This window comes from Gasterosteus aculeatus, chromosome 15 (genome assembly GCF_964276395.1).
Source record: "Gasterosteus aculeatus chromosome 15, fGasAcu3.hap1.1, whole genome shotgun sequence".
In the NCBI taxonomy this organism is placed as follows: domain Eukaryota; kingdom Metazoa; phylum Chordata; class Actinopteri; order Perciformes; family Gasterosteidae; genus Gasterosteus; species Gasterosteus aculeatus.
This window is the reverse complement of record NC_135703.1, coordinates 19,322,892-19,394,980: the sequence shown is the minus strand read 5'-3', so window position 1 is coordinate 19,394,980 and position 72,089 is coordinate 19,322,892. Positions and strand designations below refer to the sequence as shown.

General features: G+C 42.3%; 3 protein-coding genes across 7 annotated transcripts; all 3 read left to right on the top strand.

The window, feature by feature from the left end:
• Positions 1-31,793: 31,793 nt before the first annotated feature.
• Positions 31,794-42,578, top strand: hhipl1 (HHIP-like 1). The gene is made up of 9 exons (XM_040199400.2): positions 31,794-32,342; positions 34,163-34,809; positions 34,894-35,037; positions 35,228-35,556; positions 36,520-36,646; positions 40,523-40,668; positions 40,753-40,834; positions 41,514-41,596; positions 41,690-42,578. Exons 1-9 carry the CDS (start codon positions 31,926-31,928, stop codon positions 42,232-42,234), a joined length of 2,520 nt encoding a protein of 839 aa, XP_040055334.1. The 5' UTR covers positions 31,794-31,925; the 3' UTR covers positions 42,235-42,578.
• Positions 42,579-44,183: 1,605 nt separating this feature from the next.
• On the top strand, positions 44,184-58,586 carry gabrg1 (gamma-aminobutyric acid type A receptor subunit gamma1). 5 transcript variants are annotated; one of them, XM_078089099.1, is made up of 10 exons: positions 44,192-44,549; positions 48,315-48,475; positions 48,686-48,753; positions 51,138-51,172; positions 51,269-51,358; positions 51,634-51,716; positions 52,974-53,111; positions 55,130-55,282; positions 57,933-58,135; positions 58,210-58,586. In XM_078089099.1, exons 1-10 carry the CDS (start codon positions 44,515-44,517, stop codon positions 58,489-58,491), a joined length of 1,248 nt encoding a protein of 415 aa, XP_077945225.1. In that variant the 5' UTR covers positions 44,192-44,514; the 3' UTR covers positions 58,492-58,586. The 5 variants fall into 5 exon arrangements, with proteins under 5 accessions (XP_077945226.1, XP_077945224.1, XP_077945223.1 ...); XM_078089100.1 differs by lacking the exon at positions 58,210-58,586 and adding an exon at positions 56,395-56,438 and having other exon boundaries at positions 44,184-44,549; positions 51,138-51,358; positions 57,933-58,048; XM_078089098.1 differs by having other exon boundaries at positions 44,189-44,549; positions 51,138-51,358; positions 58,261-58,586.
• Positions 58,587-68,131: 9,545 nt separating this feature from the next.
• Positions 68,132-71,888, top strand: dio2 (iodothyronine deiodinase 2). The gene is given in 3 exon segments (XM_040200322.2): positions 68,132-68,589; positions 69,608-70,228; positions 70,231-71,888. Coding segments are annotated over 3 exon segments (906 nt in total). The 5' UTR covers positions 68,132-68,364; the 3' UTR covers positions 70,291-71,888.
• The last annotated feature ends 201 nt before the right edge of the window (positions 71,889-72,089 follow it).

The following is a 72,089-nucleotide window of genomic DNA, read 5'->3' as shown; positions in this document are numbered from 1 at the left end:
CAAGGAATCACTGATCACTATCGCTTTTCCCTCAAGACTCCCAAATCCTAAAGGAAGGAATACGAGTTGACTGAAGACATTAAAGCTCCGTTTTTGAAGGGTCAAAAATGAAATGTGGTTCAATCTTTAACTTTAACATTTCCCAATTGATTGAATATCATGAAGGCATGCACCATGTGGTTTTAATAACAGGATACATTCATACATCTTGAATCATCTCTGTTGTAGGAATTGAATGTATTGTTCATTCTGTCACACAGATCCTCCTCGGATGTTCTCCGCATTATTTGGGTTTTATGGACGGGTTTTTCACTTTTTGGGGAGTTTTTACTGCGCCGATGTGAGTATTTTTAGGACATAGGATAAAACCCTCTGAGGCAAACTTGTAATTTGCGATTTTGTCAGACGAAATCAAGAGAATTGAATTCAGTGACCTGTCATTGTCATTAGATATCCAAATAGATCGACCTTTGTGGATATAAATTATGCAAACCTCGTTAAAAATTAGACAAAGAAGAAGTCAAATCTGCAAAACAGAAAACATATACTGGATTCTTCTCCCTTCATTCATTCATCCCCTGGGGGGGCACGACCCCCAGGCTAGGAACCATTGTATTCATAAGTGAGAGGCGGATCAGCGTGTGAGTCGTCTGGATACAACCCGCTTTGCAGGATAGTATTGAAGCGGATGATGTTCTGCAGCAACTGAGGTTGTAAAGTTCAGAGAAGAACATCTGCCACCTGCTGGAGAACACAAACCTCCTCCTTTCCTGTCATTTGACCTCTGAGGTTGTGACTCTGTCGTCTTGATTGTAATCCAGAGCAAAAATCGGAGTGGAATAAATCACATGACCGATGATGATACGAGGTGGATCGGGTTAGTGGTCCCAGTTAGTTGTATGAAAGAAAGCCCAGAAACGAAGTAAGAATAAAACTACATTGCTTGGACATCATTTAGATTGCTTGAAGGAGTCAATGTAAAAAAAGGCTTGCTTGTGGTGGCACGTACACACACACACATCCACGGAGCAGCACACAGTAAATCACTAACATACCAGCCCATGACATCATTTGGGTTGTTGTAAAAACACTAAGCAGTCAAAAGGAAACAGCTGCAGCCCTTTCACAATACATGAAGCCCTCAGCTGCTTTTTCTTTTTTAATGGTAAAGCTGTTTTTTGCAAACATTTTTATTTCAAAGAATTAAAGTATGAGAAATGAAAGTAATCGGGGTCAATACGTTTTGCTTGTCATGTCCTCAGCAATCAGTAGTTTTTGATTTATTGTTCAGCTGCTCTCTCTAGTGGCCAAGACAAGCACTACTATTTGGTTCCTATACGACTAGATGATCCAAAAAATGACTGCTGCTAATATTTCTCTTCTTAAATCTTATATTGTATTTAGTAACACAAACGTGTTGTTTCCGTTAACATAAAACAACACGTATCATTTTAGACCCTTGAATGCCTGAACTGCATTTTTTAGAATTTGGAGCTGATGCAGGCAGCGCAGCAGTGAGATAAAGGAGCTGAAATTCTGAAGATTATCAATTCAACTGAAAATCCCCAAAAAGTTCTTTGTTCAGTCTGTGCATTGCCGCTGGCTCAGTCATAACCACTTCATTTGTTTCCATTTACAGAACCTTGGCAGTGTATGTACACCAAATAAATGCAATAAGAATCACTCACTCCTTTTTAAACAACACATCTGTTTGTTTTTTTAAAGGAGGGTTTAGTTTAGTAAAAATCTACTTGTGGGCCTTATGAAATCATCCGTCCTTTCCATGTGGGCACAGATGTGATCTTCCATCTGATCCACCCCTACCTGAGGACTCTCTGGGGCTCCATCAGCCAAGTCAGACAGATCGGCTAGTCTACTACCCTGGTCCACGTTGAAAGAGTGAAAACAACAATTGATTTGCTTTACTTTTTCTACAGATATTTATTTATATTTATATACCTCAGAGATTTCAGGATCTTACTAAACATAAGTTGGGGAGAAAGACGTTGCACCCACAAAGGAACATCAACATCAAAAATAGTATCCTTTATTGTCAATGAATGCACGGCTGAAATTTTGTGGGTTGTGGGGCAGCCTATGTGTTTCTGATAAATGGGGCCAGTGTGACAATATGGGCCCTTTTACCTATAAGGAATATAGTGAAAGGAGGGCTGAGTAACATGTCAAAAACCCACTCTAACATAATTCATCTTCAACCACACTAAACACTGATTTCCTTTATCAGCAGTCTTTATCAAAACCTGCAGTTTCATCTATTGATATCACTCAGGCAGCACAAATGTATCATACATGATTAGGCTTTAACATGGTTAATGTATGTTTGTCATGTGATCCTCATCACATATTAACCATGCGGTAGAGGTGGATTTAGGAATAATGTATTCTACTTTGAATGCATGTACTCATCTAAATGCCAAATACCATTCATTGTAAAGTAATCATATCTGGTACTTGTCAGGATTCCGATGGTTAATAAGCTGTCAAGTAAAATTAGTTAGATTCCCAAGAAGAACAGTGACTATTTCAACCCATCTCCTACTGTCCAATTGGTGCTGTACTTATATCAAACATTTTTATTTGTGTGTTGTGAAACTTTTGGCCTGGTCAGTGAACATTCATTAAGCTTCATCTCATCTAACTGTATTTGTCGTTTGGGGAAGTAGTTAGTTTGAACCGAGCTGATTCGAGCTGAACAGAAACAATCTTTCTGTTCTCTTTCCGTCTCCATCAGTCTAACTACTGATCTTTTAGTTTGTTTTCCTCCCTGGGTGCCTGTTACGCACTTCACCTTGTGACCTGCCTTTGGGTTAAAGCCAGTGGACTGTAAAGGAATGTCTGATTTTGAGATCATATAAAATGACTGAGGGTGGTTGTTTGTAGAAACTAACACACTGTTGACTCACTGTCGAACTATTTGTGGTTAGAGCTGCTTTTGATTTTGACAAAACACACACACACACACACACACACAGAACATTGGCTTGGGTCTCTTAACAGCTGCTGGTGGAAAAGATATTTACATTGTTTTAAGACTTTTAAAATGTTTCTCTCTAGTGACTTGTAGAATCAATATACTTGACAGCTGTAGGCAAGATCCCCCGATTTGCTGTGGTATTTATTTGGTTACGAATCGAATCGCCTGTTAGCAAGCATTAGAGACAACCTCAAGCTAATGCTGCGTTCACACCAAAAGCGAAGCAAATTTTCGCGAAAGCTTTACTCGCCCAACTACACTGAAAAATAGTTCCAATAAAAATGATTTTGTGGTATAGTAATATTTAGTACTTGGACCGATTTTATTTACCCTCTATATGCTTCCTTTGGGCGATCTTATCAGGAAACTGAAACTTCCATTGTTATGCAGACGATACTCAACTGTATCTGTCGATCAAACCAGAAGAGACCGACCAGCTAGTTAGACTTCAAGAATGTCTTGGAGACATCAAAACTTGGATGACCGGCAACTTCCTGATGCTAAACTCAGAAAAAAACAGAAGTTATCTGTCACTTGATACAGTTTTTATGAATGGAATTGCTCTGGTACCCAGCAGCACCGTCAGGAATCTGGGAGTTCTCTTCGACCAGGATATGACCTTCAACTCGCATATAAAGAAGACTTCAAGGACTACCTATTTTCATCTATGTAACATATCAAAAATCAGGAACTTCCTGTCTCAAAGTGATGCAGAAAAATGAGTTCATGCGTTTGTCACTTACAGACTGGATTACTGTAATTCTTTGTTATCAGGCTGCTCTTATAAATCTCTTAAGCCTCTCCAGTTGATTCAGAATGCTACAGCACGTGTATTAACAAGAACTAAGAAAAGGGATCATATCACTCCTGTATTAACTTCTCTGCACTGGCTCCCTGTTAAATCAAGAATAGATTTTAAGGTACTTCTCCTCACCTACAAGGCACTTGCTGGTGAGGCACCGTCGTATCTTAAAGAGCTTGTAACACCTTATTGCCCTACAAGGCAGCTGTGCTCCATAGATGCTGGGTAACTTGTTGTTCCTATGGTTTTAAAAAGTAGGCTGGGGGCCAGAGGGTAAGATAAATTTACCTCCCGACCGTGTTTTCGGGTCAATGATTCGTTCATCATACTTTGAAGTCTGAATGCGTATCAGGTTGGCAGGTCTGCTTATTGATAGAACGGTGGACTACTTTACCTTCTGCCTTGTCAGTCCCCTCAACTTAAAATCTACCTAGTCAAAAACGGTAGCGTTAGCTAATCATCTTCCACCGGAGCTTTAGCTAGCTGGCCAACGCCGCGTTCTCTCCTGCTGTGTTAAATGACTCAATTCATCAAGCTGTAGCTAACATTAGCTAAGTCTATGTCAACAAAGCTCCTGGGTAACTTAACTCGCGCTGCCTTCTGACACGCGCACCTGTTCGCAGTTCACTGAATATGAATACCCCCTCCCCCCCAAAAAAACTCATCGAATCTACACGATTCACGTAGGTCACCTATTTTGGTTTCAAAACGGCGAATTTCGCCGAAAGGTGAGGGATTTTCATGCCTGTCAATGAAATTTTTCATTAGCTTCAATTCTTATCATGCACAGCATCAGTTCCTGTTATATGAGAGTTGATCGAGTCTACTTTAAGGACCCATAGCTGTGAGCTGGACAGAGCTGTGATCGCTGATTTGGTTAAAATTCTCAGTGAAACACACCCAATAAGCTCAGCTTTGGCAAGCAATGGTCCCTTTTCAACATCTTACAAGAGAAGAGAGTTCATGAAGGAAGATTTTTCAGTCGTTGAACCAATACAGTACATACTCAATGAAAAGGAGTGCAAGACATTCCAGTATGTGCCAATATTGCAATCTCTATCACAGGTTCTGAACAACAAGAGCGATGAAGAAAAACTACTGGATACTGATAGAAATTCGGTAACAGCCTTTAAGTACCAATCTTTTCATGATGGATCCAATTTCCAGATAAATGTTTTTTTCTCTGAAGAGGACAGACTTAGTCTTATCCTGTACATTGCTGACTTTGAGGTGTGCAATCCCTTGGGAACTTCAAGGAAAAGACACAAAGTCACAGCTTTATATTGGATCCTGGGAAACATTCCAGCACAGTCTCAATCAGCATTAACATGCTTTAATTTAGCCGTTTTGTGTAAGGCAGCAGACACCAAGACATTTGGATACCAGAAAGAGCCATTACTAACGGATCTGAGGACTTCAAGACTTCAGCCAAGAGATGGCTTATTCGTTCCAGGTATGGGAAAAGTTGTCAAAGGAACTGTTATGTGTGTGGTCCAGACTAGGAGCTCACTCAGTTGCGGGCTTTGTTAAAAGCTTTTCTGCTTCTTATGCTTGCCATTTTTGTCTTGCTGAGCGGTCTGAGTATCAGTCAAAAGAGGTGAGATCTGTTTTTTTTCAACAGCGAACTGAGGAGCAACATGCAGAACATGTTCAGACTGCTTTGTCCAGCCTGAATAATTCCCCATGCTATGGTGTGAAAAACCAATGTGCACTGTCTGAAAAGCTTGAGCACTTTCATGCTACATCTGGGTACCCTCCAGATGTTGTACATGACCTTCGAAGGCATTATTCCATTGGAATTGGCATTGTCTTTTGAAGCACTCATCAAGAAGAAGTATTTTTCTCTCATTGAACTAAATGAAATCATCCTTCAGTTCCCATACAAGTGGAGTGACAAGACAAATCGCCCTCATCTTGTACCTGGCAACTTTTCAAACCGTAAAACGGTGGGAGGCAATGCTCATGGAAATTGATGCCTGTTACGTCTGCTGCCTCTGATGATAGGTCTGAAAGTACCTGAAGATGAGCCTACGTGGCAGATGCTAATGACGTTGAAAAGCATTGTGGAGCTTGTTATGTCACCAAGTCATACAGAGGAAAGCATTTGCTATATTGACAGTTTAACATCTGAACATCGTAGCAGATTTCTTGAAGTTTTTCCTCAAAAGAAGCTCATCCCTAAGCATCATTTTCTTCAGCACTACCCCCACCTTATCCGAGAATTTGGTCCTGTAGCTGCTCTGTGGACCATGAGATTTGAAGCGAGACACAGCTTCTTCAAGAGAGTTGTCAGACACACAGCATGTTTCAAGAATATCTTGCTTACTTTTGGAAACAAGCACTAGCTCATTATTGCAAACCATCTCCACAAATCAAATGCAGTCAAACCATCACTATTAGTTACAAAAACAACAGAGGTGGCTTTGGATGTTCTGAAGGATGACATTAAAGATGCATTGAAGTGCAGATTTCCAGGTGTCACAAGAGTACATATTGCCAACACTGTGAACAGGGACATTCTATGCTGCTGGAATGGTGGTGTGCCATAGTTCTACTACTGGGTTGCCAGACTTTGTAGAGGTGCTTCAAATCATGAGAGTTCATAACAAACCAGTATTTGTCATCAGACTAAAAATGGCATGGTATAATGAGCACCTTAGAAGTTATGAGTTGGAGAACACAATCAATGAGAAAGTAATTGAGAAAAAGGATCTTCCAGATTTTTATCCTTTGGCAGCATACACTCTGGCAGGAAGACGTCTGGTAACCTTGAAGCACCACATTTGCCTCACTTATTAGTGGTCGCAAATGCAGGATGTATGTTGAGATTAGAGTTTGAGCATTATTTTTGTCTGGACATTAAACACCCCTAACCTGTCTCCATCCACAGATGCATTTACAGGGGGTTGCAAGTCGACGGCCTTGGGTGCCACACAGATTATTCATCACATCACATAATCATATTTGTAACAAACAGCATTTATTTTTGGTCACAAATGAAGACTTTTTCTGGATTTAAATGAAAAAATGCAGATAATGATCATATTCAAATGAGTTAGGCTGACATCAGCACACTGTATATAGTTGAAACTTCACATCAGAATGAATGTCTGTAAAGATTACCAAACATTTTTTTGTGTTTCTGATGGACCTTTTTCTGACAGAATGGGCACGCCAGACAGAGACGACAATATTCGCAAACTCATTCTACCTGGAGGCATACCAAGCAGTCTCACAGATCTTAATTGTGCTATCAGAGACTCTTTTGATATTCCTGGGGATTCTTCTGTGCTTTACCAGGACATGGATTTCAGTGGTCAGTTTTTCACTCTGAGCAGCATTGGAAATTTGGAGGATAAGGCAACATTAAAAGTTGTGCCAGTCAAGTCAGTTGTCCTCACTCTCAGTCCAGTGGAAACAATAGTGTTCGACTCACCTCCATCACGAGAATCCTCTGATACTATCTCACCCCCTCATCATTATCACACACCACCATTCTCTCCTCCTCTGATGAAACCGGAACTTCCCGACGCTCTCAACCATGGCCAGCCAGATTTGAAATACCAACATTTTCCTTTGGTGTAGCATTAGCATTTGCAGGCTGGAAACCAAGCATTCCTGAAGAATGGTGCCCTGCTCAACCACCCAAGTTTGACAAGCAGCATACTGGAGAAGCTTGCAGAAGTGGTTTTTGGTTACACGGCATACCCCACAGGGATTCAAATTTTAACAGTGGTTAAAGCCTTAATTGAGAAGTTCCCATGTCTCAAGGAACCAGGATGAAATGGAAAATGGGGAATTACCGTGCAAAATTGAGAGGCCGTCAACTTGCCTGTCCAGAACTGGAAGTGAACTCACTGAAAAGACAGAGATCAAATGAGAATGCTTCAAGCAAAGGCAACAAAAAGCCCAGAAAGCAGAGGTAAACTACCTGCCTCCACTGCCAATTGGAGACACAGAAGCCACTTTAGAGAAGGAGAGGGTAGACATGCTGCAAGAAAAACAATGAGAGTATAATATCTGAGAAAATGGAAAGATCTTTCTCCTTCCGAAGACAGGAAGTCGTTAAGCAGTGCCCCGCCATCCAAGATTTCCGGGAGAGATGGCCTGCTCTTTTCTCTGAAGTTCAGGTAAAACAAGTGTTTGTGTGTTGCATTTAAAAATGTTAAGAAATAGTTTTTATTAAAAAGAAAAAAGGAAATAGCATAATTGTACCTTCTTTTTTCAGATCAAGGAGGAATTCAAAAGGATCACAACGGTTCCCTTGGAAATAACTTTTCTAACTAAGCTGGACTTCTACACTCCAAAAATGCAGGAGATATTCAGCAAAAAAGGCGGAGTAGTTGGGAAAAAAATACGACCACTTCTGGATTCACTCAGTAAAACGGGTTCCCAAACTTTTTCGACTCAAGACCGATTACAGAAATTTTATGTCTTGATGGGACCCCAGCCTGATATGTCTTTGTCACACACACACAGTGAGAAAGAGACGTGTATATATAGACATATTTATAACTTGAACTTGAGTACCACTTCATGTGGTACTTTCAACACAAGCATCTTCTGTCTGTTAAAGCAGCAACACGTTTTTGGCGGGAGGCCATTATTCGTGCCCTGATGGAGTCTTCAATGGAACTCATCAAGGACTACAGGGTTAATTCAAACATGTTAAGATCACAATGGTCACTTGTGTACATTATATTGTATGGAAAAGAAATCCCCATGGCAAGTCATGATAATGAGATTTTAAAAAAATAATGATAAAAAATTATTTTGGCTCCCTTTGTGGTTCACAACTTTTTTTATTTTGCATCCTGGTTGGCCTAAAAACAGTTTTTGTCCATGTTCAGGCAAAAACAAACAAATGTTGAGCATTCTTGTGTGATGTATCAATATGATAAAAAGAAAAAGGAATCCCGGAACTAACATTTTTTGTTTCATGAATGAAAAGCAAAAAAATAAAATTGACAGGATTAAGCAAATATTGGATACCTAGGGCTGAAAATGTCAATGAATTAAGTCATATTCCTGACATGAAAAACTGAGTAAAAATTTGGGGTAATGATTGTCTCTGCTCGCTTTTGTCTTCTCCTCTCTCCTCCTCCTCCTTCTCCTCTTTCTTCCACTAACCTCTGCTTTCCTCTCCCATTTTCTCATTTGTCTCCTCTTCTGCGTGCAACGTGAACAACTGTATTATTCAGTGTTTCCAATAATGAGAAACAGGAAATAAAGTTAAGGAATCACTAGAGTTGTACATGTCCATAAGGCCTTATTTACTACAGGTTGTTTGTGAGTGTAAAAGCAATTGAAAACTTCAGCTGTAATCGAAATATTGATGTTTTTAACACTAGTCTGTAACTTTAATGAAAAAAATAAGCTGTACTATGCACCTGAACATGGATCCATATTTATTTTACCGGGTATCAGCAGAGAGGCACCTCAAGAGGACAGGGTGAGCAAGTCCTGAGGATCTGTGTCTACCACACAAGTGAAGATGAAGGTCCATTCAACGCTGACGTGTCGATTGTTGTTGAAGGGACTGAGGTATTTGACAACTGTGGAATTGTTGCAAAGGCCTGTCTCCTGCTGATGGGCATCATTTATGCCATGAACTTTGCTCAAACTAGCCATCTCTTTTAGTCCTACTCTTGGACAACTCTGGGTAGCAACTGAATGAAGCACATCAAATCAAACGTTCTCTGTAAGCACACCAAGATTTAGAACCAGATTTCTTTTAGGGAGTACAAGCTTACTCAATTCCTTCAGTTCTACTCTGGAGATGTACTAATGCTGTATGGAGATTGGCATAAATGATCTCCGTAAAGAGAACATACAGCTGCTCCTGAGGCATTTTGAATGTTTGCAGCTTCCTGGGGAGCTCTTCCTAAAGTCCACTGTCATCTCTAGGTTGTTCTGACCACACCAGAGGACCAGCTGTTCAACCTCCCGTCTGATGACCGTGATGTTGTCTGCCAATTACAGGACTTTAACAGCTGGGTCCCTAGAGGTACAGCAGTCAGTTTACTGAAGAGAGCACACACCTGTCGGGGGCGTGAGTAATGGTAGTCTAGTTGCTTAATTGACTGTCACAAAATCATGGAAATCATCAGTAAAATGTCTACCTGCTGCGTGGACGGAACGTGGTAGTGTGGGCAGCTACAGTGGAGTGGATGCTGTTCTCTCACAATAACGTAAGGTAGTAAACTGGGTGCACGGCCGGACCACTGCAGGGACCACCACCACCTGTTAGAACCATCATCCACAGAAACCTGTGGGGAAGGAAAGCAAAAAGACTTCAGGAAAGAAGCAAAGGCTTTCTATGGGACAATAAGCAACCACGGATAAGTAAAGTGATGATGCAAAGACATCGATCTCAAGGTGGACTCTCTCTCCCAAATTTGTGATATTATTACTGGGCAGATATACAGAAAATAATATACTGGATCATGCATCCTCAAATAAGCTGGTGTCTAAACGAAGCCAAATCTTGCCCATCATCGTCTCTTCTAGCATTGGTAACCTCTGAGCGACCTTTCTCCCCAAGAAAACACTACTCCAACCCTATTGTGACTACAACATAAAAAATTATGGCACTGTTTCGCACACATTTTGGCCTCACCGATTCACCCACCATAACCCCTATTCACAACAATCCCCTCTTTTCTCCATCAAGATTAGACTGTGCTTTCTTACTATGGCTTAAAAATGGCATTTCTAACATTGGTCATTCATACACTGGAGGGGTATTTGGAAGCTCCGAGGATATATTCAAGAGATATAATATCGCTCCCTCCCATTTGTTTCGCTACTTCCAAGTTCGGAATTTTGCTAAATCCATCAACACTAGTTTTCCTACTCAACCGCAAGTATATGAGAAAATCCCGAACTCGCCGCCAGCAGTAAAAGGATTTATATCCCGAATATATCAAATGATCAACTCAATCACTGAAACTAACATTGTCAAAATCAAAGTAGAGTGGGAAAAAGAACTCACCATTAACAATGCCTGATTCAGTCTGGAACCAGGCCCTGGCTAGAGTCAATAACAGCTCTTCGTGTGCACGGTTGAATGTACTACAATTCAAAGTACTGCATCGCTTACACTACTCCAACTCTCCTAATGTAAAGGATAGCTGCAATAGATGCCAAAACTCACCAGCAGATCTGACACACATGTTCTGGTCCTGCCCTCGATTGACAAGTTACTGGGTGGCAATATTCAAAGTCCTATCAGAGTCCCTTCATCTTAATGTTGAGCCCAGTGCTTTGATGTGCATCTTTGGTGTTCAGGGGTATGAAGACCAAACTTTAACTTTGAAGAAACACAAAACCATAATTGCTTTCTCAACCCTCTTGGCACGAAGGAGAATCCTGTTGGACTAGAAATCACCTCACCCTCCCAGCTCCTCCTTGTGGCTAAGGGACCTGGTGTTCTTTTTAAAACTGAAAAAAATCAAGTTCTCTCTGCGGGGACACTCCGAGAAATTCAAATCCACTTGGGGTTCGATCATACAATACTTTGATAAAATGAAGACGCTGTCACTGGTCCCACAATGTTGATGTATGATCCACTACTGATTTCTGGTTGTCTGTACTATCCTCCTGCACCGTATGCAATACTTTATTTATACTTTTAGCTACTTACACTGTAATGTGCATTTTGCCGTAGGTGTAATGTATAACTACACTCTGCTTTTGATGATAAACATAACTTACAAAAAAAGGAAGAAAGCAAAGGTGGTAATGTTGGTTAATGACATTAATACTAATGTGATAGATATTAATAATGATAGTGATAGCAGGAGCAATTGTCTGCAGGGCCACGGCAGGAGGCAGGAACAGGGTCCAGGCAGAACCATGATACATGGAAACTTGTGAAGCGAGAAAGCCCAAATACCCCGTGGAAGAAAGAAAAAAAGTAATGTGCATTCATGTTGACAGTAATAGTAATGGCACTGGTAATGGTGTTGGACGCGGTAGGGATCAGTAGGTCCATGGCAGCACTAAGGTCCAGATATAACCATGATCAATGGAAACCCGCGAGCCGGGAAAGCACCAAATATCTGGGGAAAAAACTTGATTATAGAGAGGAGAGAGAGGAGCTTGGTGTGTCGTAAGAAATCTCCCTGTAGCCTCTCCCTAACTATTAGTGTTGTCAAGGAGGAAAGCTTTGTCTCAAATAAGGTAAGACTCCCACTTGTAGGCAAACTCATCCCCTCCAGAGATAAGTCAAAAGGGGGTGGTGTCATCCGCAAACAGGAGCTTGACGGATTGGTGACTGGAGGTGCAGGTTTTGTGGGGTAAATTTGCATTTAAAACAATCCGTACTGCATTTGAAGGCCTGCATGTGCAATTGGGTGAAAGGTCTTCCATCTGCTCTGAATAGCTGAAGGCCTGCCAGACAGAACGCGGAGTCCGGTATCGATCCACAGAGCCAGTCCTAGTGAAGCATCAAACAGAGTATGAAGAAAAGTCTCCACATCGCTGTATCCAGCTGTGCCGGTCTCCGACACAGAGGCCAGGTTGCAGAAGTGGTCGGCTAAGAACCCGATGGGGTCGTCCGATCTGGCCTCCACCATCTTCAGGATGGCGCCGCGGAGCAGCTCTCCGACTCCTGCTCGTGACAGAAACTCCCTGTCGCTGTCCGATTTGGTCGCATTGCCCTCGGGCATCCCCGGTGGAGTCGCCCCGGACCGGCGCTTCTCCTTGTCCGCCATAGCCAATGACGTCACGTGTCGTAGCAACCGCAGCGGAAGTGATTCGGTACCGGTCGGGTGACAGGAAACGGCTAGACGCTTTATTCATTCAGCCGTATGGACGGAGAAGGCGGTAAAAGCACCCGATGATTTAAAAAAGCTGAAAAGCCCGAAGGAGAAGTGGTCTCTCGACAAAATCAGTCCGCGCTACCGTGCTGGTTGCTAGGGACGCTCTGTGACGTCAGCGGGTCCGTAGGGCTCCTGGTACCTCTGGCTGGGCCCTCCATCCCTTGTATCATGTACTTGATAGGTGGTTTAATGGGAGTCAATTAAAAAAAGAGAAAAGTCCATCCTATATGTTAAGTTTAAACTATTTTACAGTTGATTGTATATAAATAAATACCGATCACTGTTAAACATAAAAGTCAAAATCTATTTTTGTGTAAATTTGCCTCAAACCAAAATGAAGGGAGTGCTAAACAATAACACAAAATCATCAAACAAAGCATTTAACACGTTATTTTTTTTTTTTTATAGCTGGCATCACATGTGCTTAATAAATATTGACCCATGTCTATGAACTATACTGTTAAACTACATTTTACAAATACATCACACAAAGAAAACTAGTTGAATAAATCGTTATTCAAGAAAATGAAAAAGTTTTAAAATATTCAAATGTGTGTCTCCCCACTACAGTGGACGGAGAAATATGATTTGCGGAATCCATGTGAATCCTTTGGCGAAGAAGTAAGAAAAATTGGATGTAACTTGTTGTTTTTACTAGTTGTTGTCCCCGAATGTTAATGAGCTGATCTCTGGTGAGAGAGAAATTATTTACAACAAAAACAGCAGGCACCAACAAACCGAGGTAGCTATCCGCAGCGCCATCTGGCTTATAAGACAAAGATACTCACATCTAGCAGCAGACTGAATAAACTGACTGACAACTTTCTCAACGTGGTACGTTTTGGTTGTATCTGATTTCTCTCTGGATGACTCAGCACTGAATAATTTCAAAGAAGAGTGCAGTTGTTACACACTGTTCAGATGAGTTTATTCTGCAACGATAACAGACAGTCAGCCATACTCAAAATCAGAACGACTGTAACTCCCGACATTGGTCGGAGTCTCTTGCTGTGCAGGTGTTACTGCACCAGTTATGTCTACTAACCCGCTACGGCCACCTGCTGAGCCGGTCCCCCACTGACTGACTCTGACATTCCACCGCTCACTTTCTTTCACACTGCACACGTCACTTTCACTTTCTGTTCACTGGTGCACTTTATTTTTAACTTTTAACCTTTATTAGTTTATTTTTAAGCCAACCCATAGCATCATTTTATTTTATTCCTCCTGCACTATGTTGTTGTCCATTGTCGCTCTGTCTGCTGTTATGCACCAACTGCCAAGTGAAATTCCTTGTATGTCTGACATATTATGGCAATAAATGTTTCCTGATTCCATACAACTGCTGTATCTGCATTTTTATGTTTTTTTACTCTGCTTAATCAGAAAAGAAGAATTGTGGGGAGAGAGACAGACTGGCTCCTAGATCCCCCTCTACAGACATTTGTATAACAACTTCTCTTTAGAATATGTGCGTTGAGCTGAGCTGAGCACGGCTGAGCCAGCAAGTTCCAGAAACATTTTTAATTGTTCCAGGTGGTCTGGCTCAGGGAACATAGCTGTGATGCGCAAGAAATTGCAAATAAAACTCCAAAGCGTGCATATGCGAACGGGTACGCAAACAAGAGAGCTGGATCCAAGACAGCTGTGCCTGAGATTGCTGTGCCAATAGTCTGAAACCTGAGGCCTCCTTCCACCATGGCCTCCTTTTGCCTCATGTCATCCATTCATATGTATTATCATCGTGTCATCTTTGTTGTCATGACAACAAAAAAATTAAGAAGATTAGGAAGAGGACGGAATGATTCTTCTCATTAAAGTCAAATAATCAGTCAGTATTCACATAGTCACATAGTATATTCCTGTAATATAACTGTACATTAAAATTTAATTTTGAGCTGCACTGTAAAAACAAAAACGTAAAAAAACGGTCATAGACTGCCAAACAAAATCCTTAAAATTAAGGTAAAATTACTTAATTCATATCGTGCGAAAACCATTCATTTATATATTTTTAATTATTACAATCAAACACCTATAATAAAGGGATATCACTAAATATTGCTTATTTCTGCAAACTGTTATTTTACACATTGTCAATTCTCATGAAATATAAGCTTTTCATATATCTCCAAGATTTTTAAAGTTCCAATCAAATTAGGGGTTGGAAAATTAAAAAATAAACTGCACGGCACTATCAACTTTAAAACATTGTAATTTAATGTATTCAGGTATACATTCACAATATCAACCACTATATTCACAAACAGTTCTTGAATTGAATTGAACAACTAAAATGAATTGAGTAGTGTATTATCCATTCGTGTTTACGTTGTAGACTGACTTTTGCTGCTGCTTTACTCGGCACAGAAATTGGCCGCTGCACGCAACTCTTAGGATGTTGCAGAGCATAAAAAGCAGATTTCAACATTCTGAATATAGTGACAAGCTTTATGCACCTGGATTTGTGGATTTCCTGCATATCCTCTCAAGCTCCGTCAGGTTGGATGGGGGCTGCCGGTGAACAGCCATATTCAGATCACTAAACATTGATTAAGTAATCATGGACGGTGAACCCTGGTTCACCAGCATCACCGAGGTTGCCTTTTGCCAACTCAAAAAAAATTCCCAAAATCTGAGTCTTGATTTTCCATTTTGGCTCAGTAACTCGTGCATTCGTTCTGAACAGGCTTCTTAAATGAACACACCGTGTTTTTACAGTATGTATTTAAGTGTATGTATGCACGGATGTTCCTGTTAAGCACATTTTTACTGTTTTATATTGGTTTCATGTTAGAACAATTAAAATCTGTTCTAGCCTCTTGTTGCATACCTGTCCCTGGGTTTAATTCTGTACGCCACAATCCGGTGGTATCTTGTCACTACTGCATTATCTTACAGGTGATGCACTGCCTAGCATCCTTTTCTGTGTGTAGCCCAGTGGGAAAACTAGGATCACCACTAAGGTCACCAGAGGGCGCTGTACTCTGAGACAGCTAGCGAAATGTGACGAGGGAAACAGGAAGTGAAGTTCGTTCTTTTGCATGTGATTGTCCTGTGGAGCGGTGGATGTTTTTTGAGTAAATACATATTAACTGTACAAAACTATCTATCTAAAATGTACATAAAAACAGTGTATGGATCATTCAGAAAATTGTATTGTTTGATGCTAAATCCACCAGGTTGTTTTGGTTGGTCTGATGTTTTCAGATGTTGTTCATGTGTTGAGCGTTCATGTGAGCGGTACGATGCCAATGACGCTCTTAACTTTTCAACATGCTATGCATTCTGTAATTATTTTAAGAGTTTGATTTCAGAAGTAACGGTGTGGTACTGTTTGTTTTCTTTCTTTTATTATATTGGCAGGAGGGTTACCACTGCAGTTATTTGTGTGCAGAAAATATGCCTTAAGTTTAATTGTGAAATGTTAAAAAAGGACAATCGAAATCTGAAATCCATTTGTACTAAAATTGAACACCTAAGTAATTATTTAATGGTGTGTTTATTTATTTAATTGTGGCACTTTTAGTCCTCTATGGTTTCATGTCTGTGACGTCATTGTCTGTTTCTCCGAGGTGATTCCATCCACCTGATTGGGAGTAGCTGGGATGGTGGCTGCCTGGTTTCCCTGTCCAGCGTCCGCATCTTTGTTTGGTTCTCTTGGCGTTTCATTTATGTTCACTTCGCAACACTCCACCTTACATGATCAACGCACCCACACTGACATGACTGAAACTACTGACGAACACACCTCATATTTGCTTTACTTTACTTAAGTCTCTCCCGTTTTTCTCATCTCCTTTGAGCCGGGTCATGACAATATAAATTATATTATATATATTATATTATAAATCACATGGTGACCAGATCCCGTAGGTTCCTTCCTTTGTGTTCATATTCCGATCTTTTGCTCTCAGTTGACATTCCACAACTCAAATTCGCAGGCATATGTAACGTTAAAATACAAATGTGAGTGTGCACAGTTCTCATTGGCCAGTATTCTGATTGATAGTCGAATTGTGTTCAAAGTAACGTGGTGGGACAGCCAATAGCAATTGTTTAGGATGGTAACATATGAAAAGATGACTTGTTTTACAATAAATAAAATAAAATTGTATGTAGGCTGTTAAATTGTGTATATAGGGTGAATGATGAAATGTACTCTTAAAGCGCCTTAATGGTTGGAAGACTAGAAAAGACATACAAGAACAGTCCATATCTACTATTTAGAAGGAACCCCCCCCCCGCTGTAGAGCTCTTCCATCCTGGGCCGCGCACATCCAATGTCAATTGATAATTTTTCGGTATGGATGCCATGAATCGCTCCACTGCTTTCTGAGATGTGTTAGGACCCAATTACTGGAGCAAAGGTATCAGAGTTCTGCTGAGTCTCTTGTCTATCTTGGTAAGTTTGTTTGCTTTGGTTACCTGTCTGCTTTCCAAGTCTTTTTGATTTACGTTAAATAATATGCGTTTGAGTCATATCTCGTGTCCTGGACTTCCCTCGTGACAGAGAGTCATACTGTAAATGCCTGGAGGCCGAAGGGGAGGACATCGTGGGACGACCTGCGTTTGAAGAGGAGGCAGGTAAACGTCCTGAGAACCATTAATAATGGTCATAATAAGACTAGTGCAAGACTATTTCGCAAAATATTCATACCATATTTTGTAATTGTTTTGCTTCTGTTAGTTATTACATTATTTTAGAATTTTTAAACTTAAGCCAGTTGATTCTTTTGATTCTTCACTTCTGGAAAAAAGCAGCTGAGCCTTTGTTCTGCTGTTTAGACCCCCCATTGTTAATACTTGAAAAAACTGAAATCAACCCACACTCTGGCTTTTACAGAGACATTAAGACAAGAAGTAAGGGGTCAGATCCGTCTCAATAATTGCAAAATGCACACAGAAAGACTCACAATATGGGCACAGAGCGATTCACAAATGTGATTTACAAATGCACACAGGATTTACAAATACATTTCAATGCACACATAAATAAGTTACGATTTGTTTGCGTATCGCTTGACATTTGTGTGTTTTTTTTTGTAGATCCACAAATGCGTTTTTTTTCAACATGGACCAACATGTAGCTAATCAGATGTCGCCCTCATTTTCAACCAGCTCCCACATCCCCTCCACACAAGCCCGCCATATTTTCATACACTGTATTTAGGAGTGGCTGTAAAAACTATTGATTCCAGTGACACAGTTGTGTTTAGCGGCTTCCGCTCCATCCTTTAGGAGGCAGGGCACGAAAGATACCAGAAATAATCCCAAGTATTATATTATCATTTTAACAGAGCTATACAAAGAGGTAGAATGTTTATTTATGTAGCGATTTAGCCAAACTGGAAATTAGGCTTCACACCAATGCTAGCGTGATGCTATTAGCTAGTCCTTTAATGTGTCTTTTCCAACATGTCGACAATAATTCGACTGTGGCTGCAGCTGCACAGAGAGTTATATACTGCTCACACAGAACCTCTCAGGGACAGCAAGAGCAAGAAAGAACAAGACATGGCCACTTTCAGTTTTTATCGAATATCATTTTTATTTTTCATTTAAAGGTAGTTTGATTTTCATAAGTACATTTGCAATCTTATTTGAACTAGGATTTTTTTCATTTATTTAGATCTTTTCCTGGGTTTTTCACCAGAAAAACTAACCTTGGAAAGCAAAGGAAAATGTGAAAATTAACCATGATTTCAATCTTTTTCTTGTTATATTCTACTGAGACAACGTTGTTGTAAATTTACCATTTTACCACCAATTTACCACCTACTGCTAGTCCTTCTGCCTTATGACCCTGAACTATAGAACTACAGTCAAATACCCTCATCTTTCTTAATTGTGTATGCAAAAAGTGTTACCAACAAAGTCACTTAAAAAAAAGGAACAATACGATGTACAATACGTTCAATGCCTATCACATAGATGATTTAAATATTCAGAGTAATAAACCACATGATTATTTAAAATAACTACTTATCTTAACAGTTGTTGTGGCCATGGAGGTAAATGTACCAACTATTTACCTCCTTGCATTTCCCAAAGTGTACAAAAAATCCTATTGGATTTGCAAATGGAATGTGGAAATTGCTCATGCTACCTAAACAAAGCTAACATTTAGGAGCAATCTGACTCATTTGGATAAACAAATCTGTTAGATGGTCTGGCCTGCAATTTGAGCACAGCCACTATTAGTGGCGAAATGCAGACTGCGTGATGAACAACTTCCCTTTCCTGCCGTTCTGCAGCTGCAGCCCAACCTGTGTCTCCTCGGGCTATAAATCAGAGCCTTTGTACTCCAGAAGGATCCTATCAAACACAGGTGTGCGCTCTGCATGCAGATTAGACAGCTCAGTTTTGGAAACACTGAAAAGTAGAAACACAGGAGAAGAAGAGAGGAGCTGAGTGAAACAACTAAGCCAGGAGTGCAAAACTCCAAATGTGCAGAAAGTACCTAAAGGTTTTAGATTGCTGTTTTAGTTCCACAAACCGTTCCGAAAGGCAGAAAGAAACCTGTTAGCTGAGGACACCCTGTGTGGGAAACCCCTTACTTTCTGTGTCAAACCTAAATAATGATAGTTGGTTGTCATTGGTGCAAAGGCTGATATGCTAGGACAAATGTTGAGTTTAGATTACCACTCATAGTGGAGATTACAATCATCGTCTGACAGTTTTGGGTGACATTCATATTATATTTGCACACTGAATTGGCCTTGCTTTCACTGTACAGTATACGCCAATATGTCACATAGCTGTCTTCTTGAACAGTGTTCATGTCATTTCTGTTTTTTCCTGCCAGGTACCAATATTTGATCACGGCCATGTTGTTTTTTTTGTATCGGAGTACATAAAAGTGCAAATTGAAAGTCATTGAAAATCTCAGCTGTCATATTTATCTTGGGCAACAATTAAAATCATTTTCAATTGTAATTTGATTGTATGAATCTTGCATTATTTGAGATTAATCACATTATAATGCACAAAATGCACAATTACGTTTTTGTAGTTAAAATATGTCATGTAAATCTTGACTTAAACCTTTTTAGATTATAAATGTAATTAAATATAAAACCAAAGTGATTTGCCTTTGCTAGGATATGGACGTTTTATCTAAAACAAGTTACTCCAGTGTCCACAAGGCAAGTCTCATTTAAGGGCAAAAGTAAGTCAAATGCAGAACTAATGTTTCAATGAAACCAATATATTAGTAAATGTCAGAGAAGTAGTTCCTTGACAGGTACAGCGTATCACAGAGGATAACAAAGATTAAGACGGATCGACGAGAAAAGAAATGGCACATGGTTTAAATACTGTGGGAGGTGCAGGTGATTGGACGCAGGTTGAAACGGTTAGGGACAAGACAGACAATTAAAAAGGAGAGAAAAAACACCAGGGGGGTGTCAGGATCTCCGATCCCCCCGAGTTGGTTGCAGCACGTTGGGAAGTCAAACAAGGAACACGAGGGGCAGTGAAATACAATATAAGACAAGGACAAGCCGACACTGACATTTATCGGAATCGGGAGGACTCAACAGCGAGGACGGGGTGATTGGAGAAGGTGGGGTTGTGTTTCTTTGGAAATACACTAAAATGAACAACTGCTATTGTCTAATGACAATCATTAAATCCATCAAAATATTTAACGAAAATTACGGAAATGCAACAACATAGACTCTTTAACTTGACAGGGCTTTATTGTTACGAGGAAGTCCCGGACCGGAGGCAGGAGGACTCAAACGCAGAACAGGGACCAAAAAGTAAGACAAGCCAAATAAACTCTTCAGTGAGCCTAACCATACACTCAATGAATCTGCAAGAGACAGGGGACACACACGCTTTAAATACACTGGAATGGTGCAGGTGATTGGACACAGGAGGAAACAATCAGGGACGCGGCACACAATCGCATGGTAAATGGTAAATGGACTGTACTTCTATAGCGCTTTTCTAGTCTTCTGACCACTCAAAGCGCTTTAACACTACATGACATCATTCACCCATTCACACACTGATGACAGGAGAACCACACACAGTGACACCTGCCCATCAGTCACTAAGATCCACACACTGTAGACACAGCTACAGGAGCAATGTTGGGTTAAGTGTCTTGCCCAAGGACACAACGACATGCAGGTTAGCAGAGCATGGGATCGAACCGACAACCCTCTGATTGGAGGACGACCTGCTCCCCACTCACCCACAGACGCCCCACATGGGGAAAATAAACCAGGGCAAGACCCGGAGGGTGGCCGAGGGATCTACGGGGGTGGCCCAGAGGGTACACAGATGGCGGGGGAGTTTGTTCCGACAACCTCAGGAGGAAGGGAGCCGGAATCAGCAGCCCAGTAGAATGGCAACTGGAACAGGGGGCACCGGCTACAAACATGGTGCCGGAATCTGAAACGCCGCCGACCGAAGACCGGGCACGGGAGCACCGTTACGAGTAACCGGCAACAGGAAGCTGGACTCTGAGGGACCAGCGACAGGAAGCGGGGAGCCAGGCTAGATGGATCAGGGGACATGGGGCAGGAATCGGCGGTTCCGGGGCCAGGCGTCGAGGGGCCGGAACAGTCCTTTCTCTGTCCTTCAAGTATCATTCAAACCAGTTTAGTGCTGTGCCAGACAGCCCCACCCAGATTTTTTGTCTGTTCAATAGTATGTCATGGTCGACTGTATCAGATCCACTGAGATCCAGTAACACTAAAACTGTAGTTCTGTCACGCTCTCTTTAAGTGGATGTTGTTAAAAACCTTAACAAGAGCAGGTTCAGTACTGTTGTGCTGTCGAAGGCCTGACTGAAAAACATTAAACAGTTATTTAAGAAGTAGTTAAGTTGTGAAAAAATGCTTTTTCAATTAATTGTAATTAAAAAGGGGAAGCTTGATAATCTATTTCATTGTTGTTTTTAGGAGTGATTTAATAACTAAGGTTTTTAAGGCCTGTGGCAAGACCCGTGAGGGACGGGTAAACAATTTGTAAAAGATGTAGGCTCTGCTATTTCTGCAAAAAAGCCTCTCCGACCCTTTAGCTCCGCCTATAATTTTCTGCAATTTAGAATTTTCTGAAAAACATTTAAGGATCGGGACCATTTAAAATATATTAAAAGCTAGTGATATCTCAATTGTTTTTAGAACATATGGACCCATAAACTCATTGAGGGAGGCTGTTTTATCAATGGAGTGTCTTTAGGGGCATACATTTATGATCATATTCAGACATCGCTCAAACCATTCAAGGTTTAAGACCTGACGAAATAACCAGGTTTCTTTCCTGGTACACGCAGGAAATACCGTCTAAACATGTGCAAGCAGCATCTGATGATCACAGAAATCCATGTCAGCAACAACCTGTATTTTTGGCTGATTTTTGAGCTCATGTGCTGAGAAGCTCAAAGATGACTGCATTGTTATTCCATGGTGTATCATTACGAAAAAGAACAAATTACAGCAAGATGGCCAACAATTATCTTCAACACAGATGTAAATGAGTCATTGCTTAAACAAACAGGTATCATAAAATCTCTCCCTTGAATACAAACAGCAGCAGGACCACAAGCTGAGAACTTGGGTCAAGGTAACCCATAACCCAAGACAGAGCGTTTCACACTGAGTCACTTAACTGCAATGTTGCTGCTATAAAGACAAACATAGTGTTTCAATGGACAAACCACATGTGTCGATGATGATGTTAGGGTTCCAAACAACAGCAAGAGATGTGTTGGAAGTGTCCATGATGTCAATGAATTTTTTTTTACAACAGGAATAAGCGCTTTATCTTTGTCATCAGCTTTTAAACAGCTTTACCTCTGTAAAGTTCATTATGGCCCCAACAAGACTAATAAATCAATTGTAAAAATCCTTCATGAAAAGTATACAGCTGGGAACCTGCAGAGCCAGAGACAAACCTTATACTGGAAGTTGAATCCATGCAAGAAATAGCTTTTGTCTTGGGGGATGAAACCTTGTTCAAAGGTTCTTAAAAGTAAGAACAGAAAAAAAGTTCTGCAAAGTATCTGGAAGAAAATAAAACATTGGAGGAGAACTTTGTGTGAGAAACAAGGAAGTGGAAATATTCTGACATCTTTTGGATAAACGTTGCAATTGTGGTGGGAAACACATGGAAACAAGGTGGCTGTGATGTCAGGAAGAGCGCGTTAAAATCCAGCATTTTGTAATATAGGGATTATCCTTATGAGAAGCTGTCCCACTTATCAGAGCAGTATCCCCATGAGTCCTGTAACCACCTACTGCTACTCCTTCTGCCTTATGACCCTGAGAGTCAACTACAGAACTGCAGTCAAATACCCTCATCTTTCTTAATTGTGTATGCAAAAAGTGTTACCAACAAAGTCACTTAAAAAAAATATGATGTACAATACGTTCAATGCCTATGACATAGATGATTTAAATATTTAGAGTAATAAACCACATGATGATGATTTAAATGAACTACTTATATTAGCAGTTGTTATGGATGTAGTTGACTAGCAATGATAACAAAATGAGTAATGTGACTACTAATAAAAATAGCAGTAGCAGTGGATGTCAGGCAGGACCACTGCAGGAACAAGCACCATCCGGATAGAACCACTGTGTGATCACAGCTATGGTGATGACTGTCAACTAATCCTATATTTTTCAAATCTGAGACACGGGTTGCAGCACAATCTATGCTTGTCTGATTGAGTGGACGTTCCCACACTACCTGGACAAAAGTAGTGTGTTTGGATAGTGAAAGTGGGACAAGATTTTCATAGAAAGGACTTGGAGATCAACAACTGGCAAAATAATATTCATGCTTTGGTGAAAACTGAAACTGCATTATGTCATGATTTTACTGCTTTATCACAATCATCTCTATTTAAAGTAAGTATTTCTATGTAAATATAAAAAAGAATGAACGATTTTACGATTTTTATTGAATGTAAACAAGAAACTGTAAAGTGGATTATTTCAAATATAAAGAAATACTTTTAGGATTTTGTAACTTAGTAGAAAGGTTGAGAATATCACTAAAATATTAGGTCTAGAAAATGAGCAACAACAGCAGTGGGAGAAAGCAGGGATGTTTGCGGAAACGTTTGTTAAAATGTAGGTAGGACAATATTAGTGAAGAGGGGAAGAGCGATAGGAAAACAATGATGAGTTATAACAATAAGAGGAACTGATGATCTAAAGAAGAAGCCTTTTACAAATGACCGAACAAAACTGCTGCAATTATTGAAGAAACCCAGGAATTTAAAGACCAATTACTTTGAAATCCAACATCTGCAAAGTAATAGAATCATAAATGTATTTTCAAATAAGAGAGTAGCTTCAGAAAAGAGAGACATACAAAAGATCCATCCCTTTTTATTTAGAACATGAAGCTACGAACGCACGGATGAAGTTTGTTCTTTGAAAACTAAGTCAAATGTATGAATGGTTTATTGGATGTGTTAATAAACAATAAAACATGAATAGAAAAAGAATACTTTGTTAATGAAAATGAAAATAATTCAATGCAGTTTAGGTAGACACTAATTAAATGGACTGTACTTGTTTAGCGCTTTTCTAATCTTCGGACCACTCAAAGCGCTTTAACACTTAATTCACCCATTCACACCCATTCATACCCTGATGACAGGAGAACCACACACAGTGACACCTGCCATCAGTCACTAACATCCACACACTGTAGTCGCAGCTACAGGAGCCATGTTTTAAGTGTCTTGCCCAAGGACACAACGACATGGGTGTTAGCAGAGCCTGGGATCGAACCGACAACCCTCTGATTGGAGGACGACCTGCTCCCCACTCACCCACAGTCCCCCAATGAATTAATCTCTATAGTTATAGTGGGTGACTGTGGGTGAGTGGGGAGCACGGTCGTCCTCCAATCAGAGGGTTGTCGGTTCGATCTCAGGCCCGGCTAACCTGCATGTCGTTGTGTCCTTGGGCAAGACACTTAACCCCACATGGCTCCTGTAGCTGCGACTACAGTGTGTGAATGGTAGTTACTGATGGCAGGAGTCACTGTGTATGGTTCTCCTGTCATCAGTGTATGAATGGGTGTGAATGGGTGAATGATGTCATGTAGTGTTAAAGCGCTTTGAGTGGTCAGAAGACTAGAAAAGCGCTAAACAAGTACAGTCCATTTACCATTTACCATTTATAAAAGATCGTGGTGTTCATGGAAAAATGGGATAAGATTTTCCCTCACAGGATGATGGGAGAGTAGTGGATATCTATCAGAAAGTAAGGTGGTTACTTTACATCACACGTCATTTAGCTGACGCTTTTATCCAAAGCGACTTACAATAAGTGCATCCAGCCATAAGGATAATGGGAAGCAGATATATTTACTCTGGCCATAATGCCTTTTAGACTATGGTTGTGTAATGATGTTATAGAAACCAGAGACATTATAAAGGACGGGATGAGAAGCTGTAGTTTTTCTCGGTGTGTCGTCAGAGTTGAACTTGCAAAGGCAACTGTCCTATTTCACAATGTTGACAAACATTACATAACGTTTGCACCAACATGTGAATTATATCCCATTGAATGAGCATTTCAGCTGCTCCTTAACTGCCACGGTAACTTCGGCATGCAGATGGTTAAAACACAAAACTGGCCTTAAAGCTTTGTTTTATTTTTTTAATAGGTTTTATATTGTTTCTGTTAAACATACTTGGTAATATAACTAATACATGGAGTGTTAGCTACCCCATAAGACATTCCTCCCGCTCACTGAGATAACAGCCACAGGCCCCAACATTAGATGCAGTCATAAATACATTTATTAGGGACGGCTTACTCCTTGCTTTAATGGGAAGTTTACACCTGCTAGTTTTACATGATCCCCTTCAGCCTTGTGGGAGAGGGCTCCTGATGTTTTAACACCTTCTGGGGGTCCCAGGTGCATGCTCCAGCACCTACCTCCCTTTTCTTTTTCCTTTGAGCCCAGCAAGAAAAATGGAAAAAGATCAACTTGATCCCATTGACTGTCCTAGTATTTCAAAACAGTGGCAGGCTGGACTTTGGTGATCCGAAGATTGACAGGATTTCTAGATGTAAAATCACAGCGTTGGATCTGAACTGAGTAAAAAACATGGTGGACCGTTTACCACAAGGTGCAAGTGCGTTGGCGAAGTGTAAATGGTCAGATGTAAGTATATGTTGGTTTAATATATAGAGCTTGTAATAACATTTGGAAATGTGACACGGCATACCAGGAATGATGCAGTTCATTCAGAGTGAATTACACTTTTTACACTTTTTTACAGCACAATTATATATATATATGTATATATAATTATATATATATAAATATTATTGAAAATATTAATGAAAAATTGACGCTATTACTTTGATTGATTTATATTGTTGAAAAAGATACGATTGTTGTATGAATGCACAGAAATCATTTCCACTACTTTTTTGCCACTGACATTAAAGGGCTACGTTTTCTTTTGTTTTTACATGAAAAAAAACTCAGCGGACTGCAGGGACAACCACCCCAGATAGAACCACCACCCCAAATAGAACCACCATCCACAGATAGAACCACCACCCCAGATAGAACCACCATCCACAGATAGAACCACCATCCACAGATAGAACCACCACCCCAGATAGAACCACCATCCACAGATAGAACCACCATCCACAAATAGAACCACCACCCACATATAGAACCACCATCCACAGATAGAACCACCATCGACAAATAGAACCACCACCCCAGATAGACCCACCATCCACAGATAGAACCACCATCCACAGATAGAACCACCATCCACAGATAGAACCACCATCCACAAATAGAACCACCACCCCAGATAGACCCACCATCCACAGATAGAACCACCATCCACAGAAGCCTGTATGCAGGGAAAGCCCAAAGACTTCAGGAAAGAAGCAAAGCGGGTAATGTTTGTTTACGATGACAGTAATAGTAATATTTATAATCATACCAATGATAATAGAAGCATCAGTTGTCAGCAGGGCCATGGCAGCAGGAACCTAGAAGGCGAGAAAGCACACAACTCTGGGGAAGAAGCTGAATTTGTGATGTGCATTAGAGAGATGTGAATTCTTAGAGAGAGCGAGAGTGGAGCTTGGTGTGTCCTAAGAAATCCTCAGACAGTGTAGGTCAATAGAAGCTTATCTAAGGGCTGGTCCAGGCTAACCTGAGCCAGCCCTAACTATAAGCGTCAAAGAGAAAGTTGTAAGCTTTATCTTACCTGACCTGACCAAATCTGCCCCCCGGACTGAAAGTGGAACCTGGTTCCACAAAAGAAGGAGCTTGATAACTGAAGGCTCTGGCCCCCAGCCTACTTTTTAAAACCACAGGAACAACAAGTAACCCAGCATCTATGGAGCGCAGCTGTCTTGTAGGGCAATAAGGTGTTACTGATCAAAGAGAACTGCAAGATTCTTTACAATGCTGCTGCATACTGGAGGCGCTCTGCACCTATCAAGATATCCTCTCTTTTGTCTGATTTTAGCATCAGAAAATTGCTAGACATCCTTAACAATTAACAATCAACACATGACATTCTATATCCCACGACCCTCACATTCTGGAAAACACTCCAGGCCAGGAGTGAAAAGATTGCAGGAAAGTATGCCGCATATTGAATTGAATTCATTTTATTTTGTATAGCTCGTAAATTTGCCCTCAGAGGGCTTTACAGTCTGTACACATGCAACATCTTCTGTCCCGAAACCCTCACATGGGCACAGGAACAACTCCCCAAACAATGAAAAAACCCTTCCATGGGGCAAAAATGGATGAAACCTTTGGGAGAACGTCAGAGGAGGATTCCTCTCCTGGAATGGACAGACTACAATAGATGTCATGTGTACAGAATGAACAATCTGCACTGAACTTTCTTTCCATTGTCAATTTCCAATATCCAACATACCCCCTTTCTTCCAGTGGCCCTTGGTCAGATCACCAGCTGTGGCTCGACCATCCCCCACTCTTCGAAGACAAAAAGAATGAAGAAAAACTACCCGCCATTCAGCAAAACTAAATATGATGTAGTTCTCCCCCCTTTTCTGACTCCCACAACATTCATTTGTGATTTACAGAACCTTTTCAGTCACTTCCCATTGTGACGACTTATACAGCTACAGTATAAAACATTTTGAGCCGCATTAACAAATTGGTCATGTAAAAAGAAAGAAGGAAACTCAGGACATAATTTTCAAGCATCAAACAAACCTATTCAATGAATATCATGGAATGTGTATTTACAAGTGAACGGACATATGTGAAAGGGTTTGACCATGAAGCAACACAGAAATATAATGCATTGATGGTTTAAATCCAACGGTTGATGACACGTACAGGACTTTGTACACATCCCCCTCAGATTTTGCCACGTGATGAGGTCTTCGACTCCATTTTATGGTGATATGATGTCACCTAGTGAATAAGAGGAAGTAATGCAGCCACAACTGACAGCCGAACTTTAGCCTTCAGTTTTTCTGACTGACAGGTTGTGGCTTCTGAGTGACTGAAGGAGCTACCGCTCTTCTCCACGTAGGGCTGCTCAGATCCAATCAGCTCTGACGATTACGAGGGGTTCAACCAACCACGGCCTGAGATCTCACAGAATCCAGATTTTCCACAACTACTGTCCACACACTGGGCTGTGATGACTTAGATGTGTGTTATGGTTTGGACAGGGATGAATACCCTGTAAGTGTTTTTAGGCGGATCTCAAAATTAAAAAGTTAGTTTGCCATCGTTATTCATTTATTTGCAAGTAAGATATGTGTCATATGCTGATATTTACAGACAGTTTATCCGGATAGCAAAACAAATATCCAGTCAGAAAAAGTAGTTCCAGAGATCTGGCCATTTTTATCATGTGGATGTAACGGGTTTGACCTCAAAGCTAACACAGCCCAGTGTATTTTTTCTCTGCTTTTCATAACTTGTGATATTACTATGGAAAATGTCAACATTCTTTCTTGTTCTATAATTTCATAAATCCAAACTGTTTTGTGTGTCTGTTTGTGTTCATATACATTTATATAAGTTCACTCTCTGCATTCCTACGGACAGTTTTACCTTGCTGAGTGGAAGATTAACTCCTAAATGTTGCGTAAATTGGATGCTTTGACAAAACCCCATCGATAAACCAGCAAAGATAATAAACATGGCGTGTGAAATTTATTTAATTTCAACTCCATTGTTGTGCTGTACAGAGCCAAAATAATGAAAAATGTGTCAATGTCCAACTATTTATGGAGCTGACTGTATTTACACAGGATCAGGAATCAGGAAACATTTATTGCCATAATATGTCAGACATACTTGGCGGTTGGTGCATAACAGCAGACAGTACGACAATGGACGACAAGACAACACAGTGCAAGAGGAATTAAAATAAAATATAATGCTATGGGTTATGGGTAAAATAAAGGAATAAAAGTTACAAATATTTAAAATAAAAGTAAAGTGCACCAGCAACAGAAAGTGACGTGTGCAGTGAGAAAGAAAGTGACCGGTGGAACGTCAGAGTCAGTGGGACCGTCTTTGCAGAACCTCTCAAGTTAACACACAGCCATTTTCAGATCGGGTTCAGGGGATCCGGCTGCGCCACTCTAGGACATCGGAGTTGTCGCCGCGCCTTCGTTGTTTTGGCTGTGTGCTTCGGGTCGTTGTCCTGTTGAACAATGAACCGTCGCCCCAGTCGGAGGTCCAGAGTGCTCTGGAGCGGCTTTCATCCAGGATGTCTCAGATTAGCCCAAATTACTGTGTTGTTGCAGTGAATCGTTGTTTTTACATGTTTAATATGGTTTGTATTATTGATCTTAGCATGGTTTGTTTTTGTTACCCGGTGTCAAACTCATCTTTATTTTTGTAGTAGTTCCTTTTATGGCTGGACTTTTAACAATATAATAGGGTTATTTTATGGCTTTTGGCTTAATATGACTTATTACCTCTGAATTATGTCTTGGGGATCCATGCTGCTCTCCCCCCGACGTAAAAGAACCTGTGTTTTTATTGTTACGTACTGGTTAGTATTTAGTATTCTCTAACTCACTGCCTACATCTGACTCGAGATGAGGACCCAAACATCCTCACACAGCAGGAACTTTCAGTAACACACACCCATAGAATACACTGGAGATCTGGATGAAGTTGATGCACAGAGATTTATTGGAGCACCGACACTCTCCTAAACCGAGGTGATGATACATCACTTTATACATTTCTTTGACCATTGGATTGAGTGAAGCCCTCCCCTTCAATCCTAACGGCATAATCCGTCTCCTGTTGTCTTCACTTGTCCCTCTATCTGGTTGTTCCCTCCCGTTCTGTCTCCTCACGTCTACACACACAAACATGAGGCCGTTGTCCCACAGCTGCTGTCTCTACACTTATCGTAACCCTTGTGCCCAGTGCCATATCCTGGCCCAGAGCCTTAGGCACCCATCTTCCTCTCGCCTCGTCATCTCCGGCATGAGGGGGGAGAGCGGCCTGTGGCTCTAGTGACTTTTTGCTGTTAATCTCGTCTGTGGTTGATTTGGGCTGAAGGAAGGTTTTCCTCCACCTGCCTCTCTTTAGCGCTGTTGGGGCGTTCACCTTTACCTCGACTGTCGGGCGTGGTCAAGACCACCCGATACGGTCCAGCTCGTCTCGGCTCGTCCTACGTTCTCCTGTAGGTTTTAAGGTACACCCCCACTCCGGGGGGTACTACCCTTGTTTGGTCTGGCAGGGTTCGCTTTTCATCCGAGGCTCCTTTTACCTGTGTGACGATCCTCCAGGTCCCAGGTGGCTTTGTGGTTTTCGTCATTGTTTCAGGTGCTGATTGGAGCTGATTGAGGACCAGAATCATTTATTCACAAGAAGATTTCCCCGTTACGTGATGAACACCACACGCTGCAGCCGAGCGTCCACTGTCCCGCAGACTGTCTCACTTACTGTCCCGCAGACTGTCTCTCATACTGTGCCTCAGACTGTCTCACTTACTGTCTCACAGACTGTCTCACTTACTGTCCCACAGACTGTCTCTCATACTGTGCCTCAGACTGTCTCACTTACTGTCTCACAGACTGTCTCACTTACTGTCCCACAGACTGTCTCTCATACTGTCCCACAGACTGTCTCACTTACTGTCTCACAGACTGTCTCACTTACTGTCCCACAGACTGTCTCTCATACTGTCCCACAGACTGTCTCTCATACTGTCTCACACAGTCTCACACACTCTCTCATGTCTCACACACTGTCTCACACTGTCTCTCATACTGTCTCATGTCTCACACACTGTCTCACACTGTCTCTCATACTGTCTCACACTGTCTCACTTACTGTCCCACAGACTGTCTCTCATACTGTCCCACAGACTGTCTCTCATACTGTCTCACACAGTCTCACACACTCTCTCATGTCTCACACACTGTCTCACACTGTCTCTCATACTGTCTCACACTGTCTCTCATACTGTCTCACACACTGTCTCTCACACTGTCTCACACAGTGTCTCACACTGTCTCTCACACTGTCTCACACAGTGTCTCACACTGTCTCTCACACAGTCTCTCTCACACTGTCTCTCACACTGTCTCACACACTGTCTCTCATACTGTCTCTCACACAGTGTCTCACACACTGTCTCTCACACTGTCTCACACAGTGTCTCACACTGTCTCTCACACTGTCCATGTCTGTACGGTGCTGCGATGCAGAGAACATCTGGAAAGCAGCTGCATGTCGTGCTCTTGGTAAAGTTCTGTTGGTTTATTTGTCTCTTAATAAACTTCTGGATGTTCCACATTTCACTGCTTCAATTGATCAAATGTCTGATGATGAACGATGGATTTATAATGATTCTCACACACATGTAATAAACTAGTTCTATGTGGTCGTCTACATACATATGATACATACGCTGATACATAGATCCTGTTCATTCGTATCAATCTGATGCTTTGGGCTTGTTTTCATCTACATACTCTGAAGGAGTTGAGATCTTTATTCTCATTGGATGATGATCATCATTTAAATAGATATAATGTGATTGATTAGAGTGACGAGGCACTAAAATGAGCCGTTACATTTTACCATCACGCGTAACGTTAACTTGTGTGTGATACTTTGTGGGGCTTGTAGCCTCCAGGGGGCGCTGTCAGTCTTTAACATCATTATAGGATTCATTTCATGTTATTTTCTATCGCACAATATCGCAAATTAGCCTCATGTGTCTTTACAGTGTGAACACATGTGACGTCCTCTGTCCAGAACCCTTCACATCGACAGGACAAACTCCCCAAACAATGAAAGGTGTTTGATGGGAGTTCGGCGGACGGACCCGGCGGTCCACACGTCACAGGGACACATGACGCGGATGATCGGGTCGGAACAAAGTGCACACAGGAAGTCGCTTGTGCACAACTTCACTTCTCCGACCGACACCATGCGGCGCGGCCCCGGACGAGTCCCGCGTGGGTTGCGCGTCTCGCCGCTGGTGTTTTGGTGCGTGGCGCTGTGTGGCGCACCTGCCGCGTCACACCCGCAGTGTTTGGACTTCAAGCCGCCGTTCCGACCGCTGAGGGAGCTCGAGTTCTGCGTCATGTACAAGGAGTTCGGCTGCTGTGACTACCAGAGGGACCAGGAGCTGATGGCAAACTACTACCACGTTATGGGGGGTTCGGATTATTCTGGATACGTCCGATGTGCTGGGTTCGTCCTGGAGCTGCTGTGCCAGGTAGGGCTGCTGGGGGCCTGCTGTGGGCCTGCTGTGGGCCTGCTGGGGGCCTGCTGTAGGCCTGCTGGGGGCCTGCTGGGGGCCTGCTGGGGGCCTGCTGTGGGCCTGCTGGGGGCCTGCTGGGGGCCTGCTGGGGGCCTGCTGTGGGTCTGCTGGGGGTCTGCTGGGGGTCTGCTGTAGGGCTGCTGGGGGCCTGCTGGGGGTCTGCTGTGGGTCTGCTGTAGGGCTGCTGGGGGCCTGCTGGGGGCCTGCTGGGGGCCTGCTGGGGGTCTGCTGGGGGCCTGCTGGGGGCCTGCTGTAGGCCTGCTGGGGGCCTGCTGGGGGCCTGCTGGGACAAAGGTCGTCCCAAACAAACTACTCCATGATTGGGAGAATTCACTTCTCACACTTCTTGTTATTTATGGGATGAAGTCCTGAAATCTGCAGTCAAAGTGACACCAACATATCAAAATAGCCTCCAGAATGTCAAAAATAACCTTAAAACAACTCATTCTGTTGTCTTTTAAGTGGGAAATTGCATTGCCAACATCATACATGGTCAAAGTAGCTTTGCTTATCCACTTAAATATGAAATAGTCTGTTGGATGGACAGTGACCTTATTCTTGATAGAAGATTATCCATTTTACTGTGATTATTATCCTTCCTCCTCCTTCTGCTTCTCGTCCCAGAACATTACCATCACGCTTATTTATTTATGCTTTATTAAAAAGTAGTGTATTGCACACTTTAATCTTAAAAGTACTTAGTGTGTGCACTTTTGTTGATCTAAAAAATAAGGTGCTTACTGTATTAAGCAGAATTCCCTTTTTACATTATTAGTTAACATATCTATTGTAAATCTCAATTTAAACGTTAAAATAATTTGCCATTGATATTAAGGTTGTATTTGGACCCTCGGAGTCCAGATAACATTATAATAGGCAAGTCAATATTTACAAGTCTCAACAGGTTGCATGAACATGTATCTTTTATCAGGGAGAAGCACAAACAGTCTATTTTTCTATATTCTATCTATCAATATCATGTTTAGTAGCAAGTGTGCCTGTTAGAGGGAAGAGTTCGAGCACAAAGTACACAACTTGTCATGTCCAAGAAGCGTTAATCAGGTTGTCTCGTGATTTCCTGTTTTATTTTGAAAATGAACCTTCCTCTCATTTGAGGCAACTTGCTCCTTCTTTTTTGTTAATTAACTTTGATTTCGAACATCATCTCAGGAGGAGTGCATCTGGGTTCATAGCCATTGTCCCTTCGTGACGCAGCCAGGACTTACTGCACAGAAACCGTGTAGTCTGTGAGGTTTATAATGAATCTCAGTTAAAAAAAGTTCAAGCCCCAGAAAGAGATTTAAAATTAAAAGCTTCTGTTCGTGTTAAGTACACCTATCACAGGCCAATATTGATAAGCACCCCGCTCTCCTTTTCAGGATCCTTGACCTCATTCTTTTGGTTTTATACGTTTTGCCGTTTTAATTCAGTCTCACTGCTTTCAACCTTGTTTCAGTAGCAGCTTTTTTCAGAAAAAAGATCTGACAAACCATGCCCATCTCCAAACTGACGACAGTTGGTGACCAGCTGCTTAACATGGTTTATCAGTTAATGAAGATGAAAAAAGAGCTAATATCAGACAGAAAGACTTTAATACAAATGTAGATCCTGATGGATGTGCATTATGACCATTAAGTGCCACACAGTTTAAAATATCAACTTGGTTGGTGAACAAATTGATCAAAACGAAAAGAAAAAATATCTACCAACTATACATCATAACGAGTCTTCTGCTTTATTGCCTCAACTCCTCATATTTATCCCCATCTGCTCAGCAATGCTCTCCATATGCAGCTCACCTCTTTGATGCTGAGGACCCAAACACCCCAGTCAGGACCATCCCTGGCCTCTGTCCCGACTACTGCTCCGAGTTTTGGAAGAAGTGCAGCTCTACCATCCCTTTATTGTCTAACGACACACTCATAGCAAAACTCAAAGAAGACCAGACACGTCTCTGCCAGTATCTGAAACTCGATGATGATGACTACTGCTACCCTCACCTCCTGAGCAACCAGAAGCTCACTCAGAATCTGGGTACGGTTCAGTCAGACTCTGAGGGCTGTCTGCAGCTGTGCCTGGAAGAAGTTGCAAACGGGCTTCGGAACCCGCTTGCAATGGTGCATGCCAATGATGGCACACATCGGTTCTTTGTGGCCGAACAGGTAGGCTTGGTGTGGACATACCTTTCTGAGCGGTCGAAACTGGACATACCATTTTTGAACATTACCAAGACTGTGTTAACGTCATCATGGGAAGGTGATGAGAGAGGCTTTCTGGGACTTACCTTTCACCCAAAGTACAAATACAATGGGAAGCTCTATGTGTACTACTCGGTGGAGGTGGGCTTTGATGAGAGGATCCGAATCAGTGAGTTCCATGTGTCAGCCAATGACATGAATGTGGTGGATCATGCTTCTGAGCGGTAGGTGTATGGACTGATCCAGGTTAGCAAATGCAATACCAGCTCTTTGTCTTATCCTATTTTTCATGTCCACTTTTCTCACAGGGTTATTCTGGAGATCGATGAACCAGCATCCAACCACAATGGAGGGCAACTTTTGTTTGCAGATGATGGCTACTTGTATGTTTTCACAGGCGATGGTGGAATGGCAGGAGATCCGTTTGGAAAATATGGAAATGCCCAAAACAAGTAAGATGTCCACAAATGTTTTATAAAATTAAATACCTAATCTGAAGCAACAAAGAATATTCCCAGTTTTAAAATATGTGGCAAAGAACAACCATAAAGGGCTACGGTCTGATCCATATTTTAGTCATTATTTAGAAAATGAGTTTAGTTTTATTGATCGTGATGGCGTGTTTCTTTTCCACATTACTAGGTCATCTCTGTTGGGTAAAGTTCTTCGCATTGATGTGGATGACAATGAAAGAGGCCCATTGTACAGAATTCCTCCAAATAACCCCTTCATACACGAGCGGGGGGCACGCCCTGAGATTTATGCTTACGGTGTTCGCAATATGTGGAGGTGTTCTGTGGATCGGGGTGATCCACAGACCAAAGAGGGCAAAGGACGTATCTTCTGTGGCGATGTTGGCCAAAACAAGTTTGAAGAGATTGACATCATTGAGAAAGGTCGAAACTACGGATGGAGAGCCAAGGAGGGATTCTCTTGCTACGACAAGAAGCTGTGTGCCAACAGCTCGCTAGGTAGGCATGCTATGGTCAGTCAAATGTGTCAAACTACGTACGTCTGTTGGGATGTAATGAAGGGCCAATACTGTAGTTTTTACATAGCCAGTGTGCAAAATACTGGTTAAGGTAATGCCACCTAACCGAACCCCCCAACCTCATTCAATACATATTCTACCAGATTTCCATGTTTAGGTCCACAAATATTAAAAAACCTTTTAGAGACATTTTTTGTGACAATCGCAGGTAACAATTAATTGTTGTTGTTGGGGTTTCCCAATCGTACCATGCACATTGACCCTAACCTATGACAAGATTTACTTTGCTTAACTGACACCTCTGCCACACTGCCTGTGTGTGGCTCAGGTGCCGCTTGGCTGTGCTCAGTGAGAATTATCTTTTTACAGTATATCGTCTAAATTATTTGCTGTCTTAAGATATCAGACAAAAAAAAAAAATATTTCTACTTTAATAATTCATGTTTCTATCTTAAAATAAAAACCTTACGTCTTGCTGTGGAAAGAGTCCCGTGTTTTGTCAATTCCAGACATTTTTATCATTATTTAGAGATTTATACAGGCATCATTTTAATTATGTTCGTTATTATTATGAACAAAATTTAACAATCGAAATGGTGGTGACAGATGCAGCAGTTCAGCTCCTGCTGAAAGTGCGGCCCGGATGCATCAAAAATCCCTTCAAATGAGTCTCAATAGTGGAAACTGCCTTGTTCTCTCTGTACACTGTAAAGCAAAGAAATACCCCTAAAAGTGACCGCACACTGACCGCATTCAGATAGTTAGCAGTGTCATCACTAGGCATAAGGATATTATTGCAACTATATTTGTTTTCCATTTTTAAATCTACTTTCAAACAAACTTATTTTAATTAGGTCAAGTGTCCACATTGTAAAGAAATCACTAAAGACAATGGAAGTTGAAACTCAACAATACCAATAATGACCCTTGGGATCTTTCACAGACGATGTACTTCCTATTTACGCGTACCCTCACAAGATGGGCAAGTCCGTGACTGGCGGCTATGTGTACCGAGGCTGTGAATACCCCAACCTGAACGGCATGTACATATTTGGAGACTTCATGAGCGGGTAAGGTTGAATCTGGCAAATACTGTAGTTTATTTGATTAAAAATAGCAAAATCAGAAGTTTCTGAATTTGGAGCTATACTTTTTTTTTTTTGAAATAGTGGCATCGTGATTGCTTCCACGTATACAGTGGTGGTACAGGGTACAGGGGTGAACTGAAAAGTTTTTCTTTTGTACTTCTTTTGTGGTTTGAATGCAGTAATTTTCTAGTGTTTTTACATCACATTGATATTTTTACTTAATATAAGTAAACATACGATCTGACTCCTACTTCCACCACTGGTCCTGGCTCTGGTTCTGTGTAATGTGTGTAAAAAGGATCAATTTCTTCATATTTGTTCACATTCTATGTATCATTCAGTAACTTGGGTTGTCTCCACTTTAGTTTCATCATGTTTGTATATCTGCAAAGAAAATATATATTCAATGTCTGTCTGTCCGTCCTGGGAGAAGAATCTCTTCTCCGTTGCTCATTCTGGGGTTTCCTCTCTTTAAAAGACAATGTTTTTTCCCCATTTGAATCAAAGGAAGCAAAGAGGGTCACACACTGATCATAGATCAAGCTTTTTAAGGCAAATTATCTCTAGCTGTCTACATGTACTTAAGAACCCTGAATCATAGTAGACAATACTTGTTGATACTGTAACGGGTAGGGTAAGGACCTAGGACCTGGAACTCTTCCAAGGCCGCAGAAAGAATCCCAAGCCGGGTGGAAGGAGGGGGTCTGGAGGAAGGGAACCTTGCAACCGGAGAGAAGCCCTTCATTTTCCGAACGCGGAGCTCGTTTGGAGTCACTGGCAGTTGTCTTAGCCCTGGAAAGTTGGTCTGGGTGCTGGCTGTTAAACTCTGCGATGAGTGAGATCTCTGAGCGTATTAGCCAGCCCCCATTGTCTCTCCTCAAACTGTAGCCTTCCCAGTCCACCAGATATGGAAGACCCAGCGGTGGGAGCGTAACAAGCGGGTAATCGTGTAGACTGGTACTCTTACAATGAGGGAGCGGAGAAGGAGGAAAAGCCCTGAGGGGCTTTCCTGGACAGATTTCACGGTATGAACAGATGAATGCGCAATGACCTGGAGATTTTAAGTATTACTGCTGCCGGATAGATGATCTTGATCTCAAATAGAATGATAAATCTTAGGCCCAGTGTCTTGAATTCTGTCTGCAAAAGTCGACAACGACACCTTCTGACCGATTGGATAGGTGAGGGCTGGAGTGCGGGGCCTATTGGCCGCAGAATAGCTGTTGGCGGACAGGTGCAGAGCTTCTTGGGCCTTCATCCAGGTCTAATTGCAACAGCGGATGAAAGCCTGCACTGAAGCGCAAGACATCTTCTCCAACGCAGAGAACAGAGAAAGCTGAAACCCGACCAGCCCTTGGCTGAGCTGGTAAGTGTCACGTGTGGGGTCGTTTCCAGTTTTATTTAGTAGTTTCCTGCCTCTCGAGGGCCTGGCTAAACTTCAGTTCCCGCTGTGGTGTGTTTTCTGCGGTGATTGTCTGCCGTGTCTCAGATTGTTTTTTCGTCAATAACTTTCACCTTCCCAGTGTATTTTAACCATGTGTCACTTGTCTCATGTTGGTTCATGGTCTAGTTGATATCGTGTTTGAGTTTTTGGTACTGAGGCAACAAAATGCAGTTTAACATCCAACCAGAAGTGCAAAATAGCAAAAAGTGCAGAGTATGTGCATATGTAAAGTGTAATAAGTGAATAAATAGATATGTACAGTAAGAAATAGTTATGCAATATGAACAGTAAGAAATGGATATACAATAACAGTGCAAATGTTCAGTGGCTGGAGGAAGGTGTGGGGCAGTCAAGCCAGGGTGGAGGGGGAAGTACAGTCACTGAGGGAGCTGTGTGTGGGGGTGGGGGGCAGAGTTCAATAGAGTGACAGCCGCAGGGATGAAGCTGTTCCTGCACCCTGTAGTGCCTCCCAGAGGGGAGGAGGGCAAACAGTCTGTGGCTGGGTGAGAGCTGTGCCCTCCGCAGACATCTCTTGCTCTGGACGCCTCGATGGTGGGGAGGGAGGAACCGGTGATGCGTTGGGCAGTTTTCACCACCCTCTGCAGTGATTTACGGTCCGCGACAGAGCAGCTGCTATACCATACTGAGATGCAGTTTGTAAGGATGCTCTCTATGGTACAGCGGTAGAAATTCTCTAGATTCTGAGGAGACAGACTTCTTCAGTCTCCTCAGGAAGAAGAGACGCTGGTGTGCTTTCTTTACCAGGGATGAGGTGTTGAGGGTCCAAGAGAGGTCCTCAGAGATGTGGACACCCAGGAACTTGAAGCTGGCGACACGCTCAACCTCCGTCCCGTTGATATGGATGGGGATGTGTGTGCCAGTTTTCTTCCTGAAGGACTGATGTGGTGTCGTCTGCTGGATCCATGTTCTCGACAGATATTACTGTAGCGACAAACAGCAGCCGTAGTTCTAATCAAAGTCTTTATTTTCCACATGACAAACAAATAGGTTTCAGAGTCACCGGGAATAGACGTAGTCAAAGACAGAAGGCTGGGTGAGTTACCGGGGCATTGGGCAAGACGAGGTATGCCAAGACAAGCAGGCAACTCCGGGAAAGTCTGGCATACCGGGGAAAACAATCTTGCAGCAAGTCAGTGAGTGGTGTTTAAATACTGAAGGGAGTGAGTAGGGTAGACAGGTGAGTGTGATGTGATGATGATATGATGATGAGTGTGATTGAGCGAGGTGGATGATGATGAGGGGAGTTTTGGGGTCTAACAGCAGAACAATGGCTTAGCTTCTTTTGAAGAGTGAAAAGAATCAACTGGCTCGGGTTTAAAGATTAAAAAAGGATTCAATAACTTACAGAAGCAATAAAATTACAAAGTGAAATACGGTATGAATAGTATAATATTTTGCGAAATAGAGACTCCCCTGGGACCAGTCTAACATGACCATCACTAATGCTTCTCAGCAGGGGGCGACGTGGCACAGGGGTAGAGCGGGTGCGCTGGGAACCGCAAGGTTGGCGGTTCGAGCCCCGGCTGCTCCATGTTCTGCGTCGAAGTGTCCCTGAGCAAGACAACTAAACCCTAATTGGTCCCCGGGCAAAAATGTAAAAAAAAAATTTGTGCAATGTTAGTCGCTTTGGATAAAAGCGTCAGCTAAATGACCTGTAATGTAATGTCTGCCTGCCTCTTCTCCAGCAGAGGCTTTTCGAATCTTGCGGGGTGTGTCCTTGGTGTGTGTCCCGTGGTTCGCTGCAGATTAAAAAGTAGCTCCTCCCACACTGTCCATTTTATTTTTATTTACAGGCATGCAAAATCCCACCTTGACCTAACCAATCCCTATTCACTTAATGTTACTATACATTCGATGAGCACACCTGCGACATAAAGCTTCCTCATCGCAAACATAACGTAGGATCCATAACATTATCATCATCTTATAGCCAATATACTCTAATCATAACAGATCTTAAATCATAACATTTTAATCATTATGTTTAATTCATTTTATATTGTCCAAAACAAAGGGATTGCGTTGCAGGGCTTTCCTACGTATAAACGGCCTGACGGGAGAAAAGAATTCCAAAAACAACTTCACTGGGGAGAACATTTTGAAGAAATCCATTAAGGAAGGTTTAAGCGTACTTCTCCCAGGACTTACATTTACATTGCAACTGGATGTCATATTACTAAATTGTGTTTAATTCATATTGAAGATATTAGTTGAACATACCAATATAATAACACACAAACTCCAATTCACTAGTTCTAATCACACATATCATTTCTACGGCGTGGCGTACTCTTCTGCTTAAGTCCCTAACAGTGACAGCATAAACATTCACTAAACAATCCATCATAAAGTTCACTGCACTCCAGAGATTATTGCTGGGATTCCTTTTCCAGGCGTTTGATGAGTCTGCGGGAGGACAGAAACACGGGGCGATGGAAATACAATGAGATATGTATGGGGATGGGCTTGACCTGTGCCTTCCCCGCCCTCATCAACAACTACCACCAGTACATCATCTCCTTTGCAGAGGATGAAGCAGGTAACGCAGGAACACGCATGAACCCCTCAAACCTCCTGTGCAACGTCATGAGGTTAATGTAATGTCAGTATTTTTTTCTTTCAGGCGAGCTTTACTTCATGTCGACTAGAATACCGAGTGCCACATCACCTTCAGGTGTCATTTATAAAGTGGTGGACCCCTCCAGGTGAGCAATCAGAACTATTTCAGGTAGATCTCAGTTTCAGCATACATGAGTTTCTTCAACACTGTGAATGCGTCAGATCGATGCTCACAGACCAGACACGGGTTCAATGAGGAGGGACAAGTGACTGATCGTAGTTAACATTTACTGTGCTGGATGATGCGTTCATGAGTTACACTGAATTTATTTGCCGCTTGAACTCAACGGGGGTATTGAGATTGCGCTGTTTGCCCTGAGCAGCAGCCATGTGTGAGTGTAGACACTGGTGGGGGCTAGCGGTCCTGCTGGAGATGACATACTGTCCACAATCCGGGCTTTGACTTAGAAGAAGTTTCTCCATGTTTTACAGTGATGGATACTGATATTTCACATCAGCACTCACAAGAGTTCCTCTTCATTCCACAGAAAAGAGGTTGTCCAAATAGACAAACTAGTTATTATTATTAGTTTTTACACTTTTTATCATGGGTATTCTAGTCTTTGAGCCGAGTCTACAAACGGCCTCAGGGACTAAGGGCTCGGGGCTCTTTCTGCATTTCTCTTAGTGGTAGATGGTTGAACCTAAATCAACCGTTCGTCTCATTCAACAGTTCCTCGGCTTTGTTGGTACTTGAGCTACAGTCAATTTAAATGCAACATCTTTTTCAGCTATTTTTAATTCAGTTTTGTTCATTATTTTCAGACGAGCTTCCCCAAGACAATGTCACCATGATTCTCTTCCTGTCAGAGTGAAAAGTAACCTCATCAAGTTTGTTCCCGAGGAAAGTGAGTCCACGACAAACTAGTTACATGTTACAGATTACATTTGTTTTGTATCAGTTTGCGTTCACGTTTGGTCTTTTTAATCCTTCTCATCAGCATTAATTGGCATTGAGCCAGCAAAAACAATCCAGCCTGAGCCACAACCCTCAGAGCCCCTTGACATTGACCCTCTAGAAGGACCAGAGCTGACCACCCTGTCACCCGCCCCAACCACCACCAAATCAACAAGACATTCGCGGCGGAAGGGCAGACGCAAGCAGGGCCAAAGCAGAAGCCCGAGTAGACCCGGGCTCCAGAATGGAGCAGTGAGGCTGGTTGGGGATGAACAGGGCCGCAGCGACCGTGGACGGGTGGAGATTTATGTTAACAGGGACTGGGGCACCGTGTGTGACGACCTGTGGACCACCAAAGATGCTGCAGTGGTATGCCGGCAGCTGGGCTTCAGGTACGCTCTGAAGGCGGCAAAGAACTCTGAGTTCGGGGAGGGGAAGGATCTGCAGATTCTACTGGACGATGTTCAGTGTGAAGGCACAGAGTCCAACCTGCTGGACTGCAAACATGCCGGCGTGGGGACACATAACTGTGCCCATTATGAAGATGCTGGTGTAATCTGCGGCAATTCACACTACGTTGAAATTTAAATTAAATCTGGACTAATTATCAGCACAACATTGCTACTTTGCAGAGTAATATTCCCAGCAGCTCCAATTAATTGCTTTTTATTTCATCACAATTGAAAAATAAGGTGGACATCTTTGAACCAGGGCCTGACTGGTGAATGCAAACTGTACAGTGGTTATTCATCAGAGAGCTTAGACTTTTTAATTCAGTTTTAAAACAGTTTAATTCAGAGGTTTGCATTGAAAGTCTTTTCTTTTTACGTTAAGTGTAACCGTTTTGTTTCCTGGTGAACGTTCAATGCCCACTGAATGGATGTATAGGTGCATTATCATGTTATGCTCTTAGTAAATCCTTTTAATAATCACCTTTCTACACTGCTTTGTCATGTTTAACGTTTTAATCAAATGTGTTAGAATCCATGGTGACAGGACGGTAAGAAATTCTGAAACACCAGGCTAGAAAAATACACATCTATTGCATTTATTCTTTAAGGGATCAGAAACAAAAGAGCATCCTGTGTTGAAATGTTCAATCTGATCTAAATACGAAGTTTATAATCAGAGATTATTAGGAAATGAGACCTTTGATCTCCCACAATCCCCTGCAGGATGTGGTGTTAATAACAAGCCGTTCTAAGCAGTGTGGACCTGAATGTGTCCTCTGTGTTGTGAAGCTCATTGAAATGCTGCAGCACGTCTCAGGAGCTGGAACCAACCAACCGCCTGCCCATGTGCCCTTTGCCTTCTTCTCTGATATCAACCACAAATCTGCTCTCCTACTCCTATTGTAGGATGGAGGATTGTAGGATTATAATTTATAACAAACATGACGTCCAGATAAGCAGGTAAATAAAACGCATATATCCAATATAATGTCCTCTATATCAAAGTCCAATTAAACAATATTCACGGGCTCTTACAAGCAATATTTAAACATACATACAACCATTAACTAGGATGGGAAGTGCTGGCTGACTGGTGTCTCATGGAATAGAATTTAGAATATGCAGCAAAACCCGACTGGACACTCGTTGGAGGATTTACCAGCGAATCCAACGCCTTTGATTCTCCTGCTTTATCGTCCTGATATTCAACCGTTTGCTGCCGTGTGGCCTCATGCTAAGATGCTCCCCGCATGTCACTGCGCCGGGTAGCTGTACCCCAGTACACATCTGCACAAACAGTTCCAGGAAAACGCATTTCTCATAGAATATGGTGACACCGTATATGACAGCTAAATGAAGTTTGATGGTTAAGTTACGAACATAATCATCAACAATGAGATCCGGGTTGTTGTATGTAGATGGTGAATGGACTGTACTTGTTGATCAGTCTTCATTTTCTAATCATCCGACAATTCAGTTGGGACGTACAGTGACACCTGCCCATCAGTCACGCTACGGGAGCAACGTTGGGCTTCAGTGTCGTCCCCAACGGGACATTGAGACGAGCGGCGCCTCTGTAGCAACGTACAGGAAGTGGAACATTTACTGGTTTGTGAACGAAGATTCAGGCGGCAATTAAGCTACTGACGTGAATAACAGCAGCGTGGAACAGAAGCTACAGATGTTACAGTCAGCGCTTTGCAGACACACACAATAAGAGATGAACATTACAGCTAAACAACCGCACGGATCGCTCTGCTTGTTACAGTCACCGTCTCAAAACGATACAGGTTCACATGTTATAGATCACATCAAGCCAAGACAACGTCATGCTACTTCCTGTCGATCAACAAATTAAAAGCACTTCCTGTTAGGTTAGCTATTCAAATAAGCAGCATTAATTCAATTTCTTATGGAATCAAACAAATATTCAAACAATTTACAACAATAAGGGAGTTTATCCCTTGGAACCAGGAAATACCAACGGGGCGGGGCTTAGATCCTTATCTTCTTCTGAAGATACTGGCTCTCCTCCAATGAGAATCCAAGGTTGGATTTGGATCTTAAATCTCTCATAAGTGAGTTAAGCCGTTTGCAGCAGTTTCAAACCGGATTCAGGCTTCATCTGCAGACACACGTTGGTGTGAATAATGGAAAAGTGACTATAATGAATCTACCAGCATCATTTAGACATCATGCACCCAGATGCTTGCGTCGGGCAGAGGACTGGAGCAGAGTCAGCATCCGGCACGTCTCCCCCTCCTCCCCCTCACACTGTGTAAGCGTTTCTCACATCCCTCCCTCAGCGGCTATGGAGAAGCAAGCGGACGACCAAAACACGCAGACTTCTTCTCTCGCGGACAGCGTGAAGTTCGTTTGCCAGGTGTGAAGGAGAAGCAGCGGTTTGTCAGAAGCCATGAACCCCGGGATGCTTTTGGCACTCGGACTCTGGTAAGTGTGTAATGATGTGAAGCAGCATGACGGGAGCCGGCTGGCTTGGTCCACGGAGACACATGTTGTCCTCTCCATTGCACGTCCTTCATTGTGACTGGTGAGAGAGTTGTGTAACATTGTGTAACTCTACTGGGAAATGAATGACTGGTGTTTATTGGGGGAACACCGCGTTTAGACTAATAACAGAGGGTCTGTCACACAGCAGCTGAAGCAGAGGATGCTTGATTTGACTACTGGGGTGATTCTCAGAATGCAAAGACTTATTGATTCATTAATCAGTAACAATCCCTCAGGGTTCCCCTTCGTCCTGGGGAACAAGTTACAGATGGTACATATTTGATCATGCTACGCCCTGTTCGGAGCAGAGGGGAGTTGAAAAGGCTTTGTAGTGTTTCACCCTATGACGCAGTGACTGTGGAGTCAGCAGATGGATGAACTCTACAATAAACAGTCTCAATGAGGTCCAGGTCCCCTCATGTCCTCTAACTAAAGTACTGTTGTAACACTAGTCTGCACTCCAGTGTCTCTGACCTCAGATTAAACGTTACGATTTCACAAAGGTGCTCCGGAAATGGGGCGTGGCTTATCTCCTCGGCTTTTGCCGTAAAGACACTTATCGTTTCCACCATGACAATAAATAACCAGCGTTTCTGCTCTTTATTTGTTGTGTGAATTACACAAACGTGTCGTGTTCGGGTTCATGACGTCATCCGTCGCCGCACACAGCCGGAATGTCAGCGGCTCCACCAGGAGGCGCGTCTGGATGACTGCGGCTTCAGGCGGACCAGCGGCCGGTCTGATGACGGTCTGTGTGTGTGTGTGTGTGTGTGTGTGTGTGTGTGTGTGTGTGTCTCCGGTAAGCGGACGTTTCATAACGTGTGTTCACGCGGTGGCAGCTGGACGGCGGTGATGACGAGCGGAGCATCTCAACGCTGATTGGCTCTCGATAGACGTGATTAAACAATCACATGTACTGATAAATGTGTATACTTACATCCGTTCTACCTTTTATATTGTCTTTGTTTTTTACTTTTATTTTTCTTGTTTATTGGTATGTATGGAGAGAACAGAGACTCAAGTCATATTATACATACATAAATAGCGAATAAAGTCAATTCTGATACTGAAGCAGGAATTAAGTTAGGGGGTGTGGTTTATACGAGGACAAACCCATTCTCAGAGATGACGTAATAGAAAGGAGGAGAGCAATGCAGTATAAGTCACGTGTGTGAGAGGCCACTTTGTAGCTTACTGGGGAACACCAGGCTATAAAACACATTAAGAATCCAATGAAATACTGTTTTATGTGACTCTATTTGTGACTCGGCTTGGTTTTGATAGAGAATAGACATCCTCTGATGTATTGAATCTTTTTGGTCAATGCAGAACGGTGGGGAGGTGGTCGCCTCACAGCAAGAAGGTCCAGGAGTCTGCATTGTGTCTCCGTGGGGTCTCTCCTGGTACTCTGGTTTCCTCTCACAGTCCAAACACGTGCTCTGGGGAAACAGGGCCCAGTTCCTCATACGTGGTTAAACAAAGTCGATCAAATGTCCCATTATCCAGCACAAATTACCCAGATGATTGACATCAGGCTATCTCGGTTCCTCGCAGGTGGATTGGCGTTTAAACCGTCTCGTTAGTTTGAACCAGACTTCAGTCATCAGGATAATTGCGTGTGCGCGTCTTACATCAGAAGGCGGAAGAGTCGATCACCGAAACCAGTTTTGTTTTAACAGTATAGCGGCAAATAAACTTAAAGGAAGACCGTCCTTTTTCTCCGCTGACGAGCAGGAGATGGTCATGAAGGCATATGAGGAGATAACATGTTCATTTGAATCATTTCTGTCAGATGAATTTAATGTATTATACATATTTCACGTTGTTCATTCTGTACGTCCATCGCGGTCTGTCCGTCCCTGGAGGACCGTCCTGTGTCTCTAAAGGTTTCTTCCCTTTATTCTCCCCATCAAACACCTTTCATTGTTTGGGGAGTTTTTCCTGTCGATGTGAAGGGTTCTGGACAGAGGACGTCACATGTGTTCACACTGTAAAGACACATGAGGCTAATTTGCGATATTCCATCCATCTTCAGCCGCTTATCCGGGGTCGGGTCGTGGGGCAACAGCTCCAGCAGGGGACCCCAAACTTCCCTTTTCCGGGCCACATCTACCAGCTCTGACTGGGAATCCCAAGGCGTTCCCAGGCCAGTGCAGAGATATTACATTACAGGTCATTTAGCAGACGCTTTTATCCAAAGCGACTTACATTACACTTTAAACACGTGGCTTTTTCACATTTTTGCCCGGGGAGCAATTAGGGGTTAGGTGCATTGCTCAGGGACACTTCGACATGGAACATGGGGCAGCCTGGACTCGATATAATCTCTCCACCTGGTCCTGGGTCTTCCCCGGGCCTCCTCCCAGCTGGCCGTGCCTGGAACACCTCCCTAGGGAGGCGCCCAGGGGGCATCCTCACCAAGGGCCTCATTCATAAACGTTGCGTACTCACAAAAGAAGGCGTACGCCGCTCTCTACGCAATAATTGGTATTTATAAAAAGAAAACTTGACGGAAAAATGTGCGGCCCTTCACGCAAGCTCGGACCCATGCGTACGCACAAAAACGCGTGAAATGAGAACCGTCGGCAAATGCAAGAAACACGCAAACGTGTGTGAAAGTGTGTAAAACCTTCCAGATGTTCTCTGCATCGCAAAACCATACAGACAGGACAGTATGAGAGACAGTGTGTGAGAAAGTATGAGAGACAGTCTGCGGGACAGTATGAGAGACAGTGTGTGAGAAAGTATGAGAGACAGTCTGCGGGACAGTATGAGAGACAGTGTGTGAGAAAGTATGAGAGACAGTCTGCTGGACAGTATGAGAGACAGTGTGTGAGAAAGTATGAGAGACAGTCTGCGGGACAGTAAGTGAGACAGTCTGTGGGACAGTAAGAGAGACAGTCTGTGGGACAGTAAGTGAGACAGTCTGCGGGACAGTAAGTGAGACAGTCTGCGGGACAGTAAGTGAGACAGTCTGTGGGACAGTAGGTGAGACAGTCTGAGGCACAGTATGAGAGACAGTCTGTGGGACAGTAGGTGAGACAGTCTGAGGCACAGTATGAGAGACAGTCTGTGGGACAGTAAGTGAGACAGTGTGTGAGAAAGTATGAGAGACAGTCTGCGGGACAGTAAGTGAGACAGTCTGCGGGACAGTGGACGCTCGGCTGCAGCGTGTGGTGTTCATCACGTAACAGGGAAATCTTCTTGTGAATAAATGATTCTGGTCCTCAGCATCTGTAGCGCTCGTACAGGACGTCATGGCGGCTAAACGGGTCTCTGATCTGGGAGAAGTCTCTCCCTATAAAACGTTCATCTAACTCATGTCGCTCCTTCATCAATGAGGACTGATGAACTGATCCAGCAGCTCAGATGAACCGGAGCAGCTTCAAGTTTTTCAATGTGTTGCTGTGGTGATTTAGACAAAGCTGCTTTGGGGAACCGAAAAGCCTGAGCTAACTCAGTAAGCCACGTACGAGGAACAGGGCCCTGGTGTGTGATTGGTTGTTTTTCTGTGTTAGTGCGGTAAAGAGGTAAAGAGAAAAAACTCTCCCAACCTACCTAAAGTTCATGAGTGTGATATAGGGCTCAGCCTAAGGCAAATACCATTCCCTGCTTTATAACAAAGGGTGCCTGTGTCTGGGGTTACCTTTTGTTACAGTCAATACAAATTTGAAAAATTCAACTCTTTCTTCTTCTACTCCACAGTACAGCATTTGGGTCCAGTAAACGGGAAGAAGAAGACTATGAGGCTGTTCCCATAAATAAGACTTGGGTCTTATCACCGAAGGTCTACGAGAGCGAGGTGACTTTGATCCTGAACAAACTTCTGCAGGGCTATGACAACAAACTGCGACCTGATATTGGAGGCAAGTAAAGGGTATCTTTGGAAATATGCTTTAGCTCAAATGTGTCCAAAGAGTATGGGTTACTGCTGAAGTGATTTTCATTATCTACCACAGGAGGTAGACGAGGCTCTCAAATGAATCCCGACTACATCAGTGCTAGGGCGATAGAAGAACTTGTGCTCAGGCCCAAAAACAAAAATGGTCACTACTGTGTCTTCTGTTATGTTTCAGTGAGGCCAACAGTGATTGAAACATCTGTGTACATCAACAGCATTGGACCAGTGGACCCCATCAACATGGTGAGTCTTCCCCTTTGCGTGGTATGATGATACTGTATATTCCCCTTTATTAGTGTAAAACAAACCAGAATGTACATGGAAAAAAATATGTTTTACCAGTTTGTATTTTGACATTCATTTTATTTTGTAGAGCCCAAAATCACAAATGAAGAATTGGCCTCAAAAGGCTTTACAGCCTACCTATACACATCCAACATCTTCTGTCCCGAAACCCTCAAATTGGAACAGAAAACACTACCCTTAAAATGAAAAGAACCCTTCAATGGGGAGAAATAAGGAAGAAACTAACCAGTCCAGTAAAGAACCAAAGTCAGCAATGTTGGTTCATGGTAACAGTAATAGAAATGTGACCAATATTAATAACGATGGCCAGCCAGGTCCAGGAGGGCAGGGGCAGTAGGGCCATGGTCCAGATAGAACCACAATCTATGAAAACCTGTGAGGCAAAAAAGCCTCTGTGGGAGAAACAAAGCTAGTGATGTGCATTCATGTTGAAAGTAACAATAATGGGACCAAAACTGTAAGGTGTTTGATGCGTTAGGTGTCCACGGTGATAGACAAGAGTCAGGACCATGATCTATGGAGACCTGTGAGGCGAGAAAGCTCAAAAAAACTCAGGGGAAGAAGCTGAATCAGCGATGTGCATTAATAAGATGTGAATTATTGCAGAAGCTGAGGAGGAGAGTGGAGCTTGGTTTTTTTCCTCTTGGATATCGCTTATAGTTGGGGCTGTCTCAGGTCCTCACCTGCTTGAGTTTCAATCTCTTCGCTCCTCTTTTGCTGCTTCTATCACTGCTGCCAAGAGCTCTTTCTACCAACCCAGAATTGAGGAAGGTCGATTCACGGAAGCTCACTGGTTCTACAGGAATACAAGCAGAGAAACAAAGGGGTTCAGCGGAGGCGCGTACTTGCAATACCTCACACTGTGCTCGCTGCGTCAGTCTGCTCTTATAGGTCTCCTCTCTCGTGGGTGTTCCGAATTCTGGTGATTGGCTCCGGAGGACGCGTCCTTCCTCGCAGGTGTTCAGAATTCTGGTGATTGGTTCCGGAGGACGCGTTCTTCAGAGCCCCCTTGCGGCCTCCTGCCGCCACTCTGGGGTTGCGACCTCACAACGCTCCTCCCTACCTGCAAGAACTACAGTAATTACAGTACCTCTGCCCGTACCATCAGATTTACAAGCAGTCCGCTCCTCCGGTCCTTTTGCTCGGCACCGCTTAACAGTTTCCCTGACCTCTTGACGGCAACACAGACTCTTTTAAGACTAAAACCTTCTACTCAGGAAAGCGTTTTTTACTTTGTATTAAATGACTGTATCATGTATCATCAATGAATGTATGTGTAGCTATTTCTTTTTTATTATTCAGATTCTTTTCAATGAAAAGAAGCAATTTCAGCAAAATAATCATAACCCAGCTCCGGCGCAGGCTCATTTAAGATAGATAAACCAACTATACTAAAATATAATGATCTCATTTCTTTCAGAATTTGCAGATGAAAACAAGCCCAAAGAATCTAATTGATACGAATGAATAGGATCTATGTACTGTATCAGCGTATGTGTAGGTGAGCATATAGAACTAGGAGTTTTTTGTGTGTGTGAATGTATATCTATATGTGATATATCAGTATATATCTGTTGCTCATAATCAAAAACATGATCAATTGAAGCAATGAAACATGGAACATCCAGAAGTTTATTAAGCGACAAATAAACCAACCAACGGCTCGAGAAAATCTAAATAAATGATTCCCGTCTTCAGCATCAATAACGCTCGTACAGGACGTCATTGTGATGTTATGACGGGCCTTAAAGATCTCTGAGAACTCTCTCCTTCATCAATGAGAAAGAGAGCTGCCTTTTTTTCCTGCGGGACTGGCGAACTAAGTTCTGTTTTTCCATGTGTTGCTGTGGTGATTTAGCCAAACCTGCTTTGGGGAACCGAAAAGCCTGATCTGCGTCATCTTCTCCTGAAAATTACCACACACAAAATAGGGAAGAGCCGCAGCCCGTCACACTCTCTAGCCCAAAAATAAATGCCATATTTCTTCTGGGAATGATTAAAGTAGACTTTAATAAACTATAGCTCTGTTCTAGTCTTCCGACCACTCCCAACACGTTAACACCAACTGTCATCCTTCACCCATTCACACCAATTCATACACTGATGACAGGAGCTACCATACACAGAGCCACCTGCCCATCAGTAACTAACATTCACACACTGCAGTCACAGGAGAAACGTTGGGGTTAATCGTCCCAAGGACATATTGAAATGCGGATGAGCAGAGTTGGTGATCAAACCGCCAATGCCCCGATTGAAGGACGAAAATGCTCTGCACTCACCCAAGATTGTTAAAGTTGTTTTTCCTAAATCTGTTACAGGAATACACCATTGACATCTTCTTTGCCCAGACATGGTATGACAGCAGATTGAAGTTCAACAGCTCAACAAAGCTGCTCATGCTCAACAGTAACATGGTAGGCAAAATCTGGATTCCTGACACGTTCTTCAGGAATTCCCGCAAATCTGACGCCCACTGGATCACCACTCCCAATCGTCTTCTGAGGCTGTGGAGTAACGGGAGAGTCATGTACACGTTGAGGTATTTCAGTTATGCAACCAGTTTATGTACCTTTTTGGTAGCTATTTGTACTTTTGAGCTATCCTCAAAATAATGTGTTTTTCATGCGGTGAATTTTTATTTTGTATTGTATAGTTCCATTTTGTGTCTGGATCACTAGGTTTGAGTACATTATTTTTCTACATTGTTTGGCGTAATTACAGAAGAAACCATGAACTGCCTTTACTATTTTCGGTCAGGGAGAAGACAACAATGCTAAGACATGTTTTTATCTGTCACAATTCTGTTTTTGTCAGGTTGACTATTAATGCGGAGTGTTACCTAAAGCTGCATAACTTTCCAATGGATGAGCACTCGTGTCCACTGGAGTTTTCAAGCTGTAGGTGGTCAAATATTTGCTCCAACGACTTTTGAGCTCCTCATCTCGACTTCAACTTTTGGAACTTGCAGAGAAGCTTCTTTGTGGACTGTGACTCAGCCTTGTTCCCTCTCCTTGCTATAAGGCCCATCTGCTTGAGGCTGCCCGCTCTCAGCCTGTACCAACCTATCATATGCTCCCTCAGCGGACAGGTCACACAGTCACATTTTCTCTGTCAGACTTTATGAATTATGCACCTTTCTCCATCTGATTCATGGTGTCTGTGTCACCCTTCATTTGTCTCTTGCATGTCTTTCATATTACACACGCTACTGAAAAAGGAAAAGATTATTCCATTCAGTTGAGTATAAATCTTAGGTATACTATTGACACACTAAATGTCATCAAATGACAACCAAACAGAATAAATGTAATAAAAAAAGACAGAATGAAATTAAGCTTTTTTAACAAAAATACAGTAATTGATAAAAGGCATAAAAAAGTAAAAGTGGCTCATGAGGAATTATCCCTTTGCAGTTTTGCAAATGATTTGCTCGCAGCAGCAGTGGAAATCTTTAAAAGATTGTGATTAAATTAAAAGTCAAAGCATGTGACGTTAGCACCCTTGGACGTTGTCCTTTCTTCTACTAAAAGGCAGTATTGGTTCAGTTAACCATTAAGGTAACCTTTGCCCTAACACATTATTGCAGTGATTAATCGAATGTGTTTGTATTTGGCTGTATGGACCTTAAGCGTTGGCATATCAGAAAACCTTCATGAAAAATACTAAAACATTTGCACAGGTTACTTAAAAAAATTCTAGAAGTGAGGACTTGTTCAGAAAAGGTTTCAATGAGAATTTATATTTGGGAAGTACTGCAAGCTCAAGTCAAATAGACTGTGAATCTACAAATGGTGTACGAGTGTGAAAATGAACTGGCATTGTATTTCCTCCAAAGTACACCTCAGAGACACTGTGAGCACTAGCTCACATTTAGCAAAACATTGATCGACTACTGAATATTACAGGAATGTCTATCAAAGGTCATGATTATCTATCGAAGTAGTGCACTGACTGATGCATATGTTTTAAAGACCTCTTGCTCATTTCAATACATTCCATGACACTGGGCAGGTAAGCTTCATCTTGAATGCTATTCTTTGCTTGCCATGGTTCCATTTTTCTTATGATGTATTGCCTACATATCTTCATTCTGTTTACAAGAAAACGCTTTCTACGTCATGTATTAGATTTCTGTGTCTTGATTGGTTTGGTAGATGGTTATCCCAAAAATGAGATCAATTACCGGTGGCAGAGACGAGCAGTGGAGGTGGCAGACCAGCAGTACTGGAGACTTTACCAATTTGCCTTTGTAGGGTTGAGAAACACCTCTCATGTGGCGCACACCCAGTCAGGTGAGATATTCAGCATTGATATTACAAGAATGTAGACTTTGGATTAGATTTCGTATTTGATCTATACTTATGTATGTACAATTTCATATTTAGAATAACATGCATACTTTACTACTTAAAACCTGCAAAGGAATGGAGCTTATTTCTCAACAGCCTTTTTTGTATTTAAGAGCACAGGTTATTGATGATTATTTCGGATTTTTTAATACCAGCTGTCAAAACCCTGTCCTCACACCCAATCTAGCCTCTTATGCTTGGATTTCTGCTCAAACCATATACATATATCTGGATGGGCTATTCACTGTGCTAGTGATTTGGTTTAACGTATATATAGATGGCCTGGAGTAGAGTTGACTATTATTTCTGCCTTCTCTTTACTGGAGTGTCTGTAAAGGGCGGCTGTTCTTGCAATAGTGAGTAAAAGACGGTTGGGCCCTGGTATAGTATCATGTAATTCTACAAGTGGTGGTTGTGGTTTGTGTTTTTACAGACAATGAAGACTACTTGTGTTTTCCATTGAGAACAGTTACTTCATGGTCCTCCTATTGAAACATATAGCATCCAGCCATCTTTTCAACTCTTTGTTTAATGGAGTTGCAGCAGGTCCAGGCTGATACCTCTCAGTAAAGGAAGGCTTTGTGGTTCAAAGGTAATTTCTGGTAGCTGTGCAGGGCAGTAAGCTGCACTCAGGTGAGGCTTTGCATGCTAGTAAGGCCCAACAGGAGCTGTGGCTTTTTAACAGTCGAGACGTCACACTGTTTATTGCACACATCTTTGAATGAGTTGCAATCTCTAAGTGTTTCTAGAGAAATATGTTATAAATAACAGTTGCAGTATCTTAGAGTGAGTATGTTTGCACCTAGTTTTTGCGTGTCTGTGTCTGGAAGTTTCTCATCAGTCCACTCTCTGCACTTAGTACTGGTCAGCACACTGTCTCCCTATCGAATTCTCTGCGCTGTACCTTCTGCTGATGCCCCTGTGAACTTTCTGAAGGAGCTCATTTAACATGTTAGCAGGTATGACTAGCCTTGTACCATGCAGCAGGAGTCCAATGTGCACAGTCATGCCAGCAGTGATCCACTGGTTTCTGTCTGGCCAACGACCAAAGCAATATTTCATAACTGTTGGTAGAATGCTATTTGCAAAAACTGTCAACACACGCTGTGTTGTGTATTTCTCAATTATAAGGAGATTGTCCAAAACCAAATCAACGTAAATAAGTGCTTTTCACAGATGTCAGCATTGTTCTCTGCATGTCAGCCATCCATGGGTTCTCTCTGGAAGCCACATCACCTTGAAAAATGGTCCATGTCCATGTTTACCACAGTTGTGGGATTCTACACATTAAGCTGGGTGTTGTGTGTTGTTTCATTCCGCTTTGCTCCTTTTTCTTGGCTTCATGTAGTCCATTTGTCTTTTCTTTTGATTGATGTTCTTACTGTATACCTCTCTTTGTGAGCATAGCGTCAAAATCGCTGCTTAACCAGGCCCCATTTCACCTTTCAGCCACTTCTTCCGATTGTCTAGCCATGTTGTGTTGGGTTCTTTTCCAGACAACAAGGACTACTTAGGAAGGGATGATTTTATTGGTCAACAATACACTGATATTCTATTGGGTGGACATTTTGACACGGTTGTTGTTCAAAAAAATGTCTAAGAGCAGGAGAGAAATTCCATAGCAGATGTTTCACAGGCACACAGCCGTGTGAGAAGAATGAGTGAAGATGGTGCATCTGTGGAAGCAATAATATATCTCAGCACATATATAGTTTTAGCAGAAGTCCAAAGGTAAGCAGAGATTATTTGAATATAATGACAGGGTTTTGAGGAAGAGCATTAAAACATCTAAACTGAAATCATTTATTCGTCTTAAATTGCAAAACACAAGCTCTTGATTAAAGGTAGGAAATGACCTCCATTCAGTGGGATAAATTTCACTGCGGCTTACATGAACAGCTCACTTGTGCTTATACAATCAACTGTTTGTTTTTATATCTACCTTATTAATATATTTTCAGGGGAATATGTAATTATGACAATCTTTTTTGACCTGAGTCGGCGAATGGGATACTTCACCATCCAGACATACATTCCCTGCAGCATGATTGTGGTCTTGTCTTGGGTCTCCTTTTGGATCAACAAGGATGCGGTTCCAGCCCGTACATCTCTAGGTTTGATATGTTCTTATTTAATGTTCTTATTTAATACATACTAAGACATACTAAGAGTTCAAATGTGCCTCCTTCTATGAGTGGACATCGAAATATAAATTACAGTCATCTTTTACCGTTAAAAAATTGAAAAAAAAGTTGACTTAAACTAGCCTTCGCATTATGGTTTAGTAACTCTATTGGCCCTTAGCTGATAATAGGTTGGAAAGTGCACAGCTGTCCCTGGTGTAAGTCACTTCAGCCAATTGCGGCTTGTATTGTTCTGGTTAATTACGATATCTTCTGATGTGCTGATGTGTGGGTTTCGGGACAGAGGATGTTGCATGTGTACAGACTGTAATTTTAAATGGAGTGACGGAGCACGAGGGAACAGGCAACACCTGGCCATGAAACCGTCGTCCAAACAATTTTTGGTTTCAACATTTACAAACACAAACTGGGATCGATCTGGTACTTACAACAAAAAACAGCTCTGTGCGGTTTCTTTAATCAGAACCAAATATTCTAGTCTCTTCAACAGGATGCAATGATCAATGGTGTCAAACGCAGCACTAATTTCCATCAAGAACAGAAACCACTTCTTTGTTGGTTACAAGCACAATGTCATTCAGAATTGGGTGGTTGGTTGAGTGGGGATTAGCACTGTTACATTACATTACAGGTTATTTAGCTGACGATTTTATCCAAAGCGACTTACATTACATTTTAACCCATGGCTTTTTACATTTTTGCCCAGGGAGCAATTATGGGTTAGGTGTCTTGCTCAGGGGCAGACATGGGGCAGCTGGGGCTCGAACCACCAACCTTGCGGTTCCCAGCGCACCCTCTCTACCCCTATGCCCCTACGCCACGTTACCCCTGTTATCTCACAGCAAGAAGGTCCAAGGCAAGAAGTTCAAGCCCACCCAGTATCTTTCTGCATGGAGTTTGCATTTTCTCCCAGTATTCCGTTTCCTTCCACAGTCCAAAAGTCATGCAAAATATGTTAATTAGTGACTCTAAAATTTCATCAAGGTAGTTTAACGTGAGTGAATGTGTATTTGTCGGTATGTCATCTCCACAATGTACTGGCGACCCGTCCAGGGTTAACCCCAGCTCTCATCCGATTCTAGCTGGGATTGACTTCAGCCCTCCAGCGACCCTCTAAGGATAAGCGGTGAGGATAAGATGATGACTGGTTGTCTCTGTGCTACTAGGCACTGTAACTCCTGAAGGAATAACCTTAAATAAATCATTGTTATGTGGAAAATCGCCCACGTTCCACTATTTAGTCTAGGATGATGTGTGTTATCCTCAAACCCCCTAGTCCTCCTCCCCGCTCCACCCTTCTTCCGGAGACTTTGTCAACTACTTTACCAAGAAAATAGCTGACATACGCAATACACAATGTTTTATCTCATAATTTTCACTTTCTATCCCCTTTCTATAGTGCGGAAATGGGCTGACATAGTTGTGTTGATGCATCACTCCAGCCAATCCAAAGACGCTGGTTTGTAACCAATCAGGTGTAGAGACCATGGTGACTGGCTCCGCCCCCTCACTGTCAAAAAGAAAAACAGCGAGCGCGTAGAAAACACCTTCAAGCGCGAGCAGAGACTAACCTCGCGAGCCACCAAGTTCACGTTTCGCGAGCAAGCAAATATCTCGCGCGAGATGAACTTGCTCGCGAATGTTTGATTTACGCATGTGCATCAACCTGACTTGCGCTCTTTTGACAGTGATTTGCCGCCATATGGCTCATCCAGTTCTAACCACTGGTGCTCACGTACCGCGCTGTGAATGGATGGGGTCCAGCTCACATCCAGGACCTGGTCCAACCCGACACCCCGACCCGCACTCTCCGCTCTGCATGTGATAAACTGCTTGTTCCTCCTCACTGAGAGCAAAACACTCGACTAGATCTCCACTCTTTGCTGTCCTGCTCCTAAATGGTGGAAGGAGGTCTCTGAAGACATCAGGACCACAGAGAGCCTTCACATCTTCAGACTAAAGACACACCTCTTCACACTCTACCTCCACTAACACACTAACTGTAGCACTTACATTGGACTTATAATGGTTCTTATCTACAGCAAGTTGTAGATTGGCCTATTTGAGGAAATTGCACTTTCTAGTTTCTTGTTCTTCTGAGTTTGTGTCCTTATGGTTGAAATGCACTTATTGTAAGTTGCTTTGGATAAAAGCGTCAGCTAAATGACATGTGATGTGATGTAATGAGTATCTTGATTTGAGGATTCTCTCTGATTTCTAGATTTGGGGGAGAGTGATGCATTTTTCCAAATACAGATTCAACTGTTCTTAGGCAATATTATTAATAGATAGCTCCTTTGTGGAAAATGTGTTTCAATAGTCTGTACGTTGAAACATTAATTTAGTTACATTGTATTGACTTGAATAGTTACAAAGTTATTACCCGTTTCCTCATGGGTATGCCATTTTTTTGAGCTTGTGGTTGCCAGACTAAACCTAAAACTATTGCAATGTCATTTTAATACTGCGCCGTGTGGGCTTACACAATTTTGCTAGCTGGGACTTTGTTGAAGTACCAATCACTGCTATGATATTTCACTTATTTGTTCTATGCGTTGAAATATATGTAGATAAAAATTATACGATAGTCCTCTGAGCAATTTGTCTCTTATCCATTTAGGTATCACCACAGTGCTCACGATGACAACTCTAAGCACCATCTCAAGAAAGTCTCTTCCCAAGGTCTCCTATGTGACTGCAATGGACCTGTTTGTCTCTGTCTGCTTCATTTTCACCTTTGCTGCACTTATGGAGTATGGAACTCTGCACTACTTCACCAGCAACAGACAAACCAAGAAGGGCAAAGCCAATAACGTCACACAGGTACTCAACACATTTTCTTTCTCAGCTCGCTGAATATAAAAGCAACAAATTTAAATGTGTCGTTCCCTCCGCAGCAGAAATCTGTAAGCGTGTTAAATACCCATCCTGGCACCTCCTTGCTGCAGATGACCAACATTGTGCCCTATGACGAGGAAGGGGACTCTGCCTACGATTGTTTGGATGGAAAAGACTGTACCAGCTTTTTCTGCTGCTTTGATGACTGCCGCTCCGGTGCCTGGCGTGAAAACAGGATGCATGTGCGAGTTTCCAGGGTTGATTTTTACTCACGGATATTGTTCCCCACCGCTTTTGGCTTTTTCAATCTGGTTTATTGGATAAGTTATCTGTATCTATAAAACTAGTTCCTAAAAGCAGGACAACTGGAGATTAACATCTGCAAGCACTGCACTGCTTTGCAAACAAAAAACCTGAATAAAAGTCTAAAGCTAAATTATGACAAGGCCTTCTTTTACTCTGCATTAGATATGCGACCTCGCCAAAAACTAACATTGGTCATATTGCCCTTAATTCCGCCTCACCCTTTGGTCAAGGGTCAGCCATTGGTCATGAAGGACAGTATGAATATAGATGGTAAGGATTTATTCACCTTTCTTCCAACACCAAATTGCATGTTTTTTTGACATGACAAGGCATCTAAAAAACTAAAAGCTGAAAGATCCCATTTTTTAGGGCTCTTGAAAATAGCTTCAATAACTTGAAATGGGAATCATACCATTGTGGCTCACAGCTGTAGGTAATCTATACAACTTAATATTACTCAAATGCATGTAACGAGAGAGAGAGAGAGAGAGACTGATGAACTCAATTCATTTGTGTGCAGGATTTCCATCCAATACATACATTATATAGACATAACTCAATCTAAGAACATCTATGCGATAAGATTAAATTGTATTAGTGCAACTCATTTTGATAAAATACTTATAAAACATCATTATTTTATTCCAAACATTTTTTATTTGATCCCCTATTAAGACACATGAAACATAACGTAGTTCAGGCGTTTTTATTGAAGTCGGAACTGACCATCCAATATTACATATATTGTGTATTTCAATTATTGACAATGTAAATGAATATCAACTTCAAATTCAGGTCCAAACATTCCTTACACTTCAACATGCATAATCCTAAAAAGGAGAACAGGATAATTGTCAAACATCCCACCAAGCAAATGACAGTGAAAAGCATTGAGCATACAGCCTGTTACTTACTATCATACAGAGGTTTCCGCCAGAGCCTTGGTGATGCTGAGCAAACCATAAAAGATGAGATATATTAGAGAAGTGAAATGCTGGAATACTCCAAATGTCACAGGGAAGTCCATGCTTTAAAAAACGTACAGATTAAACATTTATCAATATACCTTTTAGGACAATACTGAAGGACCATATCAAATAAAAAAGCATTTCAAAAACATTTTACTACATGATCTTAATAAACTCTGTTTACTGTCGACCAGCGAAATATCCTATTTTACAAAACTTTACCATTAGCGAATTACATCCCTGAATCCATGATCACATGCATCAGATCTGGTTTAAGAAGCCACAATTAACAGTATGTTGACTCACACACAAAAACCAACATTCTGGGATTGCTGAGATACTATTGAAATCGTATCATGACTGTAATGTATTAGAAAATTGTAAAATTGTAGATTTTGGCTTTGACTTCAGTAACGTTTTTTGTTATACATTTATTGAGATGAATATACAGAAGTACTGTATAATAAGGCGTCAGTTAGGCGTTTGCCTTGTTTAATTGACAGCGTCAGCGCCACAATAACTCAATCTCACTTCTCCCTGCACAGCAGCAGGGAGGAGAAAAGACCACATGTAGAACATGCAGCAATGTGATTCAAAAGATGTTGACCGTAGAATAAATTACTCTATAATAGATTTAGAAAAAGCAAAAAAAAGCTGTCCATCAAGTAGGTGAGCCGAGAAAGTTTGCTGCCTGTGTAACAAACGGATTAATCGTGTTTATAATACACGTAGATGAAATCCAGTGTTCTGATTGGTTGAGAGTGAGTCATTATTGATGAGAGGGGGGGGACAGCCTCTTCAAATCAACTTTCCAAATCGGCTGGCGTCAATGACAGGATTCAGGCCTCTCCAAAACATTTTGTAGCTGCTCCAGAGAAGTCCCCACTTCTGACCCAAGCAGCTCCCCAAGAAGGAAAACTTGTAACTTCTACCCCCTTGAATAAAACGTCCGTGTTACAAGAGCACCAACAGTCCTCATGATCCCCAATCGATCGCTGCAACCGGACCGGTCGGTTAAACGAGACTGGAGGAAACACAGAAAGCCATCAACGCACAGGAAGGCTAAGTCTGGGCAGAAGTTACATTAGCATGTGTCGTTATTTGTGTTTTGGTGTTTACTGTCTTGTTGAACCAGAGATTGTGTGTGTTTATGAACTACTATCGCGCCTCACTGTTCCGAATAAGATCTGCTTTGCTTTTTCCTTCTTTCTTTGATTTCTAATTTACTAACACACACACCCGTAGTTACCTGCAGACAGGTGTAACTATGTGAGGAACACACGTGGTGAACACACACAGCCTGCTAATACCTCAGCCATGTGGTTGGTAGCTTAGCGTCCAGCTAGCTCCCTTCTTCGCATTGACATCTGATTAGTATTATTGGAAGTTAATAAAACCTGTTATACTTTAAGGAGCAGTTTTCTGTGATTTCTTTGCATCCGTGTGCTGTAATGCTGGCTGGAAACATCGTCAGTGTACAAACTCAAACCTTCAATTCCTTGCTCTTAATGAGTGAATATCAATTATGAGACTTGATTTATAGTTTGGTCATTAGTCCCTTTTTAGGGTGGTGCCTCGTTATATATTTATTCAGTGAATTATCTTAGTGATTATTAATAATTCTATTGATGTCAATGATTTAATTTCACACTAGCTATTAACCACCACATTACCCCTACGTGGCGGCCTGCATAAGGCCAATCCCAACAACAAGATTGTATTAAATCAGTGACTGCACCCCTCACAAAACATGGATATGAATAGCACACATTGTGCAAACGGAAACCAGCTAATAAGTACATCCACATAACAAAGTAACAGTAGCTAAGGGAATCATTGTAACGGGTGAGGTACGGACCCAGATGCAGTAGCAGTTCCTCTCACTAGTACTTTATTTTCCTCAATGCAAACAGTTCAAACCGTCTCGTTAGTTTGAACCAGACTTCAGTCATCAGGATAACCGCCTCACGTCAGAAGGCGGAAGAGTCGATCACAGAAACCAGGATTTGTTAACAGTATAACGGCAAATAAACTTAAAGGAAGAGCAGGAGATGATCATGAAGGCATATGAGGAGATAACATGTTCATTTGAATCATTTCTGTCAGATGAATTTAATGTATTATACATATTGCACGTTGTTCATTCTGTACGTCCATCGCGGTCTGTCCGTCCCTGGAGGACCGTCCTGTGTCTCTAAAGGTTTCTTCCCTTTATTCTCCTCATCAAACACCTTTCATTGTTTGGGGAGTTTGTCCTGTCGATGTGAAGGGTTCTGGACAGAGGACGTCACATGTGTTCACACTGTAAAGACACATGAGGCTAATTTGCGATATTGTGCGATAGAAAATAACATGAAATGAATCCTATAATGATGTTAAAGACTGACAGCGCCCCCTGGAGGCTACAAGCCCCACAAAGTATCACACACAAGTTAACGTTACGCGTGATGGTAAAATGTAACGGCTCATTTTAGTGCCTCGTCACTCTAATCAATCACATTATATCTATTTAAATGATGATCATCATCCAATGAGAATAAAGATCTCAACTCCTTCAGAGTATGTAGATGAAAACAAGCCCAAAGCATCAGATTGATACGAATGAACAGGATCTATGTATCAGCGTATGTATCATATGTATGTAGACGACCACATAGAACTAGTTTATTACATGTGTGTGAGAATCATTATAAATCCATCGTTCATCATCAGACATTTGATCAATTGAAGCAGTGAAATGTGGAACATCCAGAAGTTTATTAAGAGACAAATAAACCAACAGAACTTTACCAAGAGCACGACATGCAGCTGCTTTCCAGATGTTCTCTGCATCGCAGCACCGTACAGACATGGACAGTGTGAGAGACAGTGTGAGACACTGTGTGAGAGACACTGTGTGTGTTTATATACTCACCCATAGCATTATATTTTATTTATTTATTTACTTACTTGCACTATGTCGTCTTATCTGTCTTGTTGTCCATTGTCAAACTGTCTGCTGTTACGCACCAATCGCAAAGTCAAATTCCTTGTATGTCTGAAATATTTTGGAAATAAATGTTTCCTGATTCTTGACTTTCAAAATAATCATAAATTTAAAACAAACAGTTTTTAGTTATAATAAACAAAAATGTCCCTTACCCTAGCAGTTTGCCATGAAGACGATTTCATATTAGATGGCAACTTCCTGTTAGCCAGTACGAGCACTCTCTTGGGGCTTCTACAAGCTTACAAAATATTTCCATAGATGCATATCCCTATATATGTATTCCCAGTATCAACAAATTACACATCTCATGACTTTCCAATTTGATAATGAAACGTCCCGCTTATAATCTGTTTGATATATTCAACATAACAATGAGAATCCATTCACTGTCTGTTAGATTTCCTTTTCAGGTATTGTGCAACTTCTCAGTATGTCATATATTCTGTGAATGGATAAGCTGGAACGTTCTGCAACACAAGTCCCATTACCAAAGCCAGATGTGGACTCAGCAAACAGGCCATATCAGTTTAAAAGCAGACATTGTCTGAGATTACTAATACATGTCAGGTTCCATGTCAAAGAAGTCTTGTAGTGTGACAACAACTTAACTCAATGTAACACAAGTTCAGGAAAATTAATTAGTTTTCATTAGCTGACAACAGCAACAAATAGCTGCACACTTACTGCAATTTGTTCAAGTGCACATCAGAGGACTGTGGTGTAGTATCTATAACCTTATTAAGTACCTTCTACCTGTATTTAAGAACAGATGCATATTCTCAAGGGTGTGCGATATTAAGTTCATAATTATCCAAAGACTCCAGAATATGCGCATATAAGAGGAATGCAACTAGCTGGTGTTATTTCACAATGACCAAGGCGAAATGTAGGATTTGTTGACAGAGTGAGATTATGCAATGTTAGATGAGGTTATCCTTGAACACAGAGATGTGTTGATTCAACTCGATGGTCATTTTTGAGAATCTAATAACAAAATGACGCGTGATTTAGGTCCAATAGTAAATGACCAATGGTTTAATCCATTTTAAAATTTACAAAATGAGGTTAAACATGACCATGACAACATGCAAAAAAAATAATAAATCTTAGTGTTCTGTCACTGTTGTTTTTCCACTGCCGTCAGAATACTATGTGGGAAAATACACCATTGGAGGAGGGATCAATAAATGTGACACAGTGCCCTGAACTCTATTAACCGCCCTCAGCTGGGCAAACATGTAACAGTGACTAAGTCTGTGCAGTTGCTGTAACCTTATATAATGTTACGAAAGAGCCAGGTTGGATTGAAAGAGTTCATCCTCATAAGATCTGATGTTTGTTTGGCTACAGTTTGACCTTGTTGGTGATTTGACAGCATTGTTGTATTAAAAAGGTAGAGGCAGTGACACTTTTACATTATATGACATATCATTTAGCTGATATGGGGTCAGATCACTTTCAATAATTGCAGATGCGCACAGCGCAATTCACAAATATATTTGATATACAAATACACAGAGAAGGATTTACAAATACATTTCATAACTTACCGAGACTCTACTATAGCAGACACAATCTTATTGTACATTATCTGCCTGAGTCCACTGCTGGAATCTTTGCTGAGGCTTCCTGTGAGTATGAACACTGCAGCGTGACAGTATCCCATCTGGGATCATTACTTGGGTGCGTTTCAATGCCATCTACCAAAAGAGGAAAGGCTGAGGTTAAGCATAGCAAAGCAGTGGTGAGAAGGAAAGTGTCTGGGTGAGAGAGGGCAACCTTTCTTCTAGCCACCTCAGCATTGATTTGTTAAAACAATTAACAAATCTCAAAGAGGCCATCATGAAAATTGTTGTTTGGATGGAGGTTGCCATCTAGCCTAAAAACTACTGTCACCCCGCTGTTGTCTTCATTTTCCTAATGGAGAAGCTGGGTGACGCATAGGAGGAAGATGTTAAAGAGCACGGAGGCTAGTACACACCCCTGCCTGACCCCTGTGCACACAGGGAAGGAGGCAGACTCTTGTCCTTTTATTGTCACCCTCGCATTCATACCATCATGAAACTTAGAAGGGCATCCAAACCGGAGTAGGATGTCCCACAAAAGGTCTCTCTGCACAGTGTCTAAGGCTTTGGAGAGGTCAACAAAAGCCATAAACAGGTTGTAGCAGGAGTCGAGCTACCACCTTTGGGTTCGCGTAAGGACGCACGGAGACACGATTCTTCTGAGCAATGTGTTTTATTTAATTTCTCGCAGTGAGCAGGTTTCGCTTAGTTGTCCTCGGCTCGGCTCGGCTCGGCTCGGCTCGGCCTTGCCCCTGAGCGTCTGCTGCAGAGTCTCCTTTCTCTCCAGGTCCTGCTCACTGCTTTTTCAAGGGACACACAATCAGTTCTGATCACTTCCACCTGTGCTCCTTACTCTCCTTCCGGCACCGTCCCCTGAACCACTCCCCCCCCGAGCTGAGCTAACCACAACCCGCCACCACACAGGTCAAATTGCAGTAAGTGTGCAGCTATTTGTTGCTGTTGTCAGCTAATGAATACTAATTCATTTTCCTGAACTTGTGTTACATTGAGTTAAGTTGTTGTCACACTACAAGACTTCTTTGACATGGAACCTGACATGTATTAGTAATCTCAGACAATGTCTGCTTTTAAACTGATATGGCCTGTTTGCTGAGTCCACATCTGGCTTTGGTAATGGGACTTGTGTTGCAGAACGTTCCAGCTTATCCATTCACAGAATATATGACATACTGAAAAGTTGTACAATACCCGAAAAGGAAATCTAACAGACAGTGAATGGGTTCTCATTGTTATGTTGAATATATCAAACAGATTATAAGCGGGACGTTTCATTATCAAATTGGAAAGTCATGAGATGTGTAATTTGTTGATACTGGGAATACATATATAGGGATATGCATCTATGTGTCACGGTGTGGTTCACATCCTGTCTTATTTTGTAGTTTTCTGCCACTTCACACACACTTCCTGCCTTGTCCTGTCATCCCCTGTGATTGTCTGATAGTTTCCACCTGTGTCCAATCACCTGCACCTCCCTAGTGTATTTAAGCCATGTGTCTCTTCAGGAATCAGGAAACATTTATTGCCAAAATATGTCAAACATACAAGGAATTTGTCTTGGCGGTTGGTGCGTGACAGTAGACAGTGTAACAATAGACAACAAGACAGCGGTGCACAAGTAATAAAATAAAATGAAATGCTGAAGCAATGGGTTAGTTGAATAAGGGTATGTGTTAACAAGAGAATAAAGTTAAAAATTTTAAGTATTTAAAAAGTTAAAAAATATTAAACATAAAGTGCACTATCGAACAAGTGACAAAGTGACGAGTGACGACAAAGTGACGAGTGACAACAATGTGACGAGTGAGAAATGACAGTTAAAGTGACCGTTGGAATAACAGAGTCAGTCAGTGGGGGACCGGCTCTGTTGATGAGCCTGACTGCCGACGGGAAGGAACTGTTGGTGTGGCGGGAGGTCTTAGTCCTGATGGACCTCAGCCTCCTGCCAGATGGAAGGGGCACAAACAGGTTTTGTCCGGGGTGAGAGGGGTCGGCTACCATCTTTTTAGCTGCTTCAGGGTCCTGGAAGCGAACAAGTCCTGCAGGGACGGCAGATTGCAGCCGATCACCCTCTCTGCAGAGCGGAGGACACGCTGCAGCCTGCCCTTGTCCTTGGCTGTGGCTGCAGCGTACCAGACGGTGATGGAGGAGCAGAGGATGGACTCCATGATGGCCGTGTAGAAGTGGACCATCATCGTCTTTGGCAGGTTGAATTTCTTCAGCTGCCTCAGGAAGAACAACCTCTGCTGAGCCTTCTTGGTGATGGAGCTGATGTTCAGCTCCCACTTGAGGTCCTGGGTGATGGGGGAGGGTGGGGCTCTGTTCCGCTGGAAATCCACAACCATCTCCACTGTCTTTAGAGCGTTGAGCTCCAGGTTGTTCTGACTGCACCAGGACACTAGATGGTCAGACTCCACCTGTAGGCGGACTCATCCCCACCAGAGATCAGTCCAATGAGGGTGGTGTCATCCGCAAACTTCAGGAGCTTGACGGACTGGTGGCTGGAGGTGCAGCTGTTGGTGTACAGGGAGAAGAGCAGAGGGGAAAGAACGCAGCCTTGGGGGGAACCGGTGCTGATGGTCCGAGAGGCTGAGACATGTTTCCCCAGCTTCACGTGCTGCTTCCTGTCAGACAGGAAGTCTGTGATCCACTTGCAGGTGGAGTCGGGCGGTGCAGCTGGGAGAGTTTGTCCTGCAGCAGAGACGGGATGATAGTGTTGAAAGCAGAGCTGAAGTCCACAAACAGGATCCTGGCGTAGGTTCCTGGGGAGTCCAGATGCTGGAGGATGTAGTGGAGGGCCATGTTGACAGCATCGTCCACAGACCTGTTGGCTCTGTAGGCGAACTGCAGGGGGTCCAGGAGGGGGGTCGGTGAGGGACTTCAGGTGGGTCAGGACTAGCCGTTCTAGCCGTTCAAAAGACACGAGGAAAGCAGGAAGAGTCGCTAGTTCTCTGCCTCCAAGATGATCACGTGTGTAGTTTTGTGTTTAAAATAACATTAACAAGTGTCTAAAATACACAACGACATTAACGGAAAGGGTAGGGCCTTATAGCAGGAAGCAGAGGACAGACCCTCCTCATTGGACAGACAGACTGTCTGTCTTTTAACCCTCTTAATCCAAAGCCTTTTGCCGGCGACGGAAAGTGACATGGAGGATTCAAATTACCGTGAATCCTTAACTATTTGCACAATCGGATTCTGAAAGCTGAGAAATGCCGCTTTCTAGATATTAAAATCAATAAATGAGAGGCGGGACTGAGAGCCTGTGATGAGGGGGGGAAGTGAGCGCAGCAGGAGAGCTGCAGCACAAAGTCACGGAGAGATGGCGATGTTTTACCAGTGTCCTACTAGTGTTTCACCATCATTTTACCGGTGTTTTGTTGTTCAATTCTATTTAGGTGTTGTAAATAAAGGGGGGGTTGCGGAGGGTACCGCTGAGGCTACGGCCGGTGGACGCCGCTGACGGTATGGCCGACACGGCTCGGGGACCGGAGTCCGATTCCTTGGCGTGAGGAATTGGATGTGTGGCGGAAGTGCGTGACTGTCTCGCTCAATGCGTGACACTTGAGAGCCCTGCATCACTTCCTGTTAAAAGACAGAGAGTTCGTCTGTCCAATCAGATGGGTCCGTCCTCTGCTATAAGACGTAAGAAGTTAATTTTGTTGTGCGTTCCTATTTGCTGTTGTGTTTTGCACTTCAGGGCCACTGTACATTCCTGAAAGGTGTGCTAGGATTTAGTTAGATAGCAGAAGTTTCTTCTCACCATCCTTATTCTCTTGTACTGATTATAGGTTTTCCTCTTCACTTGATTCTAGCCAAGGTATCAAAATGGTTTGGTCGATAGATTGAAAGGAGAAGGACGACAAGGAGGCGATCTGTTGCTGCCAATACATTCAGCGTCATTGGAGAAAAATGACCAAAAGAAATGCACCAAAATAAGTTAAGTAAAGCCTGTTTGTTAACATACTAATATATAATATATATATATATATATAATTTATATAAATATTATATTTATATAATATATATATAAATATTTATATTTGGGGGCCTGGACTCCAAAGTCGATTCTGCCAAGTGCACAAGTCCGTGTACTTGATATTCTGGACCGCCCACTGGGACAGGAAGGAGGTGACATCGTCAAGGTGACGTAACAACCGTATTAAGAAATATAACCAGGAACAGCTGCTCCTGTGGCGCGCATACAGCAGACAACTCGCATGAAGTGCAAGATACACCTGGAGCACAAAGTCTGGAAGCTTCCCAGGACCAGAGCAGGGCCATGAGGGTCCGACTGAGACCCGCTACCCGCGGGCAGTGAGGGGGGTCTTCTCGGTTCTCCTGCGGTCCTGTGTGAGAGGCGCCATGGGAATGGCGAGTGGTGGTCTGCGCGTGACCCTGCAGATGCTACCTGGCTTCTTCTCAAACTGCCTGTTCCTCGCCCTGTACGACTCCGTGGTGCTGCTGAAGGCCGTCGTGTCGCTGCTCAGCTGCTCCCGGGCCGCCGGCCGCGGGGCGCGGCGCCGCATGCTCACCTCCGCGGGGCTGCGCTCCGTCTGGAGGAGCTTCCTCCTGGACGCCTACAAACAGGTAATGGAGACCACACATCAATGTTCCTACCTGTCGGATACGGGCCTCAGTAAGAGGAAGACACGTAGCAATGTGCCGCATTGTCTTATAATGCGATAATAACAACCGTTATTACACACAGAGAGCAGAGGGCGCCAGACCTTCCAGCTCTGTGATTTCCTAAGAATGTGTTATTGATGTGTAACGATATATATGAATAGAGCTACGACTACCAAAGTTTACCTAGTTTAAAATGTATCTTCTAGACCTGTTTCAATAGGAAATGAGACAACTTAAGATAACTCAAGTTATGAAACTGAAATCAATTGGTACCTGTTCTGTTGAGGGGCGCAGACATCTGTTAACACCTGCTGTTTATTGCCTTTGTCAATGATGATAAAAGGTCGGACTCATTTGAACATTTAGCACCATCAATATTTTACTAGACTGAATAAAAGCAGCATTTCGTGACGTTGGCGCAGGAGTAGAGAGGAAACCTCAAGGTTGGCAGTCCGAACCCCGGCTGCCCCATGTCCCATGTCCAAGTGTCCCTGAGACTCCTAACCCCTAATTGCTTCCTGGAAAAATGTAAATACCATGGGTAAAAAATGCAATGTAAATCGCTTTGGATAAAAGCGTCAGGTAAATGACATGTAATGTAATGTAATTTCCTCCGGGGTCTCAAATTTGCAAGCTTGATTAATCTCTCAATTGTTTATTCTAAAATCAAAGTCAAATGTATTCTGAAAAGTACATCAAATTAAGTAAGTGCTATTTTATTATTACAGTTTAAGTCCAGTTATATATGACATATGCATGGATCTCTTTGGTTGGATCTAAATGCACTTAAGATAAATCTATGTTAAACTGTCAGTAATCAGAGGAGAACTACAGGAGGAGATTCACACTTCAGGGTGATCATTTCTTCATACACAAATGAAAGAGAGTTAGTTAGAAGATGAAGTCAAAGCCTACTTTTGATCTCCTTGATATGTGCAGTGTGTGAGTAAGATTTAATCCCTATTTATTTTCGCTTTAGGTGAAAGTTGGCCTTGAGGCACCCAACTCCAAAGTGGTGAAGGTGCCTGGCAGCCCTCAAAGGAGCAGCAATCTCAGTAATCTGATTAGTTTGCCACCTGGTGCCATGATAGCAAATGAAGTTGAGTGCCACCTTCTGGATTTTGAGTCATCTGACCGCCCTCTGGTGGTCAATTTTGGCTCAGCTACTTGACCCCCCTTCATCAGCCATCTGCCCGCTTTCCGGCAGTTGGTGGAGGACTTCAGTGACGTAGCCAACTTCTTGTTAGTGTACATAGATGAGGCTCATCCGTCCGATGGATGGGTGGCACCGGCTTTGGGCTCTTGCTCCTTCGATGTCCCAAAACACCAGAACCTGGAAGAGAGGTTGGGAGCGGCACGCAAACTCATTGAGCACTTTTCCCTCCCACCACAGTGTCAGCTGGTAGCAGACTGCATGGACAACAATGCTAATGTGGCCTATGGTGTGTCCAATGAACGAGTGTGTATAGTAAAACAGAGAAAGATCGCCTACCTGGGCGGCAAGGGGCCTTTTTTTTACAATCTGAAGGATGTGCAACATTGGTTGGAACAGAACTTCGGTAAACGTTTTTCAAGGACAAGTGCGGAAAAGGACATGTCCTATATTTCAAAAAAGGGAATAATACATCAATAAGTTTCGTCGAAGTCATGATCAAAAGTTGATATCTTCTAAAAAGCTGTAATTAAGTTCCTGAATTGAGGAGCAACTTTTTTACCTTTTGAAATCCGGCCAATTTTCATACATTTGGAATTCTCATATGTAAAAACCCATATTAATTCATTAATTGCATGGGTCTAACAAACTAATGACTTTCAAACTCAAGACAGTCATTTAATATCACATGATCCAAAGTGTTGTTTTGGGTGGTTTGGTTGCCTTATCTTAGTGACTATTTCAGGAATCGCTATGAGCATGGGTTGTAACATGCAGCATATTGATTGGAGGCGTCACTGTATGAGCTTCATCTGTATTTCTGCCACTTTTTCTGTTCATACTTCATTACATGTTATGTTTAATAAACCCTCATTTTTCCTTACACACTACATAGTAACCATCGTCTCCAGTTGACAGCTCTGTTATTATTATACATATTTTCCCCCTTAGTTTCTTTAGCCTTTGGTAGTTACACGATTGATTTAAAGTTATTAAGATATTATGTGGCTTTTAACACAGAATTGTCAAATGTAAAAATGAAGTGATGTCTGTATTGCAGCACTACCAAGACAAATACAATGCATAGAAACAAACCCTTTAGCACGATGCTAGCACCACCATGCTTCATAGTGGCCATGGCATTTTTTTAACGACATGCAGCATTTGGCCTACAGACAAGGTGTTTTGTCTAATAGAGAGAAAGCTTCGTTTTGGTCTCATCAGATCATATAACCTGATCTATAGTCCAGATGTACAGCAGCTGTCTCTTCACCGCTCTCGTATAAAGCCAGATGGAGCTTTATGGTCTAGTCAGGATACCTTGAAGCCTTCAAAACAGCCCCAATAAAGCTACTCTGATATACTTTTGCCGTGGGCTTACCCTAATTTGCTGTTTTTGGGAAGCTTGTAAGGAAAACCTGTAGACACTACTAAAGGGCAGGGATGATGGTTTGCACAAAGGACACAGCAATAGTGCTTATATCACTGTAAGCAATATCATCAGCATCACATATTTAGGTTCCACCTAGTTGGATGATTAGCATGATTGTCACTGCCAGATAGCACTACTGTTATATGCATTTAGAATGAATACATGCATTCGTTACGGTGACTCATTACTCTCACCACGAGAGTTTGTAGAGGAATCTTAGGATTTAGAAGAAAGCATTTAGCTGTCCTGAGAGTCACATAATTATACCTGATGCAAAAGTGAGTTGACAGGCCTTTTGTGTGATGAAATCAAAAGTTCAAATGACATGAATGAAACCATTAAACATGAAAATTTGAACCTGTCAAATGTTGAGAGAAGGTTTGTATGGCTGAGATGACGGTCGTGATCAAAAGAGCATCAAAGCCCCATCGGAAACACCAATGTTTTTTTCTTGTTTCAGTGACAAAGGTGTTTTAATGAAAGCCTTTGACGAAAGGGTCCCCGACTCAGTCTCTGGTTGGATGGTGAACTGCACCTTGTCAAAATGAAATAGAACTATTCTGATTTAGTTGCCAAGCTGTTTCAAATGTCATTTTATGCACCTTTTCATTATTGTTAAGAGCAATGTATATTTTCATGTTAAAGACAAATAAAGTAAAATGTTTGCTGATGAAACTGCTTTATATATTGTCTGCATGTCTCAAAGTATTCTTGAGTATATGTCAGTATATAGTATATGTCAGAAAGAAGAGGACTAAAAAATCAACTCACTAATTTTAACGTCACACAGTTTCCATAGCGCCCTCTGCCGGTTAGAACCAAATGTATAACAGGGAGACTTCAAAAAAGGTCTCTTGGGACCATCCTCTAAAATGA

What these genes read in the sequence shown, in the direction of transcription:
- gabrg1 (XM_040199403.2), top strand. Translation starts at nt 44,515, where the DNA reads ATGAACCCCGGGATGCTTTTGGCACTCGGACTCTG. An exon ending in CAGTGGACCCCATCAACATG is followed by an intron (nt 48,754 to 51,137) that starts GTGAGTCTTCCC and finishes AATCTGTTACAG; the next exon opens with GAATACACCATTGACATCTT. An exon ending in AGAGTCATGTACACGTTGAG is followed by an intron (nt 51,359 to 51,633) that starts GTATTTCAGTTA and finishes TGTTTTTGTCAG; the next exon opens with GTTGACTATTAATGCGGAGT.
- hhipl1 (XM_040199400.2), top strand. Translation starts at nt 31,926, where the DNA reads ATGGGAGTTCGGCGGACGGACCCGGCGGTCCACACGTCACAGGGACAC. An exon ending in GTGGATCATGCTTCTGAGCG is followed by an intron (nt 34,810 to 34,893) that starts GTAGGTGTATGG and finishes CTTTTCTCACAG; the next exon opens with GGTTATTCTGGAGATCGATG. An exon ending in AAAGTGGTGGACCCCTCCAG is followed by an intron (nt 40,835 to 41,513) that starts GTGAGCAATCAG and finishes CATTATTTTCAG; the next exon opens with ACGAGCTTCCCCAAGACAAT.